The sequence below is a fragment of the Cibotium barometz genome, chromosome 2, assembly GCF_041138505.1.
Source record: "Cibotium barometz isolate CiBa-2024 chromosome 2, ASM4113850v1, whole genome shotgun sequence".
NCBI classification, from domain to species: domain Eukaryota; kingdom Viridiplantae; phylum Streptophyta; class Polypodiopsida; order Cyatheales; family Cibotiaceae; genus Cibotium; species Cibotium barometz.
In genome coordinates, this window is record NC_141047.1 from 29,339,313 (window position 1) to 29,411,401 (window position 72,089).

A 72,089-nucleotide genomic window follows, 5' to 3' on the forward strand; every position below is an offset into this window, starting at 1 on the left:
TTTACAATTATGTTGGCATCAGATTTGTCGCTATTAGGTTGGCTCTCCCCATGACAATTGAGAGAAACCCTTCCTCTATGCTTTATGCTACCTGAATCCAAGCATAAATTGACCTATCTGCTCTTATGTTCCCCTTGATTCTGTCCAACTCAAACCTGAGTCAATTGTATAGAGGTTTTCTTACCTAATTGTTTGCCCTCCAATGATCCAAATGAATCAAGGGATCTCCCTCAACATAACCACATGTAATTGACCCAAAACCCACCATGCCCAACCTTATGCTAGAACAACCCACTCATTTAGCACCTGCTACTACAACACAACCACTTCAACAAGCCTTCAAATCTACCCTAGTTGAATCAACTCCCCAAACCATAGAAACCTGAAAGAAACATTCTTAAGTCTCAATTCATGGGTGGTTAGCTCCAATCTTCAGCAATTGATAACATCATTTATGGACTTACAGAAAACATCCACATAGCTATGATATGAGGTGTTCCACAAATTCATAAACCAATCTCCCAGCCAAGTTGAGATTAAACAAAAGCTTAATTCTAAATAAACTCACCTCTCTGAGATTTTGAACTTGAACATAAACATAAAAACTCTTACAGAAGCAAGACCTCTGGAGGAATTCTTCAAACTTGCACCTTTAAACCAAAAGCCAACTGAATGCTGTGGATAAATCAAAGTTCTCATAGGGATGAATGAAGAGGATCTGAGCTTGCCTCCGTAACCCTAACAACTCCTCTGTCTCACACCTACACCCTCTACTATGGACATCCAAAACTCCTAGCTTATAGCAACCTGCACAACTACAAATCGCTACTGATGTGCCTCTATAATCCTAGTGCAGATACTCCTTCAATTCAGCCTTTCTGTAGGGTTTCCCATAGAAACCACTCAACCTTGTATACACAGAAAAAACAGCCTGGTACAGTTGAGAGAAAGTCGATCAGTCCAGTAGCATCTAGAAATTCAGAGGACCAGATCCCTCCTTGTGAAAAAAACTCATAATATTCCTGTCATACCCCTGATGAGAACACGAATCGATGATGATGCTCCCAATCCTTCATTCTTGATCCTTGAATTGCCTCAATTCATACAGAATCCCCCCTCTTTCTATATAGCTCTCTGTTTTGTGCACTTAACAACCAACTCAGCATCTTCTCCTTCAATTGGCCCATAGCAACCTGCAATCAGCCCCTTTTTATACAGCCTATGATTCAATCACATGTCCATCCAAGTGAACCTTGTATCCAGCCTCTTAGTCATCGAGTTCACACCCTCCACCTTTATCTTCTCTATGAACATCTAATATAAGAGCATTAAGTTTGATTTTCCTTTGGCTGCACCATCTTCTCTGAACATCTAGAATCCATGCTTTTCCTTACTTTGTTCAACTCGTGGTAGTCTTTCGCTTCTGCTTTCTATTCATGCAATTCTCCATCTCCTGGAACTAGATGCAAATTCATTCAACTCGTGGTAGTCTTTCCCTTCTTCTTTCTATTCATGCAATTCTCCATCTCCTGGAACTAGATGCAAATTCATTCAAGCCCTTGACTCTCTCCTCTATTCCAATCTACGAGCTTCTAGCTCTCCTCGACTCGCGGTATCTTCCAATGCTGCCAAGTGGAATCCCTCCATATACAGATTTGGAGTGTATGTACCCATGTCTTAACCCATAGCATCTTATCATACATAAGGATGGAGAAAGCATTATAATATTGAAAGCTGAAAACAGTAAAAAGAACAACTATTTCTAATAAACCCCTTGCAAGACGAAACTCTTCCTCTGAATTTCTCAACATCATCTCATTTCCTTTCTTCTCATACTCACTGTCATTCCCTTTTCTCTTAAAAAAACACTGAAAACACATCAACCAACTATTTCTAATAAACCCCTTGCAAGAGGAAACTCTTCCTCTGAATTTCTCAACATCATCTCATTTCCTTTCTTCTCATACTCACTCTCATTCCCTTTTCTCTTAAAAAAACACTGAAAACACATCAACCCAATCATGTGATTCGCCATGAGCCATCCTCAGCACCATCATATGTACACTCAATTATCCTATCATCCTTTCATGGTAAACATGCTACAACTATTTACAAACATGCCCACCCACACTTGTATTCCTAACAAATTTACGCTACCCATATAAACAGACTCTATAAAGATGTCCAATGTATGTATCCATGTATCACTATCATGCATATCATCGAGCACAACTTATTCGATGACTCTTTACACCTCAATCATCTACTACCATGCATCAAACCAAAAGAATTTGAAAGCTGCCTAAAGCTTGTTTTCACCATATCTAAAGCATCGAAAAGCTTCTAATTGGGTCTCTGAACCCTTTTGAAGACATCATCAAATTTCCCCTCACATTTTCCCCAACTCCAGGGTGGAACACTTTCATGTGTTCCACCATGCTATATATCTCACATGATCCTGATATGATATGGCCTGAGTTCTTTTGGTATGTACTCTGCCAACGAAGTCTTTGAGCTAGTAGCTTCCATTAGAAAAGGCTTAATGTATTACATAGGGCTCGTCCCATCTACTCATGAATTTGGTTGTGGAAAGGTGTTGTTCAGAGCATTGTTATACCTCAAAACCAACACACCCTCTGTCAGACCCTTGCCCAACCTTTCATTGAATTTTTCTATTCTCTTCTGACTTACCTCTTGATACCATCTGATTGCTTCATTTCTTTCCAACAAAAGAGCATGCAGTTTAGCCCACATGTGCATCTCTTGTTCCCCTTGTTCAACACCATTGCAGTATGAAATTTAGACATGGTAACATGACATTGATAGACAAAACACAGTCTTCTCCATCAGGGATTTCATTAACGTCTTCACAATTTCGTGATCACGTTAACAAAACCTGTTGTTAACATAAAAATTCTTGTGATCACAATGTATATTCACGGGCATTTTTTATGACCTGCAAAAACCTTCTCTGCCAGTAATCCCGCCGGGAAAATGACATTTCCCGGCGGGCCCGCCGGGAAAACCCATTTTCCCGGCGGACAAATAAAAAAAATAAAAAAATAAAAAAATAAAAAAATAAAAAAATAAAAAATAAAAAAAATAAAAAATCATGTTCACAGTCATTCTTACCATTTTTGGGCCTTCTGGACTCATTTATGATGTCAAAAGTTCAAAATTCTTGGCACAAAAAAAGTTTTATATAATTTGCTGGCCTTAAGTTCAATTGACACACCAATTAAATCTAACTATACTTACATCAATTGACTCAATTGTCCATGACATCATTGCACTCAATTGAGCCCAATTGGACTCAATTACACTTGATTTACACTCAATTGATATTAATTGGGTGTCAATTGATGTCAATTGTACCTAATTCGACGCAATTGAGCCCAATTTACACCCAATTTGCATAAATTGGGTGTAAACTAAGTATCAATTGAGTCGAATTGGACTCAATTGATAATAATTGGATGTGAATTGATATTAATTAAGCCCAATTGACTTCAATTGGGTGTTAATTTATTATAATTAATGTCAATTAAGCTCAATTGAGCTCAGTTGACATCAATTGGGTGTCAATTGATATCAATTAAGCTCAATTGAGCTCAGTTGACATCAATTAGGTGTTAATTGATATCAATTGAGCTCAATTGGGCTCAATTACACTCAATTGACACTCAATTGGGTGTTAATTGCATCCTATTGTGCTCAATTGAGTCCAATAGGATGCAATTAACATCAATCGGGTGTCAATTGATCACAATTGATATCAATTGGGCTCAATTGCACTCAATTGTGTGATCGATTGTGTGTCAATTGATGTCAATTGAGCCTAATATGATACAATTGAGCTCAATTCACGTCCAATTGGATGTAAATTGAGTGTCAATTGAGCCGAATTAGACTCAATTGATAGCAATTGGGTGTTAATTGATATCAATTAATATCCAATTAACACAATTGAAGTCAATTAAGTCTAATTGACTTCAATTGGATAATTTGGGTATCAATTGAGCTCAATTGGACGTAAATGACATCAATTGGGGGTCAATTAACATCAATTGAATCTTATTGACATCAATTGGGTGCCAATTAACATCAATTGGACTCAATTGACATCAATTGGGTTTCAATTGAGCCAAATTGGATGCAACTGACATCAATTGGGTGTCAATTGATTACAACTGAGCTGAATTGGGCTCAATTGCACTCAATTGATATTAATTGGGTGTCAGTTAAACCTAATTCCATGCAATTGAGCTCAATTGACATGACATCAATTCACATCAATTGCTCTCAATTGATATTAATTGGGTGTCAATTGATGTCAATTGAGCCTAATTCGATGCAATTGAGCTCAATTCACATCAGTTCATATCAATTGGGTGTCAATTGATGTCAATTGAGTAAAATTGAGTCTAATTGGGTGTCAATTGAGTCAAATTGAGTATAATTGGGTGTCAATTGATATCAATTGAGCCAAATTGAGTCTAATTGAGTTTAATTAGACTTAATTAAGCCAAATTGAGTCTAATTGGGTGTCATTGATGTCAATTGAGCCAAATTGAGTCTAATTGGGTGTCAATGGGTCTAATTGACATCAATTGGGTGTCAATTGATGTCAATTGAGCCCAATTGAAGCTAATTGTGTATCAATTGACACACAATTGATGTCAATTGGGCTCAATTGACATCAATTGGATTCAATTGACACACAATTGATGTCACATGGGCTCAATTGACATCAATTAGCACCTAATTGATGTCAATTAATATCAATTGGGTGTCAATTGATTATAATTGATGCTAAATTGAATGAATTGAGTCCAATTGACATCAATTAAGTCTAATTGGGTATTAATTGATCAATTGAGCTCAATTGATATCAATTGACACCCAATTGGACTCAATTGATATCAATTGGACTCAAAAGGGTGTTAACTGATGTTTATTGAGCCCAATTGACATCAATTGGGTATTAATTGAGCTCAATTGGATACAATTAACAATAATTGGGTATGAATTGAACTCAATTGACATCAATTAGGTGTCAATTGAGCCTAATTGCATCCAATTGAACTCAATTGACATCAATTGGGCAAATTGCATCCAATTTAATTCAATTGACATCAATTAAGTCTAATTGCATCCAATTTAACCCAATTGGACTCAATTGACATCAGTTAGGTGTCGATTGAGCTTAATTGTATCTATTTGGACTTAATTGACATCAATTGGGTGTCAATTAAACCCAATTGGAGTCAATTGATATCAATTGGGTATTTATTGATATTAATTGAGTTTAATTGATATCAATTGGGTGTTTATTGATGTCAATCGAGTCCAATTAGATGCAATTGGACTCAATTGGGTGTGAATTAGACTCAATTAATATCAATTGATATCAATTAGGTGTGAATTGATGTCAATTGAGCCCAATTCGATGCAATTGATATCGCTTGGGTGTCAATTAGACTCAATTGGCACCCAATTGATGTCAATTGAGTCCAAGTGGATGTCAATTGATATCAATTAAGCCTAATTGATCAATTGACACCCAATTAGACTTAATTGATATCAATTTGACTCAATTAGGTGTTAATTGATATCAATTAGACTCAATTGGGTACTAATTGATGTTAATTGAGCTCAATTAGACTCAATTGACATCAATTAGGTACTAATTGAGTGTAATTGATGTCCATTAAGCCCAATTTGGCTTAATTGACATCAATTGGGTATCAATTGACTACAATTGATGTCAATTGAGCTCAATTGACATCAATTGGGTGTTAATTAATGTCAATCGAGTCCAATTAATATCAATTAGGTATCAATTAAGCCAAATTGATATCAATTGGGTGTCAATTGAGCCCAATTCACATCAATTGGGTGTAAATTGAACCTAATTGGACTCAATTAACATCAATTAGGTGTGAATTGATGTCAATTGATCCCACTTGGATGCAATTGATATCAATTTGGTGTCAATTGGACTCAATTGGCACCCAATTGATGTCAATTGAGTCCACTTGGAGTCAATTGATATCAATTGAGCCCAATTGATCAATTGACACCCAATTAGACTTAATTGATATCAATTTGACTCAATTGGATATTAATTGATGTCAATTGAACTCAATTGGATGTTAATTGATGTTAATTGAGTCTCAATTGACATCAATTGGGTGCCAATTGAGTGCAATTGATGTCAATTAAGCTCAATTTGGCTCAATTAACATCAATTGGGTGTCAATTAACTACGATTGATGTCAATTGAGCCGAATTGACATCAATTGGGTGTTAATTGATGTTAATTGAGTTTAACTGACATCAATTGGGTGTTAATTGATGTCACTTGAGTCCAATTAGATGTAATTAGACTCAATTGGGTTTGAATTAGACTCAATTGATATCAATTGGGCTGAGTTAATTGGGTGTCAATTGAGCCCAATTGACATCAATTGGGTGTGAATTGAACGTGATTGGACTCAATTGACATTAATTAGGTGTGAATTGATGTCAATTGAGCCCAATTGGATGCAATGGATATCAATTGGGTGTCACTTGGACTCAATTGGCACCCAATTGATGTCAATTGAGTCCAATTGGATGTCAATTGGTACCAATTGAGCCCAATTGATCAATTGATATCCAATTAGACTTAATTGATATCAATTTGACTCAATTAGGTATTAATTGATATCAATTAGACTTAATTGGGTATTAATTAATGTTAATTGAGTCTAATCGGACTCAATTGATATCAATTGGGTACCAATTGAGTGCAATTAATATCAATTAAGCTCAATTCGGCTCAATTGGCATCAATTAGGTGTCAATTGACTACGATTGATGTCAATTGAGCTCAATTGACATCAATTGGGTATTAATTGATGTTAATTGAGTCCAATTAACATCAATTGGATGTCAATTGAGCCCAATTGACATCAATTGGGTGTGAATTGAACCGGATTGGACTCAATTGACATCAATTAGGTGTGAATTGATGTCAATTAAGCCCAATTGGATGCAATTGATATCAATTGGGTGTCACTTGGACTCAATTGGCACCCAATTGATGTCAATTGAGTCCAATTGGATGTCAATTGATATCAGTTGAGTCGAATTGATTAATTTACACCCAATTATACTTAATTGATATCAATTTGACTCAATTGGGTATTAGTTGATGTCAATTGGACTCAATTGGGTGTTAATTGATGTTAATTGAGGACTCAATTAACATCAATTGGGTACCAATTGAGTGCAATTGGTGTCAATTCGGCTCAATTGGCATCAATTGGATATCAATTGACTAGGATTGATGTCAATTGAGCTCAATTGACATCAATTGGGTGTTAATCGATGTCAATTGAGTCCAATTAAGCCCAGTTGTGTCCAATTGGGTGTCAATTGATTGAATCCAATTAAGTCCAATTAAGCCCAATTGAGTCCAATGGGGTGTCAATTGATGTCAATTGAGCCCAATCGATCAATTGACACCCAATTAGACTTAATTGATACCAATTGGACTCAATTGGATATTAATTGATGTCAATTAGACTCAATTGGAAGTATAATAAGATCTAATTGATGGTAATCGAGCTTAAGGTGATAAATTTAGAGATAACTTTTTTTGTACAAAGAATTTTGAACTTTTGACATCATAAATGAGTCCAGAAGGCCCAAAAATGGTAGGAATGACTGTGAACATGAATATATTTTGACCATTTTTTTTAACTTTTTTTCCCGCCGGGAAAACAAAAAGCCCGACAGGCTTCGGCAGGTTACCAGGTCACTGGTAACCTGCTATTTTGAGAACATGAAAACATGTGAACATGTGAATAACATGTTCACAAGTGTTATTAACAAAAAAAATCTTGTGATCACGTGAATATAAAATCCCTGTTCTCCATAAACCAAATGAAAGGGTGGAAACCCTGTTACATGCTTCTTTGAAACCCTCTAGGCTCGTAATGCTCTATCTAGATATAGATCCCAATCTCTTTGATGGTCTTCTACAAAATTGAATAATAGCATGTGTAAAACCCCATTGAAACTCTCTTACTAACCCATTGAACTAAGGATGGTAGAGTCAAGTCTTGATTGAAACTGGCTTTAAACTCTCTTCTCTGATCTCTGACCAACTCCATGGGAACCCCAAATCTACAACAGATCATCTCGAATAGAAATTGACTACCTATTAATACATACCTCATGGCCCTCTTAGGTACTGCTTGCCTATTTGAAGCATTTAGACCTCTTCTAGAGAAAACCTAGTCAACAAGACATGCTCTTCTTCATGTAAAGTATCCCTCCGCTAATACAATGGCTCTTGAAGCTTTATTCCATGCACAGTTGGGGTCAACACTTTCTCAAGCAGCTCATGGGCTCTTTGATTTTGTGCCCTGGAGATATGCCAAATCTGGATAGCTTGAAAGCTCGCAAGTAACCTTCTAACTTTGAAGAACAACTGCTTCAATTCATCCTTGTTTACTTTCCAAACCCCTTGTACCTTTATGATAACTAACAAAGCATCTCCTTCCTATCACATGAGTTCAACATATGGTTTTTTATTAATTCCATTACTTACAGATTTACATATATAGAAGGAAGTAAATTAAGGCCCAAAGGTTAATATACAAAAGGATATTTTATATTAAGGCCCAAAGGTTAATATACAAAAGGATATTTTATATTAAAAAAGTTTCAAAAGCTCCCAACATGCAACACGGATCCATTTTCCTCCCCTTGTCCAAGTTCCATGGTTTATTTTTGCAAGTTATGGCACCCTTCTTAAGGCCATTCAATAGAATTGAAAAAAAAAATAGAACCCTATATAGAATGTCATTTTTAAGAAATTACCCAAGTTCTCAAAGTTCAAATGCATTCAAAAAAATCACCTTTCTACATAAGGGTAATGTTTTTGAAAAAAAAATAATATTTTAATATCAATAGTGCCTATATCACCTTAAGGTATCTAGCTTTGAAGTTTGGATGCTTATATAGTGTAAACCTTTATGGGCTAATAGCTAATGGCGAATGGCCATATGGTATAATTATTAAGCTATCACAATTCGTAATGAATTTTAATGTCTGGAATTTAAATTTATAATTTGAGTTTGCAAATTGCAAATTTGCAATCCTATCACCTAAACTTGCAAATTTAACAATTTGAATTGAGATGGGGAGTACGTGAGGAGTTTATGTGCATGCCCATTAATGATTAGGTCACCCATTCTCTTTCGGATTTGGAACCTTATTTGTAGTAGCGAAGCGGCATGTGTTAAACTTTGCTTTTAGAGAAACCTAACAGGGCAGCTAGAGAGTAGCTACCACAACCATCAATACGAACATCATCACTGCCTAAATTACAGGAAGCCTAAGTTTCAAAAACCTCATGGAGTAGCTAAAGAATGCCTAGTCTAAGAGTCTTACTTCGCTTCACGTTGTTTCATCTATGGCTTTCCTTTGTTTTTTTTAGTGATTTTGGAGGAAGATTTCGGTCGGGAGGGAGGGGCCCTGCTGCGGTCATTTTGGAGGAGGCAGAAATGATGGGGGTAGCTGGAGTAATGACAGCGGAAGAGGCGGTGGTTGGGGTGACGGAGATTTAACAAGCTCCAAGCGGGATCTTGACAGTGTTGTGCTTCCAAAAGAGGATCCGGCAAGCCGTAGCTTGTTGTTTTAGGGTTTCGCCATAGCTATCTTCTCTGTTACATAGCTTGCCGATAATCACATCGCAGGCGGTGTGATGGAGCTTTGCTTTTCCATGAAAAATATAAAGCGTGTAATGCTCATGTCCAAATCCTTAGACCAATCAGAACCATTGCCTGAAGTCATCACCAAGACGTTATGCCTATTACAACCACTGAAGAGGATGTCTCGGCCTACAGAAGACAAAGGTAGATCATGGTAGAAGGTCGTGAACCGGTCTAGTTAATGGTTTTCACATCCATCTTTCTATCCATCCATTAATCAATTCATATGTGCATACTTGCATACAAACAGATCTTGCACAACATTACTAAAAACATTTGTATAAATTCATGCATGTATATGAACTTTGTGCATGCACTTGTGTGTTTGAGCATATCTATATTATGATCTATATCCATGGTTAAGCATTGATGACATTTGTGCGGATGGTCATGGTAGACACTCCCTAGTTTGCAAGATGGAGTTGGTCATTTGTGATTTTTTCATAAGTCGTAAGTTAAGTTTGTTGTCTTGCACTTGTATTTGAGCATATCTATATTATGATCAATATCCATGGTTTGGGCATTGATGATGTTCGTATGGATGGTTGTGGTACCTACTCTCTAGCATGCAAGATGGTTTGCGACTTGTTAATAACTTGTTAGTTTGGTTTTGTCTCATATCAAGTTTGGGCACATTGGATATGCTTTAGTGCATTGATTACACACTATATGTATAAAAAAGATTTGGTAGAGTATTGTATGTGCATTTGTTTCTTTATTGCATTTCAATAAACACTTTATAGAGAAAGAGAATACGTTATTTTGTTGCTTAGTAATACCTACTTGAATGATTTTTTGGCCATTATTAATTGAATTCTTGCTATGAAGTGTATAAACATAGACAAAATTGGCATCTAGGAATGAAAACATGTAAAGTATACATACATGTAAAGCCTAAAGAAATCTTATTGTCAAGAGAAGTATTTATTCCTCTCAAGTAGCTAACATGGAATTATATCGCCGCATGGGAAGATAATATTTGTACATTTTTTAGGAGTTGTGCTTCTTGAGAAAAGCCACATAATTACATGTGAGCATCTCTTCTTAAATGTGTCTTGCTTGCATCGTAAGAAAGACAATCCTAAAGGTGTAGACATTGATTTTTTTGGAGAGGTGTGAGTGTTCATGGCTATTAAGAGCATTGGTGTGACTTGGTTACATGTCTTTTTACATGGACAACTAAGTTACAGTTGGAGTCTCATTTTGTCTCATCAATTAGTCAAGGCTTGCTTGAGATATTGGACCACCTATTTTGCTTAGCCTTAAACTATATTGAAGGCAACGTTTATTATCATGTCCAATATCAATGTTGGTGCATCATACAGCACGTTCATTGTTTTTTAGCCCAAATTTGATTTTGATCTAAATTGTATCAAACTTCTTAGTATAATATTAAACATAAATATTCTCGAAGGGGGGTGTACTTTTAGGATGACCTATACAATGTGCCTTTTATGCATTTTTTTTTCAAGATGTCATTTAAAAATCCTTTATGTAAGTAGATTTTTGTAAATTTTTTTCAAAATATTGGTTGAAAAAAATTCTCCTAATGATTGCACATAGTAGACTTACATATTTTAAGGTGAACCCTTCAAGTAAATATTGTACCACTACATTAAATTTTAATTAAAAATAAAAATATTAGCAAACCATAAGAAGATATCAAAACATAAGATAAATCATCAAATCTCCATAGCTTTCTTCTGCTTTGAAGCTGTAGCACAATGAATATCTCTAAACATAAAGATTAATAAAGAAAAAGTATAGTTTTTGGTTCTAACCAAATGGTACTAAAAAATTAACATATCTTTTATCATTAATCTTGATCTCTATCATTAATCTTGATATCTATATCATGTTTTGAAAATAGTCTCATGATTGAGAAGATCATTGTCATTAATATGGGAATATAGAGAAAAGAAGAGAAGTTTCTTTAAAAAAAGAGGCAAGCTATACAAATTGAAGGTCATACACAAAGATTTCAAATTTTTCTCTACAAAAGGAGAAAAACTCAAAAAAATGGAGAATCTATTATAATCCTATAAAAAAGAACCTTAAAGATGTGAATAAATTAAAAACATAATGGTTTAAAATTTCAAATAGAAAAATGCTTTTTGTAAGCTTCAAAATCTAGTGCTAATCTTAGATTAAGATATTGTCAGAATAAAAAAATAGGTGAATCTGTTATAATATAGTTAAAATGTGATCTCTTAGATCCTAAAAGAAAAGAGAGGGAGATAATATTTTATAGTTCTTTTTGCACTCATGGAAGAGAGAAAAGGGTCTTACAAGGTTCTTTTTTGAGTCCATATTTTTCCTAATGTAGTGACGTCTACTTTTTTCCTTTTTGAGTCCATATTTTTCCTAATGTATTGATGTCCACTTTTCCCAAAGCTTATAATAAAGTTCATATACTAACATTTTTATCGACCAGGGAGAAATATAAAAACAAAAAATCCTAAGTCTAAAAAATTGCTTTGGGTGTCAGTATAGGGTCCTTCTCTTCCATGTTAGCAATAAGGTTAAACCTTAGGATAGTTTTTTATCGATACCAATAATAATTATATATTTTTATTAGCATAAAATGATTAGGTACACAAGATGACAAAAGATAACTCTGGGTTACTCCAGTAGACACCTATACTTCACATTTTACTTCATTTAAAAGTTTACACAACAAATTCCATTTCTCATCTTCAAATAGAAAGCTAGACTGCTCCCAAGATATTTTGTAACCAAGCATTATGCAAGCCCTTAGCTACTATGGTACAACCTCTAGTTGATTACTTTTCTAGATCTTCCTCTTTCTTGGACCAAATCTTCATTGTGGGTCTAGTGTCCACCAGGTTCTCTATGAATGCAACAAAAGTGTAGTCCATATGCTTCTCCTTGGGATACCACCTTTTAGTTCTCGGGCCAAGTCTGGGTGGTATCTTTTTCAACCCATTAAACATACTAACATACAAAGTAAACAAAAGTTAGAGGCCAGCTCCCAGTATGTTTGAAACCACATCCAAAGTAGGGCAGAAATCAAGTGATACTCCTTTACAAATTACGCAGCAAATAGTCCAGCTCAGCACAACTCATCTTACTTACGTTGCATACACCCTAACACATGTGAAAGCACTTATGCATAACATCCGAAGCATCAATTCTAGTGATTGAAACCTTCTGAAATATAATGGCATTCCTTGTACACCAAATCTCCCACAACACACAAGCCCTGGTTATGTTAAATAAAAATCTAGCATGCTCATTAAAAGACCATTTGCCCAAAATCTAGTCTCCCCAATAGGTCTAAATATCTAGCCCTTCTCAACTCATTTGATTATCTTAGTCCATGTCCCTCTAATGGCTGGGAAATCCCAGAACACATGTTTTCCATCCTCTAAATGAGATCTGCACCTAGGGTGGATTCCACCGCCAAATATATTGTTACTTTGAATCTTAGACCCAATAGGGAGGGCCCACATGCTAACCTTCCACAAAAAACCTAAAATTTCTTAGGAATCTGGCATTCCCAGAGCTGCTTCCACCAAGTTTTCCAAGATTTAGAGCTTTAGTTTACTTTCCATATCTTGTTACAATAGTCAACATCGATATCCCCACATCTTATCATAGAGTAGATGTCTCTGGTCTTGCCATTGGTAATCTTAACACCATTAGTCCAATTCCAATCTTTCATCCATGTGGAATCATAAAATGTAGTGGAATACCAATCATTTTGAATCAAGACAACAACCTAGGTCATCAGATCTCTCTCTCTCTCTCTCTCTCTCTCTCTCTTTCTCTGCCTAATAGTTGGGATTCCCAAGTAATACGATCCAAATCATTCCACCCCACAACCTCCCAATCCCAATAGTCCTTCAGATGCCTTAAACCTTTATTGCTTAATGTTTTGGCTAAGGAGGTATCAAGCAAACCCAGTGGGAGATTGTACTTATGGGTCCACCATATCCCAAGACTGAGCATAGAATTCCTAGTTATCCTGCATCCCCCATCCTAAGACATAAGGCCAAGGCATTCTTTTCATCTTTTCTAGAGCATCTTACAACAAGATAGGCCAAGGCATTCTTTTCATCTTTTCTAGAGCATCTTACAACAAGATGAAGTAGTAACTTTAAGAGGAGAAAAAGAGAACAATTTATCAATCCACCAACCATTTGCCTTACTATTGCACATAACCCCCAGCAACATGGGATTGCTGAGCGAAAGAATCGTACACACATGAATGCCGCTCGTAGCATGCTGAAGGTTGCTGGGCTCCCACCTTCATTCTGGGAAGAAGCAGTCTCTATCGCATGTTACTTGCAGAATCGCATCTACTCACACGAAGTGTTGGTGCCATTCCCTATACTCTTTGGTTTGGCCGTCAACCTAATTACAAGCGACTCCGTGTTTTTGGTGCAACTGCCTTTGCCTTCATACCTTCCCCAAATCGCCGAAAGCTTGATGACCGTGCCCTCAAAACAATCTTTGTTGGGTACGGAGAGCCTCACGGGGTCAAAGGCTATCGACTATATGATCCCGCACGGAGGCGCTTCTTGTTCTCTCGCACCCTCATCTTTGACAAAGAATCACTCATCTCGACTGCGCCTACAGAACCTCCTTCTAAAGATGGAACATCTACCTCTGCTCCACCTTCACCCGCGCCTGTGAACCCCAAACCTCCACGAAAGAGACCCATTCAATGGTTACTTGGTGGGCTCCATTTGATCCACTGATTCTTGTGGTGCCTCCGCCACCGATCCCAGCAGCAGTCGCTCCACCATCCCCACCGATTCAAACAACTCCGCGAACACCTCTGCTGTCCGTGTCCTGCATCGCTCGACAGAACACGTCAGCCCACTTGCAGTCACCCAACGTCCATCGTGGAATCCCATGGGGCGTTCTTCCCACACGCGTCGGTCCATAACTGCCAATCTACATGCCAACCATGCCATGTATGGTCCATCCCCTCCGTCTACACAACCTGCTGCCTCTGATACACCCTCATCATCCCGCGATTGCTCCCTCATTCCTCCTTCTTCCCCTACATCTGCCCCTGCGAACCGCACTAGAGCCCTCACAGATCTTTATAATACTGCTACACGACTCGATGCACTCTTGACTCAGCACGACCTTGCATCGCAATATGCTTTATCAGCCGTCTCTCAGCCGTCTCTGAGAGGCATCGACCTTTTCACTTACGGAGGATCCCATCTCAGTTGCATCTGCACTTGACGGACCTGACTCTTCCCAATGGTGGTCTGCCATGCAGTCTGAATATGATTCATTGGTTCAAACTAGGACCTGGACACTCGTATCGCCTCCACCTGATCGTCATCCCATCAGCTGCAAATGGCTTCTTCGCCATAAACTCAATCCAAATGGCACGATCGCCCGTTACAAGGCCCGATTGGTGGCGCGTGGTTTCAGTCAAGTCCCTGGACTTGATTACCATGAAACATTTTCTCCTGTCCTTCGTATGGCTTCTTTCCGGATATTGCTTGCACTTGCCACTTTACTTGATTTGGAATTACATCATCTTGATGTGCAGATAGCATTCTTACATGGAGACCTTCCGGAGGAGCTATACATGGAGCAACCACCATACTTCGTCAATCAAGATACTCCCCATTATGTTTGCAAGCTGCAACGATCTCTATATGGACTTAAACAGTCTCCTCGCTTATGGTTCCAACGGTTCAACAATTTCATGCTACAACACGGGTGCACACGTCTTCTCTCTGAGCCTAATATATATATACGTCATACTTCTCAAGAATTCCTTGTTGTTGCATTATATGTTGATGATATACCTCTATTAGGCTCATCTGATGCAATAGTTCAACTTGCTAAGAAAGAGTTGTCCACCGCTTTCGCCATCAAAGATTTAGGACCACTCACTTATTTCTTGGGTCTTCAAGTCACACGTAACAATCTGAAGGCACACTCTCCCTACATCAAACAAAATTTATAGATGAGATACTTCATCAGTTTGGGATGAGCCACATTAAGCCGGCTTCGTCCCCTCTCCCGATTACCAATAAACTGTCTCTCGCTGATGACTACCCCGCGTCTGACCGTGATAAACAATATATGTTGCAATTCTCTTACAAACAACATCTGGGAAAATTGCGCTACTTGGTCACAAGCACCCGCATAGACTTGTGTCAGCGTAAATTTTCTATTTCGCTTTATGCATAACCCGGGCTATAAACACTGGAAAACACTTCAAAGAATTGTACGATACCTTAAATTCACACATAATCTTGGTTTACATTATTCTCGGTCCTCCAGTCTGAGAGTCAGCTCACCTCACTCCTCGGATGGTCGGGGGGGGGGGGGGTGAAATCGACACAAGGAGATCTACTGCTGGGTTTACCTTCCTTCTTGCAAGAGCAGTAGTCACATGGCAGTCAAAGAAGCAAGTTTCAGTCACACTTTCATCTGCTGAAGCTGAGTTTGTTGCAGTTGCATTAGCAGCAAAAGAAGGTCTATGGACTCAGATGTTAATTGAAGAATTAAAGCTGCTACCAAAGCCTCGATTGAAGATATTCTGTGACAATCTTTCTTGCATTTATCTTGCAAGTAATCCCAAACATTCGGAGAAGACAAAGCACGTTGATCTTAAATATCACTTCATTCATGAAATGATTGAAGAAAACAAACTGAAGCTGGAGCACACATCAACAGAGACAATGTGGGCGAACAAAGCCACTGTCGTCACAAAAGCATGACCTGTGTTGCTGCAGTGTTGGACTAAAAAGAGTACATAACAAAATGACCAGTGTTAAAGGGGTGTAAAGAAATATAACACCTGGACATTTTAGTTATTAAGAAATTAAAACATTCAAACGTCGTGATTTGAAACGACTTACTGAAGCGACGAACTGTCGCTGTGTATCCTGCCGATTGAGCAAAGTAAACACGCATTTGTTTTGTATCTCAAGTGTCTCTGAAAACACCTTGTGAGCGCACACAGTTTGTATTTTTCTACAAGGTCAGGTTTCGACGTATACAAAAGGAAAGGAAAGGCCTAGCTTGCAGCTACAGCCTAGTAGTGATTGGCTTTACCTATCCCACAATATGGCCTCTTCTCTTCCAGCGAGCCACATGTTTTTTGCTCTTCTGGTCGTCGCATATTCCTGTTGCAAGGCAAACCACGGTCTCTCTCTGCAGTATTCCCAATCTCCTCCTGAAGATGGCAGTTTTCCACCTCCCGATGAGGTCACTTCACTCTTCCTGTCCTGGCTCGAGAAGCACCTTCGCCCTTACAGCAATGACAGCAGTACGCGCTCCTACGAAAAACTCCGTCGCTTTGCCATCTTTGCCGACAGCTTCAGGCACGTCTTCGAGCACAACAAACGCACTGGAGAGCACGGCTACTGGCTGGACATGAACTTCTCCGACCTCACTCACGACGAATTTAAAACGGCGTACCTGTGGAGCCCAGTTGCCCGCAGTACCAGAAGAGCCTCACGCCGTCGCTTGATGCCGTGTTGATAGCAGTAGTCTCGGAACAGCCGAGGCATATTCACCACCATTGTCAGACTGTAGCATCTTGATGGTATAGGGTAACTGGTTCTCAACAAGATGACGATAAGTCTGGAAAACCCGTAAGACCGTGGCAGAGGCGTTATCTTTCAAAAAGGATAGGATTGTGAACCTCGTGTAATCGTCGTTGAAGGTAAGAAAGTAATGGCTGCGAGAAAGAGATGGTGTAGGTAATTCACATATATCTGTGTGAATTAGTTGGAGCGGTGCTGTCGTAGCTTTAGTGTGAGTCGGGTACTTAGTATTAGATAATTTCCCGTAGATACAGCCTTCACATAAGGAAAGACGGCTAGATTGTGGAAGATGGAAGTTCTTGGACATGTATTTTATTGTGGTATGGTTCAGATGACCAAGACGATAGTGCCAAAGTAGCGTTTTATAGGGTTGAGCAGGATTATGGACGGCACTGTAGACTTCATGGGCAGGAAGTGTTGTGCGACCAAGGAAGTACAAACGGCCATACCGGGGGCAGGTAACAACATATTTTCTGCCGTTAGGAAGAGGATGATGAATTGAATAGTGAGTGTGGTGAAACTGCACAAAGGTGTCTGGGCCTGTCACCTTACTGACGGAGATGAGGTTCTTTGCGATATATGGAACATAGTAGATCTGATCAATGATAACGAGATTCCCATCTGGGAGTTCGACATTCGCACTGCTGACTCCAATGGCTTTTTGAGTACCATTATCACCAAATCTTATATCGACTGGAATTGAAAGAGGTCGATAATTGTGAAGCCACTCCTTGCCGGCGGATGTCAGATGACAAGTAGCCCTAGTATCAAGGATCCAGGTGGATTCAGTTGAATCGGAGTGTTGATGTGAGGCAGAAAATGCAAGGAAGGCATCCTCAACCGAAGATGTATCGGATACCACCAAATTATCATCCTCTTCTATCACGTTCTCAGATTCCGTCCCTGAATCAGAGACATAGTTGGCTTGACCTAAATGATAGGGTGTTTTCCCTTTGTTCACTTTATTATGCCAACAATCACGTGAATTATGGCCAATCCGATTGCATATGCGGCAATGTGGTTTGGCAAGGCGAAGATTAGGATTATTATGTGGCTTGGAACCATAACGACGTGTAGAGGAGGAACGAAAACGTTCCATATTGGATCGTGATGAAGATGAGTTTCGATTGGATCGACCCTGTGTGGGGTGAAAACATGATTGTGGTGTAGAATACATCGCAAGAGTGGTGGTAGATCCTGATAACATTGAAGCCATAGAGGTGCGCATAGCCTGTTCTTGAATAATGTTGGGTACTAGGGAAGGAATAGTGAGATTGGCTTGATTCGCCTTCGTTGTGATGAAGGGTTGCCAGGACAGGGGCAAGGCGGCTAACAGGCAAATGGCTTGAACATTCTGAGGAAGGATGAGTCCAGACAATGTTAAATCATCCATAGATGTCCGCCAAGATTGGATGAACTTGGAGACATCATCAGACTCAGTCATAGAGAGTTTCATTAATTTTTTTAAGTTCGCTACTTGTGAGGAGACATCTATGTGCTCATACATTTCACGAAGTTGTGTCCAGATTTGGTGGGATGTTGTGAGTGTTCGCACAGCTTGTTTTTGACTGTCTTCCATGTGAAGAAACAGTTCTAATTGTGCATTCAGATCTTTGGTCCTCCAATCCGTGACGGCTTGCGCATTGGCTGCAACCGTTGGATCGGGCATAACTTGGGTTCCGTTGACAACGGTAAGCAGGTCCATTTTCTACAGAAGAAGCTCCATGGTCATTTTCCATGGCTGATAATTAGTGTCGGCCAATTTATCGACTTTATAGGTTTGAGAGGCTGCTGCGGCTTGGGCCATGGGTGACTACTGTCCGGATCAGTGTCAACGTGCAGTGCTCCGTGTATGTTCTTGGCGTTGATTGGCTTCCTAGCCTGTGCGAGATACCATGTAGAAAAATACAAACTGTGTGTGCTCACAAGGTGTTTTCAGAGACACTTGAGATACAAAACAAATGTGTGTTTACTTTGCGCAATCAGCAGATACATAGCGACAGTTCGTGTGTTTACTTTGCGCAATCGGCAGATACATAGCGACAGTTCGTCGCTTCAGTATGTCGTTTCAAATCACGATGTTTGAATGTTTTAATTTCTTAATAACTAAAATGTCCAGGTGTTATATTTCTTTAGACCTAACTTGTATCAGTTATTGTAGTAGCTTCAAAGCAATGTCTGTACGGGACCCGCAATTCTAATCTATACACCCACCAGCTTTTATATCTGTCTGTCAAGGAATATCGTTTGTTTAGATGATAAGCTTGAATAAGAAATTTGGGAGTGTTGAAGACTAATAGGCGTCCCAGTTGGTTTCATTATTTTGGAAAGGTGGAATAGATGATGCCTGATGAGAACAATTTAAAAAATACATCTCACTGTGCATGTGCTTTCTTGGCGCAAGGGTGCCGCTGCTGCAAGGTTCGACGTCTTCTTTGCGACCTAGCACAACATTAATTAGTTTAGAATATGTTTAAGGTGGAATAGATATGCTAATTTGTGAGAACTATTCTAAAAATACATATCACACTGCATGTGCTCTCTTGGCCAACAATGTATTCTTGTCTTCCCAGTGTATGCGACCTCGTGGAGCATCCATGCATGGCTCCATTATCACCCGGTGACTACCCATGTTCTTGTCTTCCTGCCTGCGACTACCTCAAACATAGATGGCTCCAGCAGCTTCTAGATCTCTTCTTCTGTGAGCCTGCATCTGGTACCCTGTTGTTCGATGGTTGTTCCTGCTTCTTTGTGTGCTCCAAAGGAGCAAATGATCGTATGTTTTGCTGGAGCATTGGTGGTTTTAGGAGGTTATGTCTTTCTCACAAAAGGAGCTTTAGAGCAACACGTATATAGGGATCTGAAAAAAATTCCCTACTTCTAAAGCCAACATTTTCCGCCTACTTGTTCCTCCTATATGTAGTGAATTTCATTCTCTATGTAGCTCTTTCTTGTCAATCTAGGAAATCTGGTTTTGACCTAGGACGTGTTTAGTTTCATATATGGAGAATTCTTCTCTCTAGGAAATCCGGTTTTGACCTAGGAAGTGTTTTATTTCCCGGAGATAGAGAATTATTTCTCTATCTGGGAAATGTGCTTGCTATCTATGAAGCTTTGAGAAGTAATATAATTTTTATATAGATAATTATTTTCGATTTAGCAAGTGTTTCAATTCTTATATGAAGAATCCTTTCTCAATTTAGGAGATGTTGTTGTGGTCTAGGAAATTCAAAGAGTAATAGAAATCCTATGTAGAAAATTCCTCTCAATGTATGAAGATGTGGTTGTGATCTAGGGTACTGAATATTATTGATAGCCACAAAATGAACTTCCACATTATGTGCCATTCTTGAACTGAAATTATGTCAACTAAGACTCTTGTGGATGTATATCATTTTCTCAACTAATAGAATAGCTCACTTAAGTCCATTTGATGTGTTATACAGATATTGCGGATCCTTGGGATCTAATCGTGCCTTCGATATATGACCTTTTCTTTCTCAATCTAGGAAGATATGGTTGTGATCTAGTTCAATTCCTATGTAGTTAATATTATTCATAGCCATAAAATCATAGTAATTTGAAAGGTAATATCATTGTAATTTTGCTAGCATAAAAGTATACCATTCTCTATAAAAGGAATACATTTTTTCACTTATAAAGTCATTAAAGTGTTAAAAATCATTCATATATGAGTGGAGTATTAAGAAACTAAAGGGGGGCATGTTCTCGCAACTTCCACATTATGTGCCATTCTTGAGCTGAAATTATGTCAACTAAGACTCTTGTGGATGTATATCATTATCTCAAATAATATAATAGCTCACTTAAGTTCATATGACGTACTGCAGATGTTGCGGATCCTCCTCGATATATGACCTTTCTTTGAGGTTAGTGAGAGTGACTTCATAAGCAACTCGGATGCTTGAATCACATGGTTCAATGCTGAGTTGATCTCTTGTACATTTAGACCTAGGAAACCTTCCTCTCTCATGAGGATGATGATATCACTTTGCACTATAGGCCCCCATTATGGCACCCCCTAGCTTCGAATTTTAGAATTTTTGACATCCTTGGAGAGTTGTAGTCTTACAAAATCTCCTAATATCATGTAAGAGCTTGTATAGTAGTAAGTTTGATAAAATTTATTCCCAAAAATTCTTTTAATTTAACTTTCAATTAAAAACTAAAAAAATGCAAATGGTTTCAGGAAAGGAAAGGAAAATATTAATTTTGATGCCAGCACTTCAAAGAGTAAAGATAACTACATCATCATAGATGATGGAGATGAGGATGGCATTCCTCGCGCCCAATTTGGAGATGACTTCATCCCCCTATTTGAAAGACAAAACTCAGAATTCATCATTAATTAATGTAGTAGAAGTTACTCATAATTCAAGATGATTTTGAAAATTGTAAAACCACTAGATTTTTCTTTGTCAATAATATTCACTACCCTAGATCACAACCACATCTTCCTAGAACGGGAGGAATTTTCAACATAAGAATTTGCAGCTACAGCCTAGTAGTGATTGGTGTGAGGTGAAAAAAAGAAAAAAGACCACGCCTCTATAGCCCTTTACCTCCCAAACTTTGATACAATAACACGAATGGGGGCACCACCAGCCACCGACTGCAACACTTCTCACAATTCACCACCCACCCACACCAGAAAGAGAGCTCAAAACCACGATAGACAATGATCATTCAGCAAAAACACACAGCACCATACACACTGTACAAACTCAGCAATTACACCAAAAACTAGGACTCTGGCTAGGATTTACTACCAAGGGAATTCACCCTTGCGTCTGACAACCAAGCCTCCGTCTCCCGGTCTCTGCTTCTCTTCAGAGGGCGCCCCACCAGCAACCCTCCTTCACTGCTTTACTGCCATCAGCCCTCGACCCTTATGGTACCGGCCCTTCTCACCTGTCTTCAGCACTACCAGCCACCTCTGTAGCTGCTTTACGTGCCAGTGACACTTTCGATGGCCTCCAACTCTGCACTGTGCTCTAGGCTCTCTCTCTGGTCAGCATCCACTCTCTGCCTGCTGCCACTAGCTAACCCTCAACTCAGCAGCTCTCTTTCTCTTTGTGTCGTGACCAGCAGCTTTGCCAACCACAGAGCCTCTGCACAATCTACCAACTGCTCAACGCAGCTGAGCCACCCAGCCAGTCGTCCCAACCAAAGGCCACCTCCCCTAGCTGCGTTGTCTGGCGACTCCTTTGCGCCTGGACGCTCACCAGTATCCTTGCCAACAACAGCCCGATTGTCTTCGCCTGCAGCCCTTCTCTAACGACCAGCCCTTCGCACCCAGATGGCTACTTCAGCCCCCAACTCTCCACAGTATCACCCGAACCTTCGCATCTCACCACGCGGCTCCTACGCGGCCCACACCAGCCCTCGTAGATCACCTGCCAGCCACCGCTACACCTGCAGCAGCTGCCTTCACGTATCTCCCACAAGGCTTCGGCTTTCTACAGAATCACCAGGGCGACTCCCTCTTCCACGCTGCTACGATCACCCGCGAGCCTTGCTCCAGCGATGGCGGCAACCCCTTCACGCGTCCCCCAGCCTGCACAAAATCCCCCGGTGGCCTTTTCTACTCTCGCACCCTTTGCGTCTTTGCCAACTTTCGAGAGAATGTGCTGGTGGCGTACAAAGCCTCCATGTGGACCCTTACAAGGTGGCCACTTGTATTATATTTTATTTATTTATTTTTAAAGCTCAATGATGGCCACCACACTACAATGGCTCCTCCTTTCCCTTGTATTTTTCCTGAACAAACAGCGCCCACAACCTTCCAAAACAAGAGCTGTCCACGGCCATCATCATCAGCACCTCGACTTACCAAAATACGACCAATTCAGTCGGTGCCCTGCATTTGGCAACCACCCGCATACCATACTATTGCAAATAAAAAAACTTCCAAATCTCCAGCATCTGCTGCGAAAAAAACAACACGCATATACTAGCTCACTACAAAACCATTCGCTCTGTACATTTGCCAGGGCATTCAAGGCAAAGTTTATTTGCATACCACGCATCCCATATGTACACAGACCCAAAACACTTTTCAGATTTTTACCTGACATACTTTGCCCAACCCCTAGTGTGCTGAATCATTTATGATCAGCAGCAAAAAGCATATGACCACGTTTCCCTCCGTCAATTCTTTGAGCATCATACAATGTAACCAAAACATCTCTATTCCATGTGTTCAAAGAAATACTTTCATCTTCCAAAGGCATAGTTTGCCATCTCGCATCCCTCAACATATCATAAGAACTTCTGGAAACAAAGCTCTCGACATACATACCATCCTGTCTCATCTCAATTCCAAAATCACTGATGTAGCCAACACCAATATTAGAGAACTAGTGAAGCAACTCCTGTTGAGGGTAATAACTGATAAAAGCTTCATAAAAAAAAACCTACTGTGCTATAACACTTTCTTGTTCATCAACATAAGAAGCATCACCATCAAAGCCAACCACTACAGGCAAAACAAGCTCCCCTTCAACAGGCACCATTGCCAAAGCATCCACTTCAGTTCCTCTATGCTCATCTTTATCAAGGCCAATAAGAAATTCATCTATCACAGCATCCATAATCTCATCCATAGCATCAACATCATTCATAGACTTCTGGTGTTGCTCCTCTTTCATAGCATCAATTCTCCTTGTGGCTTTCTTAACATTAATGCACATTTGATCATCCAGCTCCAACTCAGGTTCATCATCCTGGAGACTTTCTATATCCCACTCATCCCACAAAGGTTCATTATCCAAAGACCTTAAAGCATACTCTTTCACATCACATGCATACCTTTGCTCATGATTCACTTGTACCTCCTCGCATTCTTCTTGTATGGCCTCTTCTTGTTGGGCAACCTCATCACCAAGTACTTCTTCATCAATAACCAGGGCATCCATCTCTGCATACCTTTGCTCATGATTCACTTGTACCTCCTCGCATTCTTCTTGTATGGCCTCTTCTTGTTGGGCAACCTCATCACCAAGTACTTCTTCATCAATAACCAGGGCATCCATCTCTGCATCCTCCTCACTAGATGAAGTATCTTCTGTTCCCTCACTAGTAGTGGTGCTACTAGTTATATCATCAACACTCGAATCAGCTTCACTTCCTTCTTCATCATGAACAGGTTTCTGATTATCCAGCAAATTGTAGCTATTCTGCCCAACCCCCGGTGGAAAATCAGTCACTTGAAACTTCCTACGAGACGTTTGCTTCTGCTTGACCTTTACATCCCCTCCTTCCTTCACTTTACCTTTCTTCTTGTTGCTAGGCCCTGCAGCATCCGTGCCTTCTCTTTCCTGTGGCATCCGTTTCCCCAAAGGTATCACATCAGCTTCTGTCTCCTTCGTCTTCTCAAGGGTGACCACATCTATCACCTTAGTTTTACCTTTCTCTTCATTTGTCAACCCACTGGTCCCCTGCTTCACCTTTAATTTCAATTCCATAATCATTTGCCCTATTGGGAATCTAAGAGGGTAAGGGATACATATCACCCCCCATTCGCTGAGGCTTATCACAGTCTGTACTTAGATGTCCAAGTTCACCACAATTCCAACATGTAGGGATAAACCGTCTACCCCTGCCAAAACCACGGCCACTTCCATAGCCTGCTGTCTGACCTTCAACCCCTTCCTGATTATAACCTCTGCCTCGGCCACGTCCACCACCTGTGTTCTCCATCATCTTCAAACGCAGATTCTTCATACAATCCACCATTTGCCTCATGTCCTGTTTAAGCCCTTCATCAGAAGCTATAACAGCTATGGGTGCTACCTTTGTCCCCTGTGGTGTGACATTATTCACCTGAGCTTCTGTCGGTTGCACTCTTTCCAGCACGGTTTTCATCGGTACCGCTTCTACTCTTCTCATTTCAGGCCTCACGGCCACTGGAACCATCCCCAGCTGGTTCATCCGTTGCAACTTCCAATCCTTTGATTTGGCTATCTCCACCGCATAAGATCTAGGCTTCTTTAATTCAACCTTCCAGCGAATGCCTCCTTTCAATCTTGCAACAAAACGATCCTTCTTCATCATGTCCGGAGGTACTTGATCTTCCCCCAAAGCCCTGCACAAAGTCTCCCACAACAAAGAAAATTTCTTTACATAATCATCAATTGGCTCCAATTCGCCTTGTATCAACCCCTGCACTTCATGCCAAACTCTGTCTGGGTCCTCGATCTTCTTGAACCTATTCAAAAGTGCAGTCTTCAATCCATCCTCAGTCATTGGAATGCGTGGCTCAGCATCCCTTAACGACTCCTCATAAGCTCTGTACCAAATCCTTGCATCCCCCTTCAAACATATATTCAGCAACCACAATACCTGTACCGGATCATTGATGTGGTTGCTTATGCATGCAACCTCCATTATTTCAAGAAAATCTGCTACATCTTCATTAGGACCACCAAAAAACTCTGGATACGACATCATTTTGATCCCGAAGCTTCAGCTCAATCCCAAAAAAAAACTGGAAACACCTTCCTTCAATCTCCTACTCTGGGGCATACACCCTCGTAGGCAAGAGAAATACACTTGAGCTCTCCTCAGTGGGGGCACCAGAAGAATGGTAGGTGAAAAAAAGAAAAAAGACCACGCCTCTATAGCCCTTCACCTCCCAAACTTTGATACGACAACACGAACGGGGGCACCACCAGCCCACCGGCTGGAACACTTCTCACAATTCACCACCCACCCACACTAGAAAGATAGCTCAAAACCACGATAGACAGTGATCATTCAGCAAAAACACACAGCACCATACACACTGTACAAACTCAGCAATTACACCAAAAACCAGGACTCTGGCCAAGATTTACTGCAAAGGGAATTCACCCTTGTGTCTGACAACCAAGCCTCTGTCTCTCGGTCTCTGCTTCTCTTGAGAGGGCGCCCCACCAGCAACCCTTCTTCACTGCTTTACTGCCATCAGCCCTCGACCCTTATGGTACCGGCTCTTCTCACCTGTCTTCAGCACTACCAGCCACCTTTGCAGCTGTTTTACGTGCCAGCGACACTGGAGACGGCCTCCAACTCTGCACTGCACTCTAGGCTCTCTCTCTGGTCAGCATCCACTCTCTGCCTGCTGCAGTCGTCGCCCACACAAAACTAGCCACTTCTCTCTTCAAAGGGCACCCCACCAGCTAACCCTCAACTCAGCAGCTCTCTCTCTCTTTGTGTCGTGATGACCAGCAGCTTTGCCAACCACAGAGCCTCCGCACAATCTCTTCAGCACCAATACCAACTGCTCAACGCAGCTGAACCACCTAGCCAGTCGTCCCAACCAGGGATTTCATATTCACGTGATCACAGCCTTTTTTCTTGTGATCACAGCTATTGTTCACAAATCTCAATGTTCACAAAATTCACAGTTCTCAAATCCTAGAGGGTGGGATGACCTGGTAACCCATAATTGGCCCGCCGGGCTACAAGTCTGGACCGCCGGGCCCGTCGGGCGCGCAGAAGCCCGCCGGGCCCGCCTCCCGGCCCGGCGGGCTATATTGTGGTATAAAAGGGTGGTCCAGGGGGTCACTGTTCATCACAGAATCTTCCTTGTACTTGGTGTCAGTGGTGCTAGTGTGATCAATTTGAGGTAATTTTTAAGTTGAAAGTGTTGGTGTCATTTAATTTTTTGCATACGCTTAGGTTTAACGTTGTTTGTGATGCATGTGCATGTGTCGCTAAATGTTAAGAGGCCCGCTGCAGATGGCCGAGCGATTGGCTAGGTCTGCTGATGTGCACTCTTAATATTTAACTTATGTAGAAGTTTTCGTTGTGGCACGGTATCTGCAAATGGTCGGTTTACTGACTAGGTTTGCAGTTACCAAGTTACAATGCGGCTTTGTTTTTGTTAAATGCTTTGAGAGCCCGCTGCAGATGGCCGGTTTACTGGCTAGGTCTGCTGATGTGCGCTCGTAGCATTTGACATGTGTGATGCTTTGCTACTTAGTACGGTATCTGCAAACGGTCGGTTTATTGACTAGGTCTGCTGACACCAAGCTATGTGGTGAAGTTTGTTTTTGTTATTTGGTTTGATTGTCATCTGCAGATGGTCGGTATACTGACTAGGTCTGCTGACGATGTGTCAAAGCATTTAACTTGTGCCATAGTTTTCATCTTAATGCGATATCTGCAGATGGTCGGTATACTGACTAGGTCTGCTGACATCAAGTTAAGTCGTAAACTTGTGTTTTGTGTTTGTTTTTGACGATGAATGTGATTATTTAGTTTGCATGACATGAGTCATAAGTGTGTTGGATGTAGAAATCTCTTAGTTAGCTTACAAATAGCATTTTTTGTGGTTATAAATGTTGCAACTATTTGTCAATTATATTGTGCAGATTGATGGCGATGCTTGCACTTACTCCTGAAATCAAGAAATCAATTTGTATCAAACTCGTTACCCTCATTAGTTGCTTGTCACCTAATCACATCGAGGGTATTGTGTCTGATAGGAATCGATTTGAGCAAATATTAGGTGAGGTTGTCCGCGCAGTGAAAAATATCCATGTGGGTGCTGATGGAGCAGCCATCAAGCATTTTGTTACTAGCATTGTGGGCAACATGCCTAGATGCGCTGTTGACCTAGGTGACGACAGACCAACGGAAACAAAAGAATCCAAGCTGGAGCACTTCCACACAAAATGGAAGGTAGAGAAAGAGAGGTCCAAACGTGCAAAGGCCATAGACACCCAAGCTATCCTGAGCAAGAGAGCTCGCAAAGAGCTGGACCGGCCTGCTGATGAACAAGAAGATTTATCATCTGGTGCACGTGAGGTCTCTAAACGCACCCACTTGCAGCGCACAAAGCATAATACTAACTGCAGCATGACAATTGGGTTGCCTGCAGAGGCCATCATCACAGAAAAGAAGATGGGCTCTGGATCGTACGGCGTTGTACATAAATGCCATATTCAAGGTGTCTCCTGGTTTCCAGAAGGCATTTCTTATTGTGCAAAGCAATTCCTTGGTAGCCGAAGGGCTCAATTGAAGTCTTTTGCTCAGGAGGCTTCAATCGACCTAACCCACAGGGGCATAGTGCGCGCCATTGGGCACACAAGGAAGGAGCCATGGATACTGCTCTTCCCCCTCTTTAATGGGGGAAGTCTTGGAGATATAATGGAGTGTGTTCCGCCTCCTAAGGGGACCCTCAGTTCCATGCTTGCTACAGGCAAAGGCAACAGATACAAGAAAAAACAAGTGGCTCCTCATGAAATGGAGCGATACAAGTCTTTGATTTTTCATGCTCCCGAGCTTATCTGTGCCCTTGTGAATACCATGGCCTTTGCACATGCTGAAGGGATCATCCACAATGATTGCCACCCCTGGAATATAATGATAGATTTCACCAAAGAAGGGGTGCCACGGGTAGGCATCATTGACTGGGGTCTTGCATTGAGGGATGGGATTGAGTTCAAACCCACAAATATCACCAACAAAGCAGAGCACGATCAACGCCCCTGGAGAGCCCCTGAGCTCGCAGATGTAAGGTCCCCTTGTCCATGGAGCAAGGCATCAGATGTCTTCTGCTTGGCTTGGGTGATTGAAAAGTTTACATTATTTTGTGCTGAGTTTGCAGAAATGACCAAAGTGCCGTGGGTGGGTAAAACTGCCATCCACACAAATTTGATTAAGGAATGGACGGCTGCCTATATGACGCCATCAAAGGAAGATAGGAAGACCATGGCAGATTTTGAGGAGCAATTGAAGAATTTGGAAGTGTCACCTGCTGCATGCTTACGTCCACTATCTGAGATGACACCACACTTATTATAAAGCCTCTTGTAAATGATATGTTTTGGTTGGCTATCTATTCCATGACCTGCCTTTAATCGACTGACACTATTTTAGTCCCAATTGTTAAATATTATTTTGATCCCAATTCTCTCTCTCTCTCTCTCTCTCTCTCTCTCTCTCTCTCTCTCTCTCTCTCTCTCTCTCTCTCTCTCTCTCTCTCTCTGAGTATTTGAAAATAACAAGTTTGCAGTAAATAAACATTGATTTTATAAACTTATACCTAACATCTGAAAATAACTTTAAAGTTATTCCTAAATTAACATTGATTCTATAAACTTAAAGTGTATACATACTTTTTCTCAGATGGCTGATAATAATGAAGCCGCAAAGAAGGCATTTGAACGCTTAAAGCAAATCTCGGGCAGTGGCACTGTGAATGATGCGGCACGAATTGCCGGACGCACCTCCAAATGGGCACTGGCCCATGGATTACAGTATGCCCAAGTAAACAAGAATGTGTCCAAAGAGATGGTCAAGAGCATCTGGCCTGACGTCTCCAATGATGCCATAAAAAAAGGGCGCTTGAAGCTGACACAATGTAGTGTTCCTTTAATTATCGAGCATGCGGAGCGCATTTTTGTGGATGTCATGGCCCAACCCATGCATCACGGTGACTGTCCCCTCTGGTTTGCTAAAATGCTATATGCACAATTTGTGCAGAATTCAGTTGTAGACTTTAGCTCTCGACCTCCTCATCTACATGTGGAAGACATTCGGAGTGAGTCAATCACTATGCCTCGAGATGAGTTGCAACTGGCCATTCTTGGAGCCTCAATGGAAGTTCATCACACGGTTGATGAGCTTCAAACTCAAATCAACCAAATTAGAGGCACCCAAGGCCCTCAACAGACGGAAGCAGCACCAGAGCGTGGGCAAGCACCTGAAAGTTCAAGCGCTAGAGATATACTAAGAGAGAACAAGCTCTTGAAGAGACGCATAACGCAAATGGAGGAGCAAGGCCATGCAAACTCTCCTATGACGGCATTTGAACACCCGAATAGTTTGGAGCAACCACCTCTACATGGGCACGAAAGTGGCGGACCATGCCCTATTTGTTATAGTTTCTTTCACTCATGGTCTGGCCACTACACTGTCCCATGTGGGCACATGTACCACTTGACCTGTCTTTTGCAACACATGGTCAACAGTACTACGTGTGCTTTGTGCGGCAAAGAATTTCACAAAAATTTGTATATATGTTTTAAATTGGGTGCCGACTATGATCGGTTGACCAATGCACGACACATGGACGAGTTAGAGCCGCATTTAAACTTATCTCTCTCTTAAATGCAACCCTGGAATTTAACAAGATTCGGCAACTTTGTTCAAAAGATTTCCAATGCTCTCTCTCTATCTCTCTCTCTCTCTCTCTCTCTCTCTCTCGCACACACACAAACACATGCACACAGATTACTTTGGAGTGTGTCAAAACTAACATGATTTCGTATTCTAAGTTTAACATGACATGACTAAAAACCATACTCTCTAAATTGACACTAACATGTTTGATATCCAGTTGTTGCAAGATGGATTACTTTGGAGTGTCTCAAAACTAACATGATTTCGTATTCTAAGTTTAACATGACATGACTAAAAACCATACTCTCTAAATTGATCACCAACATGTTTGATATCCAGTTGTTGCAAGACGGATTACATTGGAGTGTGTCAAAACTAACATGATTTCGTATTCTAAGTTTAACATGACGTGACTAAAAACCATACTCTCTAAATTGACACTAACATGTTTGATATCCAGTTGTTGCAAGACGGATTACATTGGAGTGTGTCAAAACTAACATGATTTCGTATTCTAAGTTTAACATGACATGACTAAAAACCATACTCTCTAAATTGACATTAACATGTTTGATATCCATTTGTTGCAAGACGGATTACTTTGGAGTGTCTCAAAACTAACATGATTTCGTATTCTAAGTTTAACATGACATGACTAAAAACCATACTCTCTAAATTGATCACCAACATGTTTGATATCCAGTTGTTGCAAGACGGATTACATTGGAGTGTGTCAAAACTAACATGATTTCGTATTCTAAGTTTAACATGACATGACTAAAAACCATTCTCTCTAAAATGTTCACCAACATGTTTGATATCCAGTTGTTGCAAGACGGATTACATTGGAGTGTGTCAAAACTAACATGATTACATCAAACGATTGGAGCGTCTGCGGGTGGCTTTACTAACACCAAAATCGGGTTGCAAGTTTTCTTCTATCTCTTCAATAAAGCACAAGTTATCGCTCGTATGTGGGACATTAGGCTCTACATCTCCATTCTCTTCTGCATCATACTCATCCTGAGTAATGTCATATGTCCACTTAGGCATCTCTTCGTTGTAATCATCTGACTCAATTGACTTCACCAATTTATCATTACAATACATATACACCAACTTCTCAGCTCTATCACTCAATAAACGATTTCTGCTAATAGAATGCACATACTTGTAACTGCTCCAATTACGTTCAGAACTAGAATTTGAAGCACATTGTGCAAGCACTCTCACAGCTAAGCGTCGCAAAGTTGGAACACTTCCCCCATTCAACATCCACCATTTCCAAGCAGGCTGTTCCTTAGCAAGCTTTTGCACAAACTCCAAGGCAAATCTACCTTCTTTCAATTTATACTTGGTTAGCTCAATTACCGCTGTTGCTTGCTCATCTGGACCTTCATAAAATCGCTCCACAACATCATAGAAATCATCGATTACCTCCTCATCTAGGGCATTCACGTCCATATGCCAGTATTCTGGGTCAAGACAATATGCAACACTATGCAATGGACTATGTGCTCCTACCCACCGAGCGCTTACATACTTGGCCAAGATATTTCTCCTTGCTCTGGTGAATGGAGGACTCCAATGCTTGACAACAGTTTTAGTGGGCTCCTCTGCGTTTGCGAGGCTTTCTTGAATGGACCACCACGCCATCCAAACCTTCCCGATATTTGGCAATCTAGAATCCAACTGGCGCAAAGCAAGCATAACTGGCATCATAACATGATAACAATCTGCTGCTTCCTCCCATAAACTACGATCCGATATCAAAGATCGCATGTACCTCACCTTTTCTTTAACCTTTTCGGACTGGTCAACCTCCCACTCAGAGAAGCCAGCACACACAAAGGTTTCCATGACTGCATTCTTATTTCTTAGGAGAGATTGAAGCATATAAAAATTAGTGCAAAATCTGGTTTCACAAGGCAACTTTAGCATAGTTTCCATGCGTTGACGATACATATCTAAAACACGTTGCCGTTTGAGCACAAATTTGACAATCTTACTTGGACTATCGATAATCTCCTTGAACCACTCTGTATCAGCATTTCTGTACCAATCTTGTAACACCAAGTTAAGGCTATGAGTGTTACAACCAAATGTATAGATATTGGAAAATCGAGATTCCAACATACGACCTGCTGCTCGACAATTAGCTGCATTATCCATAATCACTTGAAGCACATTTTCAGACCCAACTTGGTCGATAGCATCACCAATGATATCGGCGATAAATTGACCAGATTTAATTTCCCCGGAGCTATCAACAGCTTTGATAAAGCATTCCCCACGAGGACATACCAACATTACATTTATCAATGGACGTCTTTGGGCATTCGACCAACCATCACTGACAATTGTGCATCCAGACTGATTTGTGGTGTCAATTATGAGTCTTTGAACGCTTTCCCGTGTGTTGTCATAGCACTTGTCAAGTAATTGATTTCGCATGTGGTGATAAGTTGGTGGACAAAACCCAGGTCCATATTCTCCAATCTTCTTCCAAGCCATCTTCCATGAATCTTTCGTGACCATAGACAATGAAGAACCAGTAAAGAAGATCGCTTTCGCTAAAGCAAGTTGAGCATCCTCTAAAGCAGTGGCACGAAAGCTGTCAACTAGATTAGTTTGTCTGGTACGAGACATACCCACCTGAAACTCAGGAGATGCATCCATCGGTATTGAGACATCTGGACCTTGGGTGTCATTTTGGCAAGTAGTATGTGTTGGAGTCACTCCTTGGTTGGAGATCCCTCCACTTGATGCTGCCAAATTCGGCGATTGGTGATTTCTTGCACAGAGATTGGGCCTCTTGTTTTGTGATGCTTGTTTACTTATCAAAGCTCTAAGGCGCTTTGCAGCATCATCAGCTCCTGCACCCTTGCATTTACCTCCAGGATTTTTTGTGCTAGTGCCAAGCAAATGCTCCCTTATTCTGGGAGCACCCCCAGATTTTACCAAGCCACAAAAATTACACTTCCATTCGACAAATCTAGAAAGATTGGAAGTAAATTGCCATTCAGGTCCCGGTGATTTTCCTCCGCTCCTCCTCTTGCCACTTTGAGACGCAACATTCAAAGTTTGTGCTGTCATATCTCGTTGCAAGGAAACTCCACTAGTTTCTAATGGTCTGTTGCTTCGTTGGGTTGATGTGCCGCAATTAGAAGCAACCATTGTAACACCTAAACAACAATCATGCAAGATTTGAGATCCAAAACAGCCTGAGTAAAACTAAAATATGCAATTATAAAGTCTAAAACCCACTTCTTGCCAATGCAACTGAACGTTTGGTGAGATGCATTTGAGGCAATCCATCCCTAAATAGAGATGATGTCCCGAACATCTCACCACCTATATCCTCCTCTAGAGAAGCTCCTACCCAGACCAAATGGCACTCGAGTAGACCACCCAAGAGGAGGTATTGCTAGTCGACCTAAAGAAATCAAACGTTTGGTGAGATGCATTTGAGACAATCCATCCCTAAATAGAGATGATGTCCCGAACATCTCACCACCTATATCCTCCTCTAGAGAAGCTTCTACCCAGACCAAATGGCACTCGAGTAGACCACCCAAGAGGAGGTATTGCTAGTCGACCTAAAGAAACCAAACGTTTGGTGAGATGCATTTGAGGCAATCCATCCCTAGATAGAGATGATGTCCCGAACATCTCACCACCTATACCCTCCTCTAGGGAAGCTCCTACCCAGACCAATTGGCACTCGAGTAGACCACCCAAGAGGAGACATTGCTAGTCCACGTAACAAATACGATAAACCATTTACAATCAAAATCTTATAAAATACAAAATATTATTAACAAGCTTCAAACAAAAATCTAGAATATTTATACTCACCTCTTGTGTCTTTTAGCCTGAGGTGAGCCACCCAAGTGCTTTGGTAAAGCACATTTGGAAGTGAGGGGAAACCCTTTATATAGGTCCCTCCAGAACAGCCAAGTTTTTGGCGCAAAAAAAGGCCCGCCGGGCTAGATAAGTAACCCGCCGGGCCCGCCGGGCCAATCTAGTAGCCCGCCGGGAAAACCGGGATAGCAAGTTTCTCCCGGTTGTGTGAATATCTATGATATTAACAAGTGTGTGAGAGTGTTATTAACTAGTGTTATTACCACTTCGCGGTTAACGTGATCACGTGAATGAAATCCTTGGTCCCAACCAAAGGCCACCTCCCCTAGCTGCGCTGTCACTGGCGACTCCTTTGCGCCTAGATGCTCACCAGTATCCTTGCCAACAGCCCGACTGTCTTCGCCTGCAGCCCTTCTCTGTCTCGTTGACGACCAGCCCTTTGCACCCAAACGGCTACTTCAGCCCCCAACTCTCCAGAGTATCACCCGAACCTTCGCATCTCACCAGGCGGCTCCTATGCGGCCCACACCAGCCCTCGTAGATCACCTGCCAGCCCCACCGCTGCACCTGGCGGCTACCTTCACGTATCTCCCACAAGGCTTTGGCTTTCTGCAGAATCACCAGGGCGACTCCCTCTTCCACGCTGCTACGATCACCCGCGAGCCTTGCTCCAGCGGCAACCCCTACACGCATCCCCTAGCCTGCAGAAAATCCCCCAACGGCCTTTTCTACTCTCGCACCCTTTGCGTCTTCGCCAACTTTCGAGAGAATGTGCTGGTGGCGTACAAAGCCTCCATGTGGACCCTTACAAGGTGGCCACTTGTATTATATTTTATTTATTTTTTTTTAAAGCTCAATGATGGCCACCACACTACAATGGCTCCTCCTTTCCCTTGTATTTTTCCTGAACAAACGGCGCCCACAACCTTCCAAAACAAGACCTGCCCACCACGACCATCATCATCAACACCTCGACTTACCAAAATACGACCAATTCAGTCGGTGCCCTACATTTGGCAACCACCCGCACACCATACTGTTGCAAATAAAAAAAACTTCCAAATCTCCAGCATCTGCTCCGAAAAAAACAACACCCATATACTAGCTCACTATGCTCTGTACATTTGCCTGGGCATTCAAGTCAAAGTTTATTTGCATACCACGCATCCCATATGTACACAGACCCAAAACACTTTTCAGATTTTTACCTGACAATTGGCTTTACCTATCCCACAATATGGCCTCTTGTCTTCCAAAGGGACCCCACATGTTTTTTGCTCTCCTGGTCGTCGTATATTTCTGTTGCAAGGCAAACCACGGTCTCTCTCTGCAGTATTCCCAATCTCCTCCTGAAGATGGCAGTTTTCCACCTCCCTACTTTAAATAGGGGCACACAATGACTAAGAGTAAAAAAAAAGAAATTCCATTAATTAGTTGATGTTTTTTTAAAACTTTTGTTCTTTTATACCTTAATCAAAGAAACGAAACGACGTTTACAATATGGCCTCTTGTCTTCCAAAGGGACCCCACAATATGGCCTCTTGTCTTCCAAAGGGACCCCACATGTTTTTTGCTCTCCTGGTCGTCGTATATTTCTGTTGCAAGGCAAACCACGGTCTCTCTCTGCAGTATTCCCAATCTCCTCCTGAAGATGGCAGTTTTCCACCTCCCTACTTTAAATAGGGGCACACAATGACTAAGAGTAAAAAAAAAGAAATTCCATTAATTAGTTGATGTTTTTTTAAAACTTTTGTTCTTTTATACCTTAATCAAAGAAACGAAACGACGTTTACATATATTCGCTTGGCCTTTGCCGCGCATAGAGTAGAAACTGCCAATTGAATTCCATGTGGTTTTTCCTTTCGCAATCTCACAAAAAGTGCATGCATAACATAGGGGTAGTCTTGCATATAAATGCTGCAATCAAGCGTGGGGTATTTGGAAAAGAGGAAGCTAGTGATCCCGACAGTGGTTTCGGCAAGCGTGGGGCTGAGAAATCTGTCAGTTTGCTGTGTTGGTTCGGTGTCATGCCGGTGTGCCACGGGGCGAGGGGTTTGTCTAGGCAGGGCCCAGAGCCGCACAACAGTGCTGATGTTGGTTGCGGTAAAGCCGGTGTTGCGGTTGAGCATGTAGAGTGGAAGGCATCAATGATGGTGTTAACAAGCTTCCGCCTGGATCGATGGGGAGGGGAGACAACAGATTTTCTAGAGCCACACAGGGTGACATCGATATGAAGATTCATGGAGAGCCATAGAGCAAGGTACTACAACAAAAAAACAACAATACAATAATTGAGCTAATGCTCTCATGATACTATCGAGTGGATATTGATGACATCGGTGTTGCTAATCACTTCCTCTAATCTCAGGTTTGGAAGCGTGATTAAGAGCCACTTGTTTGGGCACTCAACCATGGTGTGGCTCTCAATAGATATATCCTGCATAATGAAGGCAAGCTGTTTGCGACAAGTTACCCGAGTTAGGTGTGCAGGATACTGGCCAAATGGTCCATGATCGTGCTTGTGTGCGACGCCCATAAGCGCATGCACGCTCTCACTTTCGCTTTCACAGGCCCTACAAACTCCACCACCATCTCTTCCTCAGCAACGTCCACTCTCTCGTCCTTTCCACAGTGCAGTCCTAGCCGACACACGGTATCCTACCCACTGGCTAACATGCCAAATAGGTCTCTACATGTCACCTTGTGATTCCGTCACTCACACGCAACTTCACAAGCAAAGATTAGCACGTTACTTGGTGGAGAGCAATGATACTATGTAATAATATGAGGAGGGCTTCTTGTGACGGTTAGAGAGTACCTATGGAGTAGCCATAGCTGCTCTATAGAGGCAAGAAGATATCGAGATCGAAAAAAACAGAGGTAGACTATGTTTCTCAACCATGGGAATTTTTGTAACGAAAAATAAAAAATATCTATGGTTTTATTTTTATTTTTCATCACAAATAAAAAATAAAAATCATGACTCTTTCTTAATTGAGAGTCATGATTTTTTCAAAACCGGTTGCAGGCTATATATTATATTAAAGGGCTGCAGGCCTTGCTTATTGCTGAAGGTGCGACAATATTGTTACGCTGAAACGATGGGGTTGGGTTGATGGGCTTGAGCGAGGCCTTGTATGGGTAGAGCTCTTCGGTGTCGAGGCCGTCGTAAGTCGAAGGCAGCGGGCATGGAACCGCCGTTGCATCCCCTGTTGCCATGGGTGCTGCAGTCGATGAGCTGCTGCTCCGACAGGGAGACGAGGTTTCCCGTCACTATCTGGTTGATCCCCTCCACCGCGACCACCGTGGAGAAGGCCCAGCAGCTGCCACATTGCCCTTGATCCTTCACAGCCGTAACGGCCCGCACTGCCGCCAGTCCACCGCCGCCGGTAGTACCGCCTCATCAATACTTGTGCCATCATCACCACCATGGCGACGGCGTGAGGCTCTTCTGGTACTGCGGGCAACTGGGCTCCACAGGTACGCCGTTTTAAATTCGTCGTGAGTGAGATCGGAGAAGTTGTTCATGTCCAGCCAGTAGCCGTGCTCTCCAGTGCGTTTGTTGTGCTCGAAGACGTGCCTGAAGTTGTCGGCAAAGATGGCAAAGCGACGGAGTTTTTCGTAGGAGCGCGTACTGCTGTCATTGCTGTAAGGGCGAGGGTGCTTCTCGAGCCAGGACAGGAAGAGTGAAGTGACCTCATCGGGAGGTAGAAAACTGCCATCTTCAGGAGGAGATTGGGAATACTGCAGAGAGAGACCGTGTTGCAACAGGAATATGCGACAACCAGGAGAGCAAAAAACATGTGGCTCGCTGGAAGAGAAGAGGCCATATTGTGGGATAGGTAAAGCCAATCACTTAGCACCTGTAATATCCAATGGGAGAAGAGGACAGCATCACTGAACGAGGTCAACAATGTCATATCCATACCCTTATGGAGCCCGATAAACACAGAGAAGCATGCCATGATTGAGGAGATAGAAACACCAAGCATGGTGACATCAACTCATGAAGCAAAAAAGGCAGTAATTTTACAATCCCTACGGAAAAAGTAGGCCAAGTCATAGGGTACACAACATTGGGTGCCTAAGGGACAACTTGGAAACCAGCTCTACAAGGATGAGAACAGGGTCAATAAAGAATCAACAAGAAGGGTTCAAAAGGGAGGCAAGGGACACAAATGGTCTTCACAGGTAAGTTGGTGGTACGCCAAACAAAACAACACTCCACAAAGCATTCGTAAAGCAATGGGTCCGAAAGGACTTGCTCATGGCACAAGGTTACTACCAAGGCAATACACTAGTATGGGTGCCTAAACTTCACTCAGTGGGTCACCGTTGCACACACCTCCGAATACAAAGGAAAGGGTAGTAAAGTCATTCAGAACCAACTCCCGACTAGAACCAATGCTAAGAGTGCACAAACACTGGTGTGGAGGAAGAAGCCAACCCAACAAGATGGGTTAAATATAGCCAAACCAATACCTGTAACCACCTCGATCAAGGAACTAGATAAGGACCTTGAAAGGAGAAAAAATAAGGTTCAACAAATGGACACTGATACAAGCCCCAATCCACAAGACTTAGTAGCAAAACTATTTAGTTGGGTGGAGGGAAGAACCAAGCACTCCCACACGGAGTTGAAACTCCTGCAACAATACCTACCCAGAAGTACCAAAGTACCACCTTGGTTTCCATGGCAATAAAAAGCTGAAGGTATCCATTAGTCACAAAATGGATACAAGGTAAAACTGGGTATCATTCACTCCTTTAAATGCATGTTTGAATGTCTGAGCATGAATAGAAATATTGGGTATCAATCTTACACACACATGATCCAAAAAGGTTCACGTCGTGAACTGATCCAAAATGCTTCACGCCGTAATCTGGTACAAAAAGGTTCACGCTATGAACTTCTCCTAAAAGATTCACGCTGTGAACTGGTGTAAAATAGTTCATGTCATGAACTAGTCCAAAGTGCTTCATGCCATAAACGGTTACTTTTTCTGGACCAATCATAGGATGACATGTGGCTTTCTTCATTAAGGCAGCCACCTACTCCAATGGCCGTGCCATAAATTTAAATTTCTTTCTTTTTCCATCATTTTGCAATCGCCTGTCCTCATCGTGTGCACAAACGCAATCACACTTTCCTTGCATCGCCTCCCTCTTTGCTTCTTCGAGTTCAGTCGACACTTAGGTATTGAGGTGGGATCTTGGGCCTTTCTTTGTTTTTTCTTTTCTTTTCTTTCATATTTTCAAACATTGATCGTAATCTTGGGACAAAAGATGTATTTGCCTGTTGAACAAGTTCTTGCATTTCAACAAAGGTCTTTGATTTCCAATCAATGTTATCATCATTAATTTCCTTGTGATCGATCATCCTTACCAAAAACTCCACTATGCGATCTGATCCAATAATGATCTGATCCGATAATGCATTAATCGAATTTACAAAAAAACAAAACATAAATACTTCATGGACAAAAACCTGGTCTCACAGAAATGGCCAAAACTCACGGAAATGGCCAAAACCTGCAGTCTCCTAGAAATGGCCAAAAACCTAGATCGTCCTAGGATCATTTCCTCTTCCATGGAACCTGCAACAACAGGCATGACAAACACCTTCCCAACAAAGGAATTATTTCTTATGAAAATATTAACACTTAAAAATCCCTCAACTTTCGTAGTTGTCAAGTGCACACTACGTACTTGTGCATTGGTGGTTTCAAGGTGCGGTTTATCTAAGGCTACCCTTGTCTCATATGAGATCAAGTTATGACTTGATTCCATATCTATCAATGCAATGCTTGTTGCATGACATTTAGCCATAGAGAGTCCCACCCTGAGCCATGCTAGCTCAATGTTTAGTTCCTCTTTGTCTAGGAGAGTTAGTGAAGCCATGTTCACGTGCAACATTCTCTTTTGGTGTGAGATCCCTGTCCCTACCACGCAGCGAATTCAGGGGTGCTAGCAGCAGAAGTAGCACTTCTTGGTGTGAGATCCCTGTTCCCACCACAACGAATTCAGGGGTGCTAGCAGTGGAAGTAGCACTTCTTGCACGGAGCAGGGTCCATCACTCGGGGCCTCGCCCACGAATATCCGGACAAGAGACTAATCCATCGGTTGTTCCAAAACCAAACCCAGAAAAACTTCCCTTGCCCGGAAAGCATGGGCGATTCCTCCAAGATAATTTTTCTCTAGCATAGTCAAAAGCCTTAACTAACTGAATTGATCTGACCAAACCCGTAAGCCCCATAGTCAGATCAGGGAAAGATTGCACTCAGATCATAGAGACCAATGCTTTTTTCCTCATTGAGAGGCACAGCCGTTGATTCTTTTCCATAGAATAATTTTTATCTGGGATTTAATTCATGTATCGTACTATAACAGAATTGAGTCTCAATTTTAGGGATCCATCAGTCCAGCCTAGTCCCGTGGAATAGCCAACCGCCCAACCACTGTAGTGATGGGATCCAATTAGGAATTTGGTTAGGTTTTGTCCCGGGTACTAGGGAAAAGAGTTCCCTGGCCCCCGGATATTCCTGCAAACTTAAAACTAGTCATACCACTTACACACCCAATATGAAATTGCCTTTTTCACAAAATCAGCTGTCTTTAAAAGAATCATTTAATGAATTCATAATGTCACTGATCATAATCCTCAAAACCTCCGATTTCTAATCATTCCTTCATCAGTGTACCTATGGCATCATTGGCAACCAGAACGCTCACCACCTGTCCACTCAAGGGCCTTTTTGATGATTCCTAGCTCATAGTACTCGACAATATATTCACACATCAAAATGGAATCTCCGTTGAAGATCAGCAAGATCAACCTCCAACAGATCCATATAAAAGAACCATGGACTCATCCGTCGTAGCTGCAAGCTAGGCCTTTCCTTTCCTTTTGTATACGTCGAAACCTGACCTTGTAGAAAAATACAAACTGTGTGTGCTCACAAGGTGTTTTCAGAGACACTTGAGATACAAAACAAATGCGTGTTTACTTTGCTCAATCGGCACATACATAGCGACAATTCGTCGCTTCAATAAGTCGTTTCAAATCACGACGTTTGAATGTTTTAATTTCACTAAAATGTCCAGGTGTTATATTTCTTTAGACCTAACTTGTATCAGTTATTGTAGTTGCTTCAAAGCAATGTCTGTACGGGACCCGCAATTCTAATCTATACACCCGCCAGCTTTCAAGAAATAACGTTTGTTTAGATGATAAGCTTGAATAAGAAATTTGGGAGTGTTGAAGACTAATAGGCGCCCCAGTTGGTTTCATTATTTTGGAAAGGCGGAATAGATGATGCCTGATGAGACAATTTTAAAAATACATCTCACTGTGCATGTGCTTTCTTGGCGCAAGGGTCCCGCTGCTGCAAGGTTCGACGTCTTCTCACAACATTAATTAGTTTAGAATAGATGATGCTAATTTGTGAGAACTATTCTAAAAATACATCTCACACTGTGCATGTGCTCTCTTGGCCGACATTGTGTTCTTGTCTTCCCAGTGTATGCGACCTCGTGGAGCATCCATGCATGGCTCCATTATCACCCGGTAACTACCCATGTTCTTGTCTTCCTGTCTGCGACTTCCTCAAACATAGATGGCTCCAACGGCTTCTAGATTTCTTCTTCTGTGCGCCTGCATCTGGTACCCTGTTATTCGATGGTTGTCCCTGCTTCTTTGTGTGCTTCAAAGGAGCGAATGATCCTATGTTTTGCTGGAGCATTGGTGGTTTTAGGAGGTTATATCTTTCTCACAACAAGGAGCTTTAGAGCAACACGTATATAGGGATTTGGAAAAAATTCCCTACTTCTAAAGCCAACATTTTCCTCCTATATGTAGTGAATTTCATTCTCTATGTAGCTCTTTCTTCTCAATCTAGGAAATCTGGTTTTGACCTAGGACGTGTTTAGTTTCATATGGTTTTGACCTAGGACGTGTTTAGTTTCATATATGGAGAATTCTTCTCTCTCTAGGAAATCCGGTTTTGACCTAGGAAGTGTTTTATTTCCCGGAGATAGAGAATTATTTCTCTATCTGGGAAATGTGCTTGCTATCTATGAAGCTTTGAGAAGTAATATAATTTTTATATAGATAATTATTTTCAATTTAGCAAGTGTTTCAATTCTTATATGAAGAATCCTTTCTCAATCTAGAAGATGTTGTTGTGGTCTAGGAAATTCAAAGAGTAATAGAAATCTTGTGTAGAAAATTCCTCTCAATCTAGGAAGATGTGGTTCTGATCTAGGGTAGTGAATATTATTAATAGCCACAAAATGAACTTCCACATTATGTGCCATTCTTGAACTGAAATTATGTCAACTAAGACTCTTGTAGATGTATATCGTTATCTCAAATAATATAATAGCTCATTTAAGTCCATTTGATGTGTTACAAATGTTGCGGATCCTTGCGATGTGATCATGCCCTTGATATATGACCTTTCTTTCTCAATCTAGGAAGATATGGTTGTCATCTAGTTCAATTCCTATGTAGTTAATATTATTCATAGCCATAAAATCATAGTAATTTGAAAGATAATATCATTGTAATTTAGCTAGCATAAAAGTATACCATTCTCTATAAAAAGAATACATTTTTTCTCTTATAAAGTCATTAAAGTGTATGGAGTTGCTGAGCAAAAAAATAGGCACATTGCTGAGATTGCATTGATGGGAGAGAAGAATATGCCGCATAACTATTGGACTGAGGCTGTTTTTACAGCAGTTTACATCATGAACACGACTCCAACTGCAACCATACATGATGTAACTCTAGAGGAGAGGTTTACTGACAGAAAACTTGATTTGTCTCATCTGAAAGTCTTTGAATACATTGCATATATGCATGTGCCAGATGAGCTGAGAACTAAGCTGGATCCAAAAGCTGAAAAATGTGTGTTTATTGGGTATTCCCTTGAGCAAAAGGGATATAGGTGTTATAACCCTACTACACGTGAGTTGAGGGTAAGCAAAGATGTTGTTTTTGATGAGATGAACAGCTGGTATGCTGCTAGAAAAGAAGCTGTTGGGGCTAATGTGAGTGGAAATGTGGTTGCACAGAATGCAAGTCAGCAATCACAGTCTTTGAGTGGACCAGGAGAGTCCTCATCTAGTGGTCCAGTTGATAGACCATGGAGTGGCAGGCGGCATCATAATACCAGTCCTGTAAATGTGGTTAGTACATCATATAAAGGCAAAGAGAAAGTGGTTGAGCCCCTTAGTATGCCTAACATTTCTGCACAGCATTCTCATGTTGATGGAGAGTCTAGTGGCTCTTAGAGATGAGCCTTGATGAGGATCTTGGGATACCAGCTATGAGAACACCTGGTGTAAAGAAGGCTATGGAAGCCATCAATGCAAAGCTGCAAAGATCTGGGAGAGTGAAGAATCCTATGCAAAGGTTTACCTATGATGGATATGTGGCACATCACTATGCATACATGGCAAAAGTTGTGCAGGTTGTAGAGTCCACATGCATTGATGAGGCTGTTGGAAATATGTGTTGGGAGAACGCTATGGATGAGGAGATGGATGCACTTTATGGAAATGAGACTTGGGATTTAGTGCAATTGCCTGAAGGCAAGAAAGCCATTGGATGCAAGGGGGTGTACAAAGTAAAACATAACAGTGATGGAAGCATAAGCAGGTACAAGGCTAGATTGGTAGCCAAAGGATATGCACAGACATATGGCATTGATTATGAGGAAACTTTCAGCCTAGTTGCCAAGATGGCAACAGTGAGAGTTGTGATAGCAGTGCTGCGTCAAAGCAATGGTCTTTACATGAGATGGATGTAAAGAATGCATTCTTGCATGGGGATTTGCAGGAAGAGGTGTATATGTTGCAGCCACTTAGTTATGAGGATGTGAGTCACCCCGAGCATGTTTGCAGGTTGAAGAAGGCCTTGTATGGCTTAAAACAAGCACCAAGAGCATGGTCTGACAAGATTTTTGAATATCTTGTCACTATTGGCTTTCATGTAGCCAATGCAGATTTCTCGTTGTATCTGAGGCGGACACAGTGATAGAGGGGTTGTGCTTGTTGTCATCTATGTAGATGACCTGATCATTACGGGGGACCATGATGCAGAGATCTTTGATGTAAAGATCTTGCTTAGAGACAGAAGTTTGAGGTGAAAGATCTGGGGGAGCTCAGATATTTCTTGGGCATTGAGGTGATTAGGTCACCACATGGTATTGGATTATTACAGAGACAGTATGGCTTGGACATGTTGTCCAAGTATGGTATGACAGGCTGTAAGCCTATCTTAGTGCCATTGGATCAGAATGGCAAGTTGAGTGCAGATTCATGAGAGATTTTGGAGGATCCTACTATGATAGGCGCATAGTAGGAAGCTTGATCTACATGACGATCACCGCCAGATTTGAGCTATGTTGTGGGTTGGTGAGTCAGTTTATGTAGGTTCCTCGAAAGTCGCATTTGGATGCATTGAGACGCATACTGAGGTATGTGAGGTCTACTTTGCATTGTGGACTATTTTATGAAACTGGGATAGAGATATGTGTACATGGATACACAGATGCTGATTGGGCTGGTAGTATCTCAAATAGAAGATCTACTAGGGGCTTCATGTTTTCTTTGGGGAGTGCTGCTGTGACTTGGAACAGCAAGAAGCAGCCTAGTACTACTACTATAGAGGCTGAGTACAGAGATGCTGTTATGGCAGCATGCGAGGTAGCTTGGTTGAGAAAGCTACTTGCAGATTTGGGTCTATCAGTGGATAGACAAGTTATCATTTTCTGTGAAAACATTAGCAGTATACAGTTGGCCAGGAACCCAGTTTTTCATGCTCGCACAAAGCATATAGAGGTCCACTACCATTTTGTTAGAGAGAGGGTTTTGGCAGGAGACGTTGACCTTGTTTATGTCAACACACAGGATCAGGTCACTACATCTTCACCAAAGCATTGGGTACAAAGAAGCTCCGCAGATTCAAGGCTTCGCTTGGTGTACATGAGATGGAGTTGAGCTCGAGGGGGTGTGTTGAGATATCGAGCTCATCTAGTGAGGTGGTGGACACTGATGACCCGCCTGGGGGATAGGCCCCACAGTGGTGGACACTGATGACCCACCTGGGGGATAGGCCCCACACTTACACCACTGGCATGGTTGGTGAGATCATGGGTGATATGCGGCCAGTGGGATGACAGGCTGTGTGACAACCATTCTAGAGACTGGCATAGTTATAGCGCCTGCTCATTTAGTTGGGTTCACACTATAGAGAACCCTAGTATGTATTTGGTTGACTACCTTTTCATATGTGTGTACTCTTATCTTTGTATATGGTGTGTTGAGTGTTGTGTGTACTCTTATCTTTGTATGTATTTGGTTGAGTACCTTTTCATATGTGTGTACTCTTATCTTTGTATATGGTGTGTTGAGTGTTGTGTGAAGAAGAAGATTTTCAACCTCTCACCTTGTGTGCTCTCTTTTAGGGTTTTGTGAGTGTGTGTGTGCTTGCAAGAGCTCAAGCTCTCTTCTCCCTTGCATCTTTTCATCATCAGACTACCACACCACACACATGCTTCATCTTCTCAAACTCAATGAAAATAACTCTCACCACAACAAAAACATCAAAAGTCACTATTAGATAATTTGGGAAAAATCTCACACTTCAGGCTCTATGCATGCATTCATAATGCATAGAGATCTATGCATAGATTAAGCTCTATGCATACACCTTTGTGCATGCAGTAAGCTATATGCATAGAGCTTAATCTATGCATACATGCTTAATCCATAGTGCCGGGGTACGGTTTAGTTTACGCTAGTGTGGCTTGCATAGCGCTTTATGCATAAGGCCTCATCCATAGCTTTATGCATAAGGCCTCATGCATAGCTTTATGCTTAAAGCTTTATGCATAAGGCCTTATGCATGCTTTATGCATAAGCTTTAGCATAGCTTGCATAAGGCTTGCATAGTAGTGGTATAGTTTGCATAAGGCTTGCATATAGCAGCATAGCTTGCATAAGCATTACTAATCCTTTCCTTACCCTTTTTTTGATTTTGTAGGTCCTCGTATCCTCTCTTTTAACATCACAAAAAAGAGGTAAGTGCTTTTCTATCTTTCCTCTAATATTATTGCACCCTTAGGTGCTGGGGATTTGTTTTGTAGGTTTGCGCATAAGCTTTATGCATAAGGCCTCATGCATAGCTTTATGCATAGACTTTAGGCATAAGGCCTCATGCATGCTTTATGCATAAGGCCTCATGCATAGTTTTATGCTTAAGGCCTCATGCATAGTGCTTTATACATAAGCCTTATGCATAATGCTTTATGCATAAGGCCTCATGCATAAAGCATTATGCTTAAATCTTTATTATGCATAAGGTCTCATGCATAAAACATTATGCTTAAAGCTTTATGCATAAGGCCTCATGCATGCTTTATGCATAAGCTTTAGCATAGCTTGCATAAGGCTTGCATAGCGACATAGTTTGCATAAGGCTTGTATAGCGGCATAGGTTGCATAAGCTTTAGCATAGCTTGCATAAGCTTTTGTATCTATGCATAGAGCTCTATGCATGCATTAAGCTCTATGCATAGAGTTTAATCTTTTCGATTTTGTATGTATGCATTAGGTTCTTAGGGCTTTTGTATAATCTTCTCTTTAACATCACCAAAAAGAGGTAAGTGCTTTCCTATCTTTCCTCTCTTTCCTATCTTTTTATCATCTCTTTTCTCTATTTTTATCTACTAAAAAGAGGGGTTATGTTTTGTAGGCCCTCTATGCACAGAGCTTAATCTATAAATAGAGCTCTAATCATAGAGCTTAATCTATGAATTAAGCTCTATTCATAGAGCTTAATGCATAGATTAAGCTCTATGCATGCATTCATAATGCATAGAGATATATGCATAGATTAAGCTCTATGCATAGACCTCTATGCATGCATTAAACTCTATGCATGGATAGATCTTAATCTATGCATGCATGCTTAATGCATAGTGCCAAGGTACGGTCTAGTTTAGGCTATCGTGGCTTGCATAGTGCTTTATATGCATGAGCCTCATGCATAGCTTTATGCATAATGCTTCATGCATGCTTTATACATAAGCCTTATGCATAATGTGTTATGCATAAGCCTTATGGATAATGCGTTATGCATAAGCTTCATGCATAAGGCCTCATGCATGCTTTATGCATAGCTTGCGTAAGGCTTGCATAGCAGTATAGTTTGCATAAGGCTTGCATAGCGGCATAACTTGCATAAGCTTTTGTATGTATGCATTACTAATGCTTTCCTCACCCTTTTGTTGGTTTTGTAGGTTCTCTAATCCTCTCTTTCAACATCACAAAAAAGAGGTAAGTGCTTTTCTATCTTTCCTCTCTTTCCTATATTATTATTGCACCCTTGGGTGCTGGGGATTGGTTTTGTAGGTTTGTTTTTTACCTTAAATCAGAGAGCTGCCTGTATATGTGCAGAAAATGCAGCTGTATGTGCAAAAAATGCAGCTGTATATCTGCACATGCAGCTGTCTGGATTTTTTTAAAAATTCTAGAGCGCGTCTATAGGAGCTTCAATAGGCACATCTATAGGCGAGTCTATAAGTGTGTCTATAATGATATAGATGCGCTTACAGAGGTGACTATAGACGCTTGTCTTGGTAGACTCGCTTTTAGACGCTCTTATAAACGTGCCCGTAACATTTTAAACCACGTTGTCAAAATACGTCTATAAACGCACCTACGGTCGCTTTTCCTTGTAGTGCTGCACGTGCTACACTTACATATTTTCAGGTGAAGCCCTCGAGGAGCAAGGGAGACAACATATGCAAGGAAGAAGAAAGGCTAAGGGTCCTGGCTCAAAGGTTAATTCATACCATGGTCGCTTGTAAAAGGTGAAGTCACTGGTTAAAAACGTTAGCACATAGAAAGAACAAGGAGGGCATGTATTAGTGTGAGCTCTTATTGACACATGGATGGCACAAGGGTACATGTATCTTATGGATGAGGGCTCCTTAAGAGCTATAAAATCATGTATCTTATGGATGAGGGCTTCGTAAGAGCTATGAAATCATGTAGTCCTTGGCTCATTTCAAGAGTTTGACTAATACAATCATCTTGTGATTAGTGTCATGATTATGCTTTAGTTAATCTTTTTAAAGTAGTTTACTTAGTATTTAATCATGAAGATGTTGAATTTCTAGTTATAGGAATGTAGGTCTAGTGTAGTATGTTAGGTCACATTGAGGGGGAGTGTTGGAAATCCATGTGCTAGAGGGTGCAACATTTGTATAGCATGCAGAAGCATATATCTTAGTCATCTGATATAGTTGCATTGCAAAGGTCAAAAAGACAGGCATGTAAATATAGCAAGTGGAGTAGTCAAAGCATCCAAAAATCACCAGATCTAGGCATCTACTATACAAGTTGGCAAATGGGATAAACAAAGTCTCCAATAGCATTTATGAGAGAGAGGTCAAGGCTAGATTCTGGGGATTGGATTAAGCATGATTAGAAAGATGATTATTACTAAGCTATATTTGAATCTAGCCTATAAAAAGAGGCTAGATTCTAGGGATTGGATTGAGCATAATTAGAAAGATGATTATTACTAATTAAGCACTTTGAATAGAGAGAAGCACTTTGAATATAGCCTATAAAAAGAGGCTCAATCCAATGCAAAATGTGTTTCTTAATTCATATCCTCATTGTATCATTTTGTTAATCTTTATTAATATCTAGATTATGTCAAAACCATGTTTCTTGTTGTCTTTAATACACCTTGAGCTTCCTAATTAATGAAATCTAACTCAAAGGAGGCTCAATCTAATGCAAAATGTGTGCTTTTGATTCATATCCTCATTGTATCATTTTGTTAATCTTTCACTAATGTTTATTAATATCTAGATTATGTCAAAACCATGTATCTAGTTATTTTTAATCCACCTTAAGCTTCCAAATTCATGAAATTTAACTCAAACGAGGTTCAATCTAATGCAGAATGTATGCTTTTTATATTCATACCCTCAAAGAAAAGTTATGCATGTGGACATTCCTCAAAGCACATGATAAGCCCATGGAGGGCTTAACACTCCACTCCATGTACTGTGTCTTGCCAATTACCACCAGAGAAGGGGGCGTTTGACACACCACCATCAAGAAGTGGAGATAGTGACGAACCCCACCATGCTCCAAGGCAAGCAGTCCTTTAGCGCACTCCATAGAAACGAGGTCCTATATGAAGTCCCACAAGCTTGTGTCAATATCACCATTGCCAACGCCAACGGTGATAGACACTTGGAAGAGCATCGTCTTCTTGCTAGCTGGTATCTATGTGGAACCATTGTTGTTGACGGACGACTCGGACAAAGTATCTTTTTTCTCTCCATGAACGCCTCAGACGAAGTAGCTCCCTTCTCCTCCCTGCATTGAGCCATTAAGGAAGCTAGAGAAGACCAAAGCAAGGAAAGCAAGCACTCAGAAATGAAAGTACAGAACAAGGCATGCAATAGAGAGCATCGAGCCTTCTTATAATACTCAATTAAGACATAGAATGAAAGACGTAACCTCCGCCAGAACCAATGCACAAGAGAGGGTACGTCTAATAGAGGATAAGATCATCTTATCCTGAGGAGCACAGACAGACGCAGGGTAAACGATCGAACAACACGGTACCAACCGCATGCGCAAAGAAGAAGAATTAGAAGCCCTGGTGTGCCCAACTGTATTTGTGGAAGTCGCACGCAGGAAGACGTGGAACCATGGGCAACAATGGAGCCATGGGGGCTCGCTCCACGAGCCTCGAAACCAGCTGGGGCGCCTGTAGTCTTCAACACATGATTGTTACTTTCAAATTTTTTATTCAAGCTTATAATCTAAACAACCGTTCTTGCTTGAAAGACAGATATGAGAGCTGGTAGGTGTGTGGATTAGAATTGCGAGCAAAGCTAAGGGGTCGACCCTACAACATTGCTTTGAAGTTATTACGAAACTCAAACAAGTTAGGTCAGGTTTTGATGTATACAAAAGGAACGGAAAGGCCTAGCTTGGTACAGGTTGCAATTGATTGGCTCTACCGATCCCACATCAACATGGCCTCTTCTCTTACAGCCAGCCGCATGTTTTTTGCTCTCCTGGTCGTCGCCTATTCCTGTTTCAAGGCAAACCACGGTCTCTCTCTGCAGTATTCCCAATCTCCTCCGGAAGATGACACCTTTCCACCTCCCGACGAGGTTTCTTCACTCTTCCTGTCCTGGCTCGAGAAGCACCCTCGCCCTTACAGTAACGACAGCAGTACGCGCTCCTACGAGAAACTCCGTCGCTTTGCGATCTTTGCCGACAACTTCAGGCACGTCTTCGAGCACAACAAACGGACTGGAGAGCACGGCTACTGGCTGGACATGAACAACTTCGCCGATCTCACACACGACGAATTCAAATCGGCTTACCTGTGGAGCCCAGCTTCCCGCAGTACTAGAAGAGCCTCACGCCATCGCCATGGCGGTGATCATGGCACAGATCATAGTGATGAGCCGGTACTGCCGGCGGCAGTGGACTGGCGGCAGCGTGGGGCCGTTACGCCTGTGAAGAATCAGGGGCAATGCGGCAGTTGCTGGGCCTTCTCCACGGTGGTGGCGGTGGAGGGCATCAACCAGATAGTGACGGGAAACCTCGTCTCGCTGTCGGAGCAGCAGCTCATCGATTGCGACACCGATGACAACAGTGGATGCAACGGCGGCTCCATGCCTGCCGCCTTCGACTTCCTTGTCAACAACGGCGGCCTCGACACCGAAGAGCACTACCCATACAAGGCCAGGCAGGGAGTTTGCGCCTCTTCCATTCAGGTAAATCCGACAGAACTCTACTCATCCATACTAGACACCGGCTCCTAGCTCGCTAACGGAATTCTCTGCAGCATATGGTGACCATAGACAGCTACACCGAGGTAGCGATAAACAACGAGCAAGAACTTCTGCAAGCTGTGGCGAAGCAGCCTGTGAGCGTCGGCATAGACGCAAGCCACAGGGACTTCCAATTCTACGCTGGGGTAAACTAATCCACGTATAATCCTAAATTATTTGGTATTGCTTTCGATTGGCTAGCTGGTTTATTTGCTGCGGAGTAAAAAGTAACTAGCTAATTGGTGCAGGGTGTGTACGACGGCCAGTGCGGCATCGATCTGGATCACGGCGTGGCCATTGTGGGCTACGGGACGTCCCACGCAGGCTCCGCACCTCAGGACTATTGGATCGTGAAGAACTCGTGGGGCCCGGAGTGGGGCGACGAGGGCTTCATCTTGATGAAGCGCGGGACGCTCCAGCCCGAGGGCAAATGCGGCATCAACACCATGGCCTCCTTTCCCACCAAGCTCGCTCAGGCCCATCAGCCTAACCCCATAGTTTCGTCATAACAAATATGTCGCACCGTCAGTAATAAGCAAAGCTTCTCGCACTTTAATATAATATATATGACAAAGATATAGCCATTTACTTTCATATGTCATGACAAAAATGAGTGAAGATTAAAAAGCATTAATTAGTTGGTGCGAAAACATTAGAAAGGAAAGGTATTTTAACCTTTGCCTAAATTTAGTAGCAATCAGAATCAAAATTTAACATTTATTTCTAGCGCCCGCCCTTCCTTCGTGGAGCCATCATTTGCATCTTAGGTACATTATCGTAAAGTTTATAATTCCAAATTTATCTCAGGGTACATCATAAGGTTTATAATTCCAAATTCATTACTACATTTGAATCTGAGTTACGCATCATTCGTCAAGTCATAAGATTTTCGTGCTCGTTTATGTGAGTGAAGAAAAAAAAACCATACATAAAGTATGGCGGGGAGCTGGCACAGTCCTTCTTGAAATTTTATAAACATAGGAGAACGTGCTCATTGATTGTGGATGTCAATCTAGCATTGTTTCCAAGTATGCTTTCAAATTCATGTTCATCCGAGCATTTCAAATATTCTCTACACTACACGAAGTATGCTACCCAAGCACTCACACAATACACGGTAAAAGAATAATAAAAAAACAATCTTGTTTTGCAAGCTTCAGAGCATGGAGTGCAACCTGGTTTTGATAATTATGATGATGATTATGTGTGTGTGTGTGTGTGTGTGAGAGAGAGAGAGAGAGAGAGAAAGAGAGAGTATCATCTTGCGTGTATGCCTGAAGACATCTTGTGCATGAGGTAGTTGGGGATTCTCAAGCATATACAAGCTTGCAAAATGTACTCGGTGGATACGACACAGTGCACCTAGCCACATGCCCCACTACAAGGAGGGGGAAACCACCAAGCCCTTGCATCTTGGAGGGGCTTAGCCGAAGTGGGTAAGGTCAAGTTTTGGCACTGCCCTTCCAAATACCTCCGAAGACATTTTAGGAAGCACATAAATAACATAATTTCAATAGATTAAAAAAAAGCATAGGCAAGACAAATTGAGGTTTCTGAAATGCAGTGAAGGTATGCCCAAAAAAACAGAAAAAAACATTGAGAAATCAGGGTTTTGGGGGCCAAGGGAAACCTCATGACATTGGTGGAGAGAGAGAGAGAGAGAGAGAGAGAGGTGATGCACGTGTAGTTGCGAGCGTGTGTTTGTTTTTTCGAAGGGGGAAACGACTAACCTGGGATGTTAAGAGAGTTGACAGACGCTAGAGCCTGTAGAACATTCCACCAAATGTTAGAGAGACCAACATGAGAGAGTTGAGTAGGACAGCCATGGCCGCCCGTGTCGTGCCTCCCCTCATGAGGACCAGCTCAAAAAAGGCATGAAGGCTCGTTGATTTGTCCCTACCCGAAGGTGTGCGGAATGCTAAAGTTGTTTGCCTGCCATTTGCCTCACCCATCAAATATACAAAAGGCCGTTATCCACCCGCTCAGATAGCTGGCCCTGATCCTCCCGACGTGTAATGGAACTTTTCACTAGCATGTCAAGTGTGCAAATAGAGGAAGAGGCTCTAGCTAATGTTGTTTGGTGGCACATCGTGGTGGCAGGCAAGTGGAGTGCAAGAAGAGGAGCGTCGCTCTGGTCTATGAAGAAAAAGTGGGTTTTAGGTAGATTTCGGGGTGCCTCAATACGTGGCACCCCATTTGACCGAGCCCACAGCTAGTAGCCAGCCCCCGCCCCGCAGGTGTAGGCGCCTATGTGTAGACACCGGGCTATATACATGTGCAAACATGAGTTGATCACGGTTGTGTCGAGGTACTGGGTTCGGATCCCACCTCCCACATGTCTATACACGCGACGTCTAGACTTGTGTACGTACATATGTTCATAACATTTTGCATGGACCAATGTTTGGACATGGCACTTGGACTTAGAAAAATTTCTAAGTCCCAAAGCCGGATGACCGGCTACCGGGGTCAACGGGGTGCCACGTATTGAGGCACCCCGAAATCTACCTAGAGCCAAAAAAGTGTATGGTCACCTATAGTGGAGAGCGTGACATGGCAGCATCATGCTTGGAAGCATGGAAGAGTAAGGGACTATGAAGGAGGTCATCCAAACTACAAGAAATGATGCGCAAATATTTACAACATGCTGGATGATGGCCGCCAATAGACATCACCCGCAACACGCCTGACATGGTTGTTGTCTCTTAAGCCATCCACTTTATATGCAGAAGCACTGGAGCGACCTTTTCCTACGACATCCACACCGGCTAGTGATGTCATCACGGACACGCCTGCAAGGTGTGCAGTTGCAAAGCTCCTTGCGAGGCGTCGACCACATCAGCCAGGCTTGTGTGGATGGTCTCCAGCTTCGTCAATCCCCCATGCCATCCAAGTTAACTCCGCCTTTGCTCACGCGCCATTTGCCGCCATCACCTTCGCCGACGTCCTTGCACCGGAACACCACATGATACATCAATGCTCCCGCCATCCACATCTCCCCATGCGCCACGTGCCTCTGCCGACTTGGGGCTCTTCTACCGTAGCCATCCAAGGAAGTAAGCATATTAAGATGGGGCTCTTCTACCATTGCACAACACTCTCCACAAGGGTGGCGATAGCGACTGACGGAATGGTGATGCACCCCTGCTCGCTGGCTTGTAGACAACTGCCGATTCTGTCCGGTTCTACTTCAGCAAACGGCTCGATCTGGCTCACTCCAGACTCGGGGTCCACAACACTCTCCACCGTAGCACAACACTCTCCACAAGGTGGCGGTAGAGACTGACAGAATGGCTGCTTGTTGGCTTGTAGGCAATTGTCGATTCAGGCCCGCGAAGCCCTTCTACAACCGCAACGATTAAATCTACTTCTCCCTTGATGCCTAGCTAATCTTAGGAAAAATTCTCCTATTCCTCGCATCCGTACTTGAGCGAGACGGCTCGATCTATCTCACTCCAGACCCAAACGTCACGCTGGAACGGCACCTCCGCAACACGATGAAACAAAGTAAAGAAGTTTGTATATGTAAAAGAGGAAGTCAAGTTTGGTTACCTCGTGTTGTATTCGTTCCTCGGCCTGCCTGCAGCGTCTTCGTGTTGGTTTTATACTGGTTGCAGCGTGGTTGTGCAGCTTTTTACCTTGTGTTTTATCGTTTTGGCGTAGCGTTTTATCATTTTTTTTACAATGTACGTTTATAGTACTTTTTAGAGTTTCCGTTTTTATGAGAGCCACATGGCCTCCGTCCCAGTGCACCACGCGGCTTAACACCATTGCCGCTTAACACCATTGCTTGTTTTTGTGCAAGGGTGTAAGGCTATCCAAGGTAATCAAAAACAAAATTTAACCTAACCTTTGCTTCTAGTGCCTGCGCTTCCTTCTTGGAGCCATCATTTTTTTTTTGCATCTCTTGTGCAAACCTCTTTGTCCCCCCCTAGATGTGGCAAGAGGTCTTGCATGGTAGTAAACGAAAGCATGAGGAACTCAATGCCAGAGATGATAAACAAGTCAACATCGATTTTATATTGTGCACCTGATTACAAAAGTGTCCGTGCGCATATTTCGTTCTCTCCTCCAAGCGTCCCCGAATTATAAATCTAAGAGGGTATAATAATATTTTTAAGAGAGCTTAAAATACATTCTATAACATTCCCTTTTGCTTGAGTTTGCAATTGACCTCAATTGTGGGTTTGTTAAAAAGAATGGAGGATCTCACTGAAGGTAAGAAAATATTTCTCAGGCACCCGTCTTCCATCTTCACGAGGATGGTTTTGAAAAGTCACCAAGTATTTAATATATTAGTTTCCAGTATGAGACGATGTGATCTATTGGTCATGATAGCATCTTGAATCAAAACTTCTTCCTTACCCTTAATAAGAGCTGGATCCTCATACACAAGATGAGTGGGAAGTGATCCCTTGAAAGGTTTTAAAAAACTCTCATGAAATGAATTATGAATTTGCAAATGAGAAGGTACTGCGAGTCTATAAGCAATATTATTAATTTTGTGAACCACCTTAAAAGATCCATAAAATATTGGGTCAAGCTTAACAACTAGGAAATTTTCAACACTCGTAAGTCTGCATTTCTCAATTCTCAAAAGTTCATAATCTCCAATTTCAAAAGAGATAGTTTTACGTTTGCATTTTTCTTTCTTAACATATTTCTCTTGAGCATGTGTAATAGAATGTCTTACATCATTTAAAATGCTACTAAAATCGATAGTGAATTGATCAACAGCTTCAATTTTGTGGGAAAGTCTAGTAACTAGAAAAGGCAAAGATTTTCCATACACAATTTTGAAAGGTGCTCGACTAGTAGTTGAATGAGGAGTATTATTACATGAAAACTGTAAAACAGATGAATGTACTTATCCAATGAACTAGGTTGTTAGGTAACATAGGTTGTGAGTAGACCCAAGATAATGCTATTAATAACCTCAGTTTGTCCATATGTTTCCGGATGGAAACCTGTGGAGAAATCTATCTTAGTGCCTAAGTTGGAGAAAAGAGTGATCCAAAAATTACTGCAAAATCTACAGCCTCTGTCTCACAGAGACAATGACTTTTGGAAATTCGTGATACACAAAGATTTGTTTGATAAATATAGTCATGGGTTGATGAGAAGTCAATGTTTTCTTACAAGGTAAGAAATAAGCTTTCTTACTTAAACAGTCCACTATAGTCCAAACCTCTAATGAAGTCCATTGATATCTACTCCCAAGAATCATTAGGGATTGGGTCCTACCATTGTAGCTTTTAATTTTCTGACAAATAGAATATTAAGCCACAAATTTTGCTATATCTTGTTTAATGAAGGCCAAAAGAATTCTCTAGAGACTAATTGTAAAGTAGCTAAAACACCTCGATGACCCATGTATGGCGGTTGAAGCATTTCCCGCTGCAATATAAAATGTCTGAAAGGTTGTGTAGTACACAATCTCTTCTGGAAGAAAAGGTGTCCATCATGGCATGGTCACCAATGGGGTTCCAATTATTGTCTCTGAGCTTAATCCACACCTTAGATAAATTTCGGTCATTATCATAAAACTCTCTCATAGGATGTTGTGGACACTAGGACATTTACTTCTACCACAATGTTTTCTTTCCCTGATTGATTTTTGATATTGGATCACGGGTTGGAAACCCTGGATAAATGAATGAATCCCATTTGATATGTCGGTTAGAAATCAAGGGTTAGGTTAATAAATTACGAATACTTTATCGGTCTCTTTTGATTAAAAATTGACATCCCATTATTGTGAGAAGATTCACATTAGTGAGAGCATGCTCAAGGAGGTCGAGTGAAGAAGAAAGAGATAAGGTGGTCAAAAACTCACCCACACAATCATCATATGAGGGAGATTCACGTATAAAATAAGGGTCTTGCTTATTAGTTGCTCACACTTATAACTATGCTCATCTCTTATAATGAAAATGAAACACACTATGCCTTTATGTAGGCATGGTCACACTTATAACTATAAAATAAGGGTCTTGCTTATTAGTTGCTCACACTTATAACTATGCTCATCTCTTATAATGCAAATGATGTGAGAGTAGATAGAGATGACAAGGTGTAGAAGTTGGCAGTAGGAAACAAGTATCAGTAAAGCAGGTATGTAGGCATGGTCACCTAGGGTTAGGGTTTGCATCCTTAGGGTGACTTCACACACTCTCTACCAACACCTTTCCCCTCAATGCTCATGGCATAGACTTGGTGCAATTGTCTTACATGGCAAGATCCCCCCCCCTTAATCTATGAGTGGAATGCCTTCATAATATAGGCTTACAAGGATGTTTTTGGTGATATATGTTTAGAAGAGGCTCCCAGATGAAGGCTCTGCGAAATAATTGGCCTCTTGGACCATAAAAGAAGAGGGTTTCGCTCGTTATAGGAGTTAACCAAAAACGTTGCATGAAATGAATTATGAATCTACAAATAAGAAGGTAATTCGATTCTATAAGTAACATTATTAATTTTGTGAACCACCTTCTTAAAAGATCCATAAAATCTTGGGGTAAACTTAAAAGTTGGGAAATTTTCAACACTCATAAGTCTGTATTTCTCAATTCTCAAAAGTACATAATCTCTGATTTCAAAAGAGATAGCTTTACATTTGCATTTTTCTTTCTTAACATATTGCTCTTATTCATGTGCAATAGAATGTCTTACATCATTTAAAATACTACTAAAATTGATAGTGAATTGATCAGTAGCTTCAATTTTTTGGGAAAGTTAGTGACTGGAATAGGCAATGGATTTCCATACACATTTTTGAAACGTGCTCGACTAGTAGCCAAATGAGGAGTATTATCATAAGAAAAATGTAGTAGATGAATGTACTTATCCAATGAATTAGGTTGTTGGGAAAAATAGGCTCTGAGTAGATCCAAGATAGTGCTATTAGTAACCTCAGTTTATCCATTCGTTTTCGAATGGAAACCTATGGAGAAATCTATCTTAAGTAGCGCCTAAGTTGGATAAAAGAGTGATCCAAACATTTTGCAAAATCTAGAGTCTCTGTCACACAGACAATGACTTTTGGAAATCTGAGTCGAATCTCCCGCTCCAGGGATTATTTCAAGACGTTCCGTGGAGCTAGACATTGGTGATCAACCATCATCAATCATATATACGATGATTGATTGCTTCGCGCTTGAAGCAATAGCATTTAGTAGCTGTTGCCATAAAAAGCCTTTGACCCAATCGATTACTTTTCAAATACGTAAATCAAAATTTTTCCAGCATAGGTGTGAATTAGGACCATTTCCCTTGCATCCAATACTTTTATCTGCACGCTCTCCTCTGGAGACTCCTCATAGCCGAGCTTCCAGGCCGCCCCAATGTGTTGAAGCTGGTGCCTCGTAACGAAAATAGAATCATTCGATGGTATAATTAAAAATGGGAGGATACGGGTTGATCTGAATAAATTTGGAGTTATTGACGTTCCACTCCAAGGGAACAAAGAAACTGGCTGCACACGGAACTATGTTTATGGTAAGGGATTGGGGATTGGTTTCTGCCAAAAAGAAATGAATCATTCCGCCATATCCCCCCTTCGGGCCCCAACAAACTGAAACCGCAATGCATATATCTGTTTAATCAATTACATAGATGGTGAAAAGAGATATATTTTGTGATGTATAATGCAGCAAATATTCAACTACTCCTTCTTCGACACTATGTCCCGATACCCCTGGGACCTTACAGAGTCATCTATTTGTTATCTATGTTACGTCGAATATTTTATGGGTACAGACCAGCCAACGAATCGAATCCGTATCTAATTGACGTCCGTTGGAACGGCAACGGTAGTTCGCGAGCGGGAGGCACTTGAGTCCGAATGCTATTATCCATGTGCGACCAACCCTCTAGGTAGAATAAAGGAAATAAACATAGAAACAGTTAGTGAGAGAACACTGAGCGCGAGGTGATACACAAAGATTTGCTTGGAAGTCAATGTTTTCTTACAAGGGAAGAAATAAGATTGCTTACTTAAATGGTCCACTATAGTCCAAATCATGTCATTATGATCGGATGTAGTAGGCAAACCTCTAATGAAGTCCATTGATATCTGCTCGCAAGCATCATTAAAGATTGGTAGAGGTGTAAGAAGTCCTTGGGTCCTACCTTTATAGCTTTGAGTTTTTTTGACAAATCTAGAACGTTCAACCACAAATTTTGCTACATCTTGTTTAAGATAAGGCCAAAATCATTCTTTAGAGACTAATTATATTATAAAGTAGCTAAAACACCTCGATGACCCATGTATGGTGGTTGATGCATTTCCTCCAATATAAACTACTTGAAAGGTTGTGTAATTCACAATCTCTTCTGAAAGAAAAGGTAATCATCATGGCATGAGTAATCACCAATAGGGTTCCAATTATTATCCCTAAGCTTAATCCACACCTTAGAGAAATTTGGGTCAGTATCATAAGACTCTGTCATAGGGTGTTGTGGGGACACGAGGACGTCTACTTAAAGCATTTACCACAATGTTTTCTTTCCTTGGCTGATATTGGATCATGGGTTAGAAAGTTTGGATAAATGAATCCCACTTGATATGTCGGTCAAAAATTAAGGGTTGGGTTAATAAATTATGAATACTCTATTGGTACGTTTTGATTAAAAATTGAGATCGCTTTATTTTAATGTTTCCAAAGTCTTAGGACATGAACGACAATAGCTAATTCCTTATCATATGTATACTAGAATTTCTTTATGATGGTTTAAGATTATGACTTTCATAAGCAATGGGATCTCCATCTTGCATGAGAACAACACCAAAATCATGTCCACTAGCATCAATAACTACCACAAAGAATTGTCATTGAAAATCTAGTAGTGTAAGAACTTGTGCCTGAGTCAATGCTTTCTTAAGCTCAGAGAAAGAATGGTCCTGTCTACTACTCTAATCAAAATGTATAGCTTTCTTAAGGAGTTTGGTTAAAGGATGCGCAATGTATGAAAATCTAGTAGTGTAAGAACTTGTGCCTGAGTCAATGCTTTCTTAAGCTCAGAGAAAGAATGGTCCTGTCTACTACTCTAATCAAAATGTATAGCTTTCTTAAGGAGTTTGGTTAAAGGATGTGCAATGTATGAAAATCTAGTAGTGTAAGAACTTGTGCCTGAGTCAATGCTTTCTTAAGCTCAGAGAAAGAATGGTCCTGTCTACTACTCTAATCAAAATGTATAGCTTTCTTAAGGAGTTTGGTTAAAGGATGCGCAATGTATGAAAAATTTCTAAAAAACTTCCTATAGTAGCTACACAATCTAAGAAAAGATCGGAGTTTGTGAATATCACGCAGTTTGAGCTAGTTAGCAATGCTTTTGATCTTTTTAGGGTCTACTTGAATACTATCAACAAAACAATATGTCCTAAGTATTTAATTTCTCTTGAAAGAATTTTCTCTTCTCTAGGTTGACATAGAGCAGATTCTCTCTCGAAGTGAGAACCCTTTTTCTAAATAATGTTTGTGTTCTTGATGATTCTTAATGAAAACTAAGATTAAAAAACACCCCACACGTCTCACACATGTTACCGTTGAGATCGAATTCATTCACAATCAACTTAATTGCACACGTCTCATATGTATTATCGTTGATCAAATTAACTCAAAATCAGCTTAGCTTGGATACCCAAGATATTCTTTTCATTTGTTGGGTCCCCAACAATTAATAAATTAATTATTGTAACATCCCTCTTTCTTGGATTGCAACTATCCTCAGTTGCATATTTAATTTTAGCAAGTGAAAAGAGTCAGGATAGAGTATTCACAGAGATACAATCCCTCTCAACACTCAATTGTGATAAGTTATCCGTCATAGATAAATATCACTTAGAAGTATCCATCTCACGAACATTAAAAAGAGTATCCTTCACAAACAAGCCATTAATTTTTCTTGGTATTGAGATGAAGATAATTGTAATAGATTGAAGTATGTTTATGTACATTAAAATATATGGGTTCAATGTGAAATGACAATAAGTGACATATATCCTTTGGTGATCAAACGAAAAACATATGTGCATCATTGTTAATTCACTGAAGTCTTAATAGTGAATGGTCTAATATGTATTTTCTTCCACATTTAGAAAGTACATATAAGTCATTGAAATTGTTATGACGAATAATTTGAATTTAACTAAGTACTATTGTTTGACTATTTAGGAAATCAATAAACATAGCCTAGAAGAACTTTTTCTCTCTTTCTTGGCAAAAAGGTGTCCTATGGACTCTAAATTTCTTTTCATATATTGAACAATGTATAAGAATGACTTTTAGGCTTACCTTTCTCGTGGTCGTAGAAGTCATGAATTGGAGTACTCTCTTGATTTGGTTGGTCTTCGTTATCTTTGTCTTCAATCATGTTCATGGCTGCAACTCGATTCTTTGTCTTCTCTGGGATCTCGTATGCATAATGTCCTTCTTTGTCACATCGGTAATCGCACGAGGAGTTTGATCTTCTCTTTTGTTATTCTTCTTTGTTGGTTCGGTCTTCTTTCCATTCCGTTGTGAATTTTAGTCCTTCGTGTTGAAATATATGATGTACAAGTGATAAAGGGTGACAGAAAGAGGTCATGTAAGTGTGAACAGACCTCAAATAAAGTGATCATGTGGCTGGAAAAGGGATTTAGGGTTAGCACAACCCTAGCCCTTCGTCAACCCTGTATAAAGGGTAGGAGGCCTCAATTTTTGTAACACAACACTGTGAAGGTTAAGACAACTTTGGAGAGGCTGAAATAGAAGGTAATATAGAAGCTTTCTATACATCTTGTGTTCTTACTCTCGCATATATGTTGCTCTATCTTGCCGTCAACTATTGCTTCCGTTGTGCATACTCCCCATAATTTTGACATGGTATTAGAGCCTTGCAAAGGCTAAGATCCCCTTCAATCCCCGTTTCTTTCGCTCTTACTATCATAAGCCATTCACATCCTCGTCAAGAAGGACGGTGGTAGAAGAAGGTGAGAAGCAAAAAGGCGTCAAGAAGGAAAAGAGTTTCATCAAAGAGGATATTCTTTCATCATCAACAAGTTCTTGAAGCTTGGAAGAAGAAGAAGAAGATGATCCTCGTCATCAACAAGAAGAAGAAGAATGAAGAAAACGTAAGGAATTTGATAAATTTCTGGTTATTTCCCTCCAAAAAATCCATTGAAGCTTTCCGTCATCAATCTTCTTCAAAGATTTTGAAGATGCATGGAAGCTTCGTGATTGGTTGAAGGTTGTTTAGTTTGTCTTCTTCCCTTCTATCAAATTGGAATCCAAAAAAACAACGTAGCCCAGAAGTTTCGTCAACGTTTATCTTTTGTTTTCGTCATCCCTTTGAGCTGTCATCACCGTCTATCGCTTTTGACGGTCACCGTCCGTCCATCATTGTGTCTATAGCCTGCCATGATGCCATCTGCCACTGTTGTGACAGTAGCCAGTCGTCATCGTCGTCCAATAGGGCTGCTTGGCGTGTGACTTGTGCTTCCGATTACTTAAGCAACAGTGTGGCCAGCATCAACAACTAGTCTGTCTCAACAAAGCGCAAACATCCGGCAAAGCAACGCATTATTGCAGCGCAACAGAGCACATCAACCAGCCGAAACGCAACATCGGCATTTTTTTCAGTGAAAAAAATGCATACTCTAAGGTTTAAAGACCTTTTTTTTTTCATTAAGGTTTTTTTAAAACAGGAAAAAAAAACCACCTCTTTACTGAAGGTTCTTTGAAACCTTTCAAAGGTGCTCTTTTAAACCTTTCTACAAGGGTTTTCCCAAACCTTTCGCTCTAAGGTTGTCAACTGTTTTTTTTTCTCTAAGGCCTGAGAGGTTTTATGAAGTTTTTTTTTCCTCATTTCTCTCAAGCTTGAGGCAAGCAAAGGAAGAAATTATTATTTTTGCCATTCTCGCTTGGGAAGTTCAAGGCATGCATAATTTTTGAAACCAAGCAAAATCGACACATTAAGCATGAAATCTGATCCTAAATTTTTTCGATGAACTCATGTGCATGGAAGTCATCTACCATATTGTAATGGAGTTAGACACTACCCTTGTGTTGATAAACAAGTGGTAAGACCTCTCCTAAATTAATGTTCACATAGGTGTATGTATTTATACATCATGATGAAGTGAAAGGTGGAAGCAAGAAAAGCATATTGAGAAGCACATGCATAGGCTATTAAAACATGGGTTGCACCCTTGTGTTAGTCTATGTGGTAGCTGAACTAAGGAAGCTAGCATGATTGGAAGGAGACATGTACGCATAAAACGTGTCTACCACCCACGAGAAAGGATTAGAGAAGTTTGAAGATACAACCAATGAAGCCAATGTAATGAAGAGTGGTAGATTAGGAAACCTTTGGACATCTTTTGGGCCCCTTTGATAATGACCTTCATTAGCAATGGACCAATAGGAAGATAAGAGTGTGCACATTTGATCTCCTCCAAAAGTAGGGGGCAACTAGGCTTGTCTCTCTCATTACTACATTTGTGGGGTTCAAAAAGTAGGGAGTGGCCTTCATAAATTAGGGAGGTGGAGTGCAAAAAGTAGGAGGGTGCCATAAAGCAAAGGGGTAGCTTCTAAAAAAGTACAGGGCTTTACCAATTTCAACCCCATTAATCTTGTGGGTCAAAAAATGCTTAAAAATAGGTTTTTTCAAAAATAATTCAAAAGTGCATTTTCCCTCTCCAAACCCAACCCAAACCATATTATATCAAAAAAATTCTTTTTTCACCTTAGATTTCTCTCCCTACATATTATTCTTCCCTCCAACATCATCGTCTTCACCCCAAACCTCAAATCTCCATAGCTCATTCTCTCTCTACTATGTAACCTCCTCTCTCTTTCTCTCTATTGTGCAACCTTCTCTCTCTCTCTCTCTCTCTCTCTCTCTCTCTCTCTCTCTCTCTCTCTCTCTCTATACTGTGAGTAGATCTTCAACCTATCTCTCTACTGTGCAACCCTCTCTCTCTCTCTCTCTCTCTCTCTCTCTCTCTCTCTCTCTCTCTCTCTCTCTCTCTTCTCTCCCTTCTCTCTCTCTCTCTCTCTCTCTCTCCCCCTTAAAACCTTTCTGGCAGAACACACCATGAAGGATAGTGCATCTTTGTCGAGGAGAAGGTTGGGGCTCTGCTCATGCACAGTATGAGGAATAAACATGGTGCTTGGGTTGAAAAACATGGTGTATTTGCAACCCAGTGCCACTGGGCCGTATCGAGTTAGACGTCCAGATGTGGTTGAGCAGCATTGGAAGGGTGTTTACTAGAATATAAGGAAACAAGGCATGATGTCTTGCTGGCCCTAGTGCAACATGTGTCCTCGGCATCGAAAATTTCTTTGCGCCCACATCATCATAGTCCTCGTTTTCCTTGCAACTGTATGCTTTTACTTTAGTACGCTAGTGTACATGGCCTGCAAACTATTCTTTTCAACTTTATTTAATAGTTTCCACATTTCCAGATATTTTTCCTTCCAACATCATTGAGGAGCTTCCCATAAGGAGCCTAACAGGAACATTCTATGCCACCGTACACGTGCACATTGGTGATGGTGTATTCTCTAACAGTGCCCCTTTCTAACCTTACTAGTCAAAATATTTTCTTCTACACCCACAATTATGTAATATCGACACATGTCAATTATGTAGTACCAACACATGTCAATGGGTTTAGTAAGCTTCAAGAAGTCTTGTCTCCTTCCCTCTCCAGTGTTGAATGGCTAATGCCTAATGTTTGGACTATTGTTCCTCTTAAAACAAAGGTGGCCAATGATATACATTCTTTTTTGAAGTACACAAAGGCCTGAAGATCGATTGGTCGTAGTTAGGCATGCCCTGTGCATGTGTTTGCCCACATGTTTCGGGCCATTACTTGCAGACAAATGCCAACAATGTACATGTGCAAGGTGGTAGACATTGAAGAGATTGTCAATTTGCTTGACCAAGGGTCGAACATTGTGGAGAGAGAGAACAAAGGAGATAATTTCAGGTGCAATGTAGTGCATTCTAGTGTCTCCTTTCAATTCTTGTGAGCTTGTACCACTTTGTGTACTTGTTTCTGTTATGAGCTGTCGATAAGGAAGAAGGGTGCATGGATACCCTTACAAGCTCAAGAGGAGGTTGTAGAGCATTTATATCTCTCTATAGACCTACCTAATATGGGAGTATAGATTTTCCAAGCAAGTATGCATTGGAGCCTTTTGAATGTCCATGATCACCTATGCATTTTGGGATTTGAGGGAATCAATAATGCTTGCTTCAATGTGCAGAGGATAGGAAGGTAAGGATTATTTAACATTTAAACCTCTGTAATTTCTCACCCCTTTTTGAATTCACTTACTGTGTTGGGTATTTGCATAGGTTGGAAGGAGGATGGAAGAAAACACCAAGGTGTCCTTGGATTGGGGCCCGGATGATGTCACCTTGGTTCAAAGAATCTAAGCTATGAGTGTCCAATGGAGCAATTTTGTAATATCCCTCCACCCAGAATTTTGTAAAAAAAAAATATTTTCTGAGATACTTCGGTGTTTAAAATATGTTGTTTGGTTTCTTGAAGAGGTGGTTGTGTCTTTTTAAAAATCAACGTTTTTTCATGTTTTTTGGTCTAGTGTGAAATGGCCGCTATCTTGTATAAATAGTACTATGAAGGCTTGATGTGTCATTTTGGCACTAATTCTCAAGATCACAAGGCACCTCCACACTCGAGCTTCAAAGCACATGGCTTTCTACCATTGCTTCATGGAATTCCTCTGTGAGTGCGAGTTTCTTGAGGCCACATACTTGTATGTAATTTTCACTCGCGAGATCGATTGGATCTCCACACTTCGCCTCCATGAAGAATTATTTGTATACACATTATCATACATGGACACCCACATCAAGCCGCACTCTCTCTCTCTGGCCAATGATGGTAGATTGTGGGTGCCCTCCAACCTCCTAGAGTACATCAACCACAACAAAAGGCCCTTCCAAAATTGGCTCTGAAGATTTGAAGCAATGGCAATGAAATCTTGACACTTCCTAGAGCAGCTTGACAAGAAGAAAGTACGCAAGCTCAACAGAGGTGCCATTGGCCATCGATTTCTATCATGAATGTCCTACTTTGTTTTCTTCCTTTTGGAAGGAGAGGGGGAAGATGAAGTTGAAATGCCGCAACTGCGCCTTGGACGATTCATCCATATGACAAGGAAGAGCCTCAGAGTGCAGTGCACACATGTGTAAGTAAAAGCCTGATCGTCGCACAACAATTTCCAGGAGGTGCGCTAGGGCTTGCTAAACATCTATGCCGCTTTAAGGCCAGTGTAAGTGGCACAACAATTGAAGATGAAGATGACTCTGCTCTCGTTCCTAAGATAGAGATTGACTCTCTATGTCTGGTTGTGGTAGGGGGGAGCTTTTCATTTTTTTGTATGATATTGAAAAGTCATGTGGCCTTCGCATGGATGAGTCCTTGAGCATGCTCAAGGTGAAGGCAGATTTCCCATTGGATGACTCTAACCACAAGTAACATGGAGGAGAGCCTCCTCCCACTCACAGACTCGATGAGATGGTGGTCATTGCTATGGAGGCAGCCAAGAATGTAGAGTAGGCAAATGTCATCGAGGAGGAGTTCCAAGCAGTGCAACAAAGTGTCTCCCATGCAATCGTGCCTTGGACACCAACTTAAACAAAAAATATCAAAGAGTCCAAGTCTAAAATTGACTTGGAGAGAAAGGCTGATATAGACAAGGATGATAAGCAAGAGAACGTGTGCTAGAGATGGACAATTTTGCTATGCAGGGCAGGGGAATGCGTGCTACTAAAGGACCATATCCGGCTGTTGGCCACTACATCGGAAACCTCCCACCTAATGAATTTGTGATTATTCACAAAGAATTCACACCCAATGCCAGCTTGCCTCTTTTTGCATGTAATCCTGGTTAAAAAAGTCCCTAGTTATGACCATTTTTTGGGGGGAGTGGCTATCGAGGCAAGGTGCTTGCCCAATTAGGAATTTCCAAGTTGCTTGGCCATGACTCACCATGAGAAATAGCCACTGCTATTCTAACCGGCGAGCTCCCCGTAGTTAAGAAGCGATGAACCTCTCTTGTAAAGAGTATTTCCAAATCCCACATGTAAAATTTTATATCAATACAATGCTGAAAGTGGCTTTTAAGTACATGTGATTGATTTGTAATCTAAAAAAGAGGAGGGCCAGAAGGGTGTGAGAAAGGGCTATCTGGGGGCCTGCATAGGGCATTTTTGCACCCTTCTGGCCATCATGACAAAATATGTGCCATTTAATTTTTGTTGGTTTTCAAGTGAAATAAACGTGTTTTCTGTTGTTTGACGACATGGCCACAGAATGTGTGTAATCTTTGTAAGTGACTCATGGAGAGAGAATCTTCAAAACACGAAAATAAAAAAAAAATGTTGTCGTTCCCCACATAAATGAGCATAGAACTAATGCATGCAATGTTCCAGAAGGCAACCCATAGAACAATATCATTGCCTTTTGTACGAATGATAATTGAATGTTGTTGAGCTCATTGAATTCAAATGAAACATTATCATCCGCAGTCTTCTTCTTTCTCCATACTTGCAATGCAAAGTGTATCGTTGATGTGGTAATAATCCCCAATCCTGCATTTTACATCTTCATTGCTCACTCCCTTTGCTAGACAATGTAAATTTTTCCAAATCCCACATGGAAATTTTTATATCAATACAATGCTGAAAGCGGCTTTTAAGTACATGTGATTGATTTGTAATCTAGAAAAGAGGAGGCTAGAAGGGTGAGAATAAGGGATGTCTGGGATCTCACATAGGGCATTTTTGCACCCTTCTGGACATTATGAAGAAATATGTGCCATTTAATTTTCGTTGGTTTTGAAATAACCGTGTTTTCTCTTGATGACATGGCCACAGAATGTGTGTAGTCTTTGTAAGTGACTCATGGAGAGTGAATCCTTAAAAAAAAAGGAGAGCTAGAGAAAAACTTTAGTTTAACCGACGACAGATTTTAAGGGATGAGTTATAATTTGATAAAAACCTTTAAATTTTAGGAAAAAACCTACATAAAATTGAGGCTGAAGATTTTTGGAATTGTTGGAAACAATGGTTTTTGCAAACACTGCGCCTATTGCTCGAAATAGTCCATTGTTTCTCTCTTTTGCTTCCACCCCCAACTCCACCTACCACCACAAGACAATATGCCACACAAGGAGGGCTAGAGAGGTGCAAAAATGGCATGTACGAGGTCCCCGTACATAGCATTTTTGCACCCCTCTGGCCATGTACGAGGTCCCCGTACATAGCACCCCTCTGGCCATGTACGAGGTCCCCGTACATAGCATTTTTGCACCCCTCTGGCCATGTACGAGGTCCCCGTACATAGCATTTTTGCACCCCTCTGGCCATCACAACTTTCCTACTTTTAATCCTATTTGAGGCACCCCTAGCCTTTCACGACGAGAGTTTATCCAAAATTGACACATCTTACTAGAAAAACCATGTGGGCCAGAGGCTCTGATTTTATATTCACGTGATCACAAAATTTTTTTTGTTAATAACATGTGTGAACATGTTATTAACATGTTCACATGTTAACATGTTCTCAAAAAAGCCGGTGGCAAGCGACCTGGTAACCGGGAAAAATCCCGCCGGGCTTTTCTATACCCCGGCGGGCCCGCCGGGGTAAAGCAAAGCCTGGCGGGTCCCTGCGGGGTCGTCACATAGCCCGGCGGGGTACAATTTTCTATATATATGGGCCCGGGGGGCCCTTTGGGATTTCATTGCTGACAGCATACACAGGTAATGAAAACTTGTGTGTGTGTGTGTGTGTGTATGTGGGTGTGTTCGTGCGGGCAGCCGCCCACTGTCATAATGCACGGCAGGATGTGGGTGGTCCGCCACACGAGGGATGTGTGTGTGGGTGAGTTCGTGCGGGCAGCCGTCCATTGTTGCAATGCGCGGCAGGATTTGGGTGGCCCGCCACACGACTGGTGTGTGTGTAAGGCCATTCTTCGGAATGGTGCTTACCCTGGGGCACTTAGTCGGTAACGTGGCTAGTCTGTGTCCTATGGTAAGTATGGCACGCCGTAGCGGTACTAGTCGGTAACGCGGCAAGCATAGTATCGTTATGGCGATGTCACCTTCCCTTCCCTTCCCTTTGTCAAATGCGGACATATGGTCGGTAACGCGGCCAGTGTATGTTCGTATCCTATTGGTATTCCCATAGAATCGGGCGGCATTTTGTCGTTAACACGGCAAGTTGGTGTCGTCCGCTAGTGCATAAAATGTTTTTTGCATATTGCGGCATTTGATCATTAACGCGGTCGAAAAAGTGTCGTAAATTTGCTTACGTATTTCGGCATATGATCGTTAACGCGGTCGAATAAATGTCGTAAATTTGTTTGATTTGACTTGTATTGTTTTTATTGTGTTTGATCCATGCGATACTTGGTTGCTAACGCGGCATTAGTATTTCATGGATCAAAGTTTACATCATATTGTCTAAACGTTTTATTTTATAATATCGTGATTCGTAACTCGAAAAATATGAATCTCTCTCTTCTTACCCCCCTCTCTCTCTCATGATACACTTCACAACTCTTTCTCTATCTCTCTCATGATTCACTTCACAACACGATAGATGTGTAGATAATGATTTTTTTTATTTCTCTTAAAATATACATAATTCTTAATAATTTCTTTTTTCTCCCTCTATTTACTTAAAAATTAAAACAATACATTATTTTTCTCTTTAGGAACTCACAAAAACATTAAAAATGTCATCTAATGTTTCTTCTCTCTATCTGTCACAACTCTCTCTTCCTCTCCTCTCTCTCTCTCTCTCTCTCTCTCATGATACACTTCACAATTCTCTCTCTCTCTCTCTCTCGCAATGATACACTTCACAACTCTTTCTCTCTCTCTCTCATGATACACTTCACATCTCTCTCTCTATCACGATAGGTATGCAGATGAGGAGTGCTTTAGGATTACAAAACATTATTTTTCTCTCTTTAGGAACTCACAAAACTATAAAAAATATCATTTAATTTTTCCTCTCTCTATCTGTCACACCTCTCTCTCTTCCTCCCCCTCTCTCTCTCTCTCTCTCTCATTCGATAATGTATACACTTCGTAAGTAATAATGCACTTGTTGCGGTTGTCTCACGTTCGATAATGTATTGCATGATGTTGAGTTCAGTAATATTGTTTGATATATTCTGTTTTTGTTTGATCATTGATAAGTAATGATACACTTGTTGCTGTTTTCTCACGTTTGATGATGTATTGGATGATGTTGAGTTCATTAAAATTATTTGATATTCCGTTTTTGTATGAACATTGACGATATTGATATACTTGTTGCTGTTCTCTCACGTTTGCTTGATGTTTATTTCAGTAATGTTTGATATTCTGTTTTTTTGTGTTTAGTGATATTTGCTAGATTTACGAAGACGATCAACATGCTTTCCCCCAGAGAGCGCAAAATCGTTTTGCGAGCAATTCGCATTGAAGCGGTCATCACAGTATCACAATGTACTGATGATGTCGTCAAAAAGATCAATGAGTCTGAGATACTCATGAGAGATCTAATAGACCAAATATGGGAAAATGCACAGCGTCGGCTTCGAAGCGGAGGCAACGCTGAGTTGCTAGATAGACAGAAGATAGCAGATTTCAACCATCAGCACATAACACGAACCATTTTGGGGAGCATGCGTGTAGCATGCAGTGATCTTAGAGATGCTGCCCCGCCTGAAGCCAATATGCAACGTCTACAGTTATGGGACGTTGTATGGAGCGAGCAAAGAGCCAAGAGCAAGCGCATGAAGGCGTTGGATGCAGAGTCCCTCCCCAAAAGAGTGCGCATTGCCCAGGACGTCACTGCAACGTCTAGTTAGGCAGATGCAAGTGGTACAGGTGTCATTAATCGTACCATCTACAATTCTATGTGCACACATCTTATTGGCATCCCGCACGAGGCTCTTCACGAAGGACGAACAATAGGCTCCGGTGTGTTTGGAACAGTAAAAGAGTATGCAATTAAAGGTATATCATTTTTACCAGAGCACATCACTTTTTGCGGAAAGCACTACAAAGGAGAAGGCAGCGCGAAGTTCGAGAGCTTCCAGGCAGAGCAGGGTATGCAAGTGCTACGTCCATCGATTGTCCGATGCATTGCCTTTACAAAAGAGGCTCCTTGGATCACAATTTTCCCGTACTATAATGGCGGCGCTCTTGGTGATACTCTTCTGAAGGTTCCCTTCAGATTCAGTGAGTTCACCAGAGCAATTTTTCGTTTGGATCGAGGATGGAGACAACCCCCGCCTGATAATATCCCTTTAAGTCATCTAGAACTTTCAAAAATAAAACAAATAGTAATAAGCATGCCACATATTATGCATGCCCTGGTGGAAGGTCTAGCGGCAGCACATATGGCAGGTATTGTACATACCGACCTACATCCTTTCAATGTAGTGTTGGATTATACAAAAAAGCTAAAGCCACGCATAGGTATTATCGATTGGGGGTTGCTGCTGAGAGCGCCCAAAAAACGGGTGTCTCTCAATTTTGTATTTGAAGCAGACAAGAACCCGGAGAAGGTGGCACAGGCAGTCTCCTACGCAGACAGAGAGCGAAATAAACGGCCGTGGATAGCCCCAGAGCTTTATGATCCATTTTTGGCAGATGCATATACTCCTACATCTGATGTTTTTGCCTTGGGATATTTATTACAAACTTTATATGACTTTTGGCAGAAAGTGCAAGAGTTGTGGATGGATAATAGTTCCCATGACAAAGTTACCATGGATACTATTATTCATAGAGTCAAAATTGGATGTTTCTGCCTAATCGCGATGAGCGAAAATCAATTTTGCAAGTAGTTGAATTTTTTAGATCAC

General features: G+C 41.3%; 1 protein-coding gene and 1 pseudogene across 1 annotated transcript; one reads left to right on the forward strand and one right to left on the reverse strand.

Moving 5' to 3' along the window:
* Nucleotides 1-37,354: 37,354 nt before the first annotated feature.
* On the reverse strand, nucleotides 37,355-38,283 carry LOC147640904 (cysteine protease XCP1-like; annotated as a pseudogene).
* Nucleotides 38,284-50,365: 12,082 nt separating this feature from the next.
* Nucleotides 50,366-52,035, forward strand: LOC147640905 (cysteine protease XCP2-like). Its single transcript, XM_086809190.1, has 3 exons — nucleotides 50,366-51,150; nucleotides 51,222-51,353; nucleotides 51,456-52,035. Exons 1-3 carry the CDS (start codon nucleotides 50,398-50,400, stop codon nucleotides 51,714-51,716), a joined length of 1,146 nt encoding a protein of 381 aa, XP_086665316.1. The 5' UTR covers nucleotides 50,366-50,397; the 3' UTR covers nucleotides 51,717-52,035.
* Nucleotides 52,036-72,089: the final 20,054 nt, after the last annotated feature.

Excerpts from the sequence above, each read along its gene's own strand:
- LOC147640905 (XM_086809190.1), top strand. The coding sequence starts at position 50,398 with ATGGCCTCTTCTCTTACAGCCAGCCGCATGTTTTTTGCTCTCCTGGTC. Across the intron at positions 51,151-51,221 it reads TTTGCGCCTCTTCCATTCAG|CATATGGTGACCATAGACAG; the intron begins GTAAATCCGACA and ends AATTCTCTGCAG. Across the intron at positions 51,354-51,455 it reads ACTTCCAATTCTACGCTGGG|GGTGTGTACGACGGCCAGTG; the intron begins GTAAACTAATCC and ends TAATTGGTGCAG.